The sequence below is a fragment of the Benincasa hispida genome, chromosome 5, assembly GCF_027475165.1.
Source record: "Benincasa hispida cultivar pf3 chromosome 5, pf3_genome.v1.1, whole genome shotgun sequence".
Lineage (NCBI taxonomy): Eukaryota > Viridiplantae > Streptophyta > Magnoliopsida > Cucurbitales > Cucurbitaceae > Benincasa > Benincasa hispida.
In genome coordinates, this window is record NC_143482.1 from 57855192 (window position 1) to 57927280 (window position 72089).

General features: G+C 33.1%; 4 protein-coding genes across 9 annotated transcripts; 2 read left to right on the top strand and 2 right to left on the bottom strand.

Moving 5' to 3' along the window:
* The first annotated feature begins 39157 nt into the window (after positions 1-39157).
* LOC120078065 (pentatricopeptide repeat-containing protein At1g62350-like) lies at positions 39158-43628 on the top strand. 6 transcript variants are annotated; one of them, XR_016529775.1, is made up of 6 exons: positions 39158-39616; positions 39816-40670; positions 41002-41125; positions 41393-41571; positions 42454-42597; positions 42682-43628. XR_016529775.1 is itself a non-coding variant. In XM_090314097.1 (2 exons), the coding sequence occupies exons 1-2, from the start codon at positions 39278-39280 to the stop codon at positions 40224-40226; spliced, it is 750 nt and encodes a 249-aa protein (XP_090170223.1). In that variant the 5' UTR covers positions 39158-39277; the 3' UTR covers positions 40227-40940. The 6 variants fall into 6 exon arrangements, 1 of the variants encoding a protein (XP_090170223.1); XR_016529774.1 differs by having other exon boundaries at positions 42788-43628; XR_016529773.1 differs by having other exon boundaries at positions 39164-39616; positions 39816-40783; positions 42788-43628.
* EXPA20 (expansin A20) lies at positions 40826-42553 on the bottom strand. The gene is made up of 3 exons (XM_039032260.2): positions 42412-42553; positions 41344-41662; positions 40826-41265 (listed from the first exon to the last, which is right to left on the bottom strand). Exons 1-3 carry the CDS (start codon positions 42551-42553, stop codon positions 40962-40964), a joined length of 765 nt encoding a protein of 254 aa, XP_038888188.1. The 3' UTR covers positions 40826-40961.
* A 3000-nt stretch (positions 43629-46628) lies between the features above and the next one.
* Positions 46629-51684, bottom strand: LOC120077705 (tubulin-tyrosine ligase). Its single transcript, XM_039031668.2, has 2 exons — positions 51215-51684; positions 46629-47224 (listed from the first exon to the last, which is right to left on the bottom strand). The coding sequence occupies exons 1-2, from the start codon at positions 51547-51549 to the stop codon at positions 46954-46956; spliced, it is 606 nt and encodes a 201-aa protein (XP_038887596.1). The 5' UTR covers positions 51550-51684; the 3' UTR covers positions 46629-46953.
* Positions 51685-56111: 4427 nt separating this feature from the next.
* Positions 56112-58644, top strand: LOC120077528 (beta-mannosyltransferase-like protein). The gene is made up of 2 exons (XM_039031437.2): positions 56112-56563; positions 58223-58644. The coding sequence occupies exons 1-2, from the start codon at positions 56384-56386 to the stop codon at positions 58394-58396; spliced, it is 354 nt and encodes a 117-aa protein (XP_038887365.1). The 5' UTR covers positions 56112-56383; the 3' UTR covers positions 58397-58644.
* Positions 58645-72089: the final 13445 nt, after the last annotated feature.

Consider the following 72089-nt stretch of genomic DNA (forward strand, 5'->3'; position numbering starts at 1 on the left):
CCATAAGCGAGTCGCGTCCGTAGAGTTACTGGGATAAGGTTTCCCTCCTATATTCATATACTACAAATCATTTTGGTTGTCACTTAAGACATGATCCACTTGTATGTCACTACATACATGCTTAAGTTACATAAAGACAACCAGGGATATTAAGTTTATTGGTTTATGGTAAAAGAAAAACATCTAAATGTGCAAAGTCAAGAAGTGAAATAAATATCATATATATTATAAATCACAAACGTTCGTACGAAATTGTTTACAAAATTATAGGACACGAGACTTCAGGACACAAATCCCAACAGATTAATACATGTGTTTCTGCTAAAGAGGCATGAAATATTTTATCTGTTTCCCATGAGGGAACTTCAAAAGTTAAAATGTCAAGGCTACAATTGTTACTTTGAAGTTCAAGAATCTCAAAATGCATGATTATGAATCCATTGTTGAATTCAATGTTTGATTGCTAGACATTGCAAATGAGTTGTTTGCTCTTGGAGAGAAAATTTCAGAAGAAAGACATGTCCGAAAGGTGTGTAGGTATCTACCTAAGAAATTTGATATGAAAGTTACTATCGTCAAGGAGGCTCGAGACATAAAATCCTTAAAAGTAAACGAACTATTTGACTTCTTACTCACTTTTGAGATATCCCTGGATGGAAAGCCGAAGAAAAAGAATAAAGTAATTGCTATATGGTCCTTAGTTGATGATGAGCATGATGATCTTGACAGATAGTTTGGGGATTCTATTGTTGAATCTATTTCATTGCTTTCAAAACAATTCAGTTGTGTTTGATTTGAAAAGAAACCTAGCAATTTTAATTCTAAAAAAAATTAGTCTGGTGACTCTCTTCCTCTCAAGGAAGTCATAATTCAAAGTACTAGGAAGGAAGCTATAAGTCAGGGGCCTTAAATTTCTAAAAAGAAAAGTCCTTCAAATGCAGAGAGTGTAAAGGCTATGTACAATTTCAAGCAAAATGTCTTAGTTTCTTAAAGAAGTAGGATAAAAGTTATGTTTTAACTCTATCTCAGAGAAGAGTGTCAAAGCACTTGTTAGTAACATCTCATCTGACAGCTCGGAGATTTTTAAGTATGATGTATATGCAGAAAAATCTTTATAACACTGCTAAACACTGATCCCTCATATCAAGCTCTTTTTATGAAATGGCAAGATGATCTGAAAGTCCTGGATGTGTAAAAAGAAAGAATTGAGACTTCGACGATTGACAATCAAAGACTTATGTCTACTATTGCAGATCTGAAGCGTGAACTTAATCAGATTAGAGCTGAGAAAGAATCTATATGTAAAAATGTCAGTATGTTGAATATTGGTACTAAGTCTCTAAAGAAAATATTGACAAAAGGAAAGACAATTGATGATAATTTTGGGCTATGTTTTTCTAAGGTTGAAAATTAGCGTAATAAACAGTCTCAGGTCAAAGAAAAACAAAAGATTGAGTTTGTTAGAGCGTAGAATCTAGAGTCTTATTTCTTTATAGGTACATCTTCCAACTATTCAACAAGGGAAGTCAACCAAATTTATAGACTTGGATTTGTCACTATTGTGGACGAGTGGGCCATTAGTGACCATTTTGTTATCAATTGTTGAGTACCCTTCACAAATTCACAAACTTTAGAAAGGCTCATCACTTTCCTCATAATAGCTTTCAAAGAGAATCGAAAGTAAAACAGGTTTGGAGCATGAAGAATGTTCAGAATAGGTGTATTGTTGTACTCACGTCCCTCAGATCTTTTGCCAAGGGAGATTGGTAATTCGATAGTGGAAGCTCTCGACATATGAATGGTGAAAAGAACTATTTGTCAAATCTTAAGCCCGTTAGCTCGAGAAAGATCACATTTAGAGATGGTGCCTCTAGAAAGATCATTTGGAAAGGAAAAATTAATTACCCAGGTCTTCCATCCTTAAAGGATCTAATGTTGGTTAAAGGGCTCAGTACCAATCTTATTAGCACTAGTCAGCTATGTGATCAAGGTCTGAACGTGAGTTTTACCAAAGACAAGTGTGTTGTCACAAAAGATGCTAAAACTCTTATTATGACAGGTACGTGTTCATTGATGACATGTAGAAATGCATGTCATCTTAGGCCTTTTACTTAGAATTATGAAGGTTATTAAGCAGAATATGCGAAAATTGTGCTAGGAATTCATGAGAAAATGAGTTTGCGTCGATCAACAATGAAGAATCTTGGCTAACCCATTATTATGCGTTCAATGTTCTATTTTTGTAGTTAATGTGGGAAATGGATGCAAATGCGAAAATCGGACCACCGCATAGATGACCGCATGTGAAGAAACTCTCCATCGCAAAGGCGAACGCGTCGATCAATGCATGGATGTTGCGGTAATCAGCCATATGCGTCCATCGCAACTCATCAAGCGATTGCGGTCATCGTGTAGAGTTGTGGTATTAAGCGAATGCGGTCATTGAATGATTGCGGCTACGCGATAACGCATACTAAGGGATCAACGCAAGGTTGGTGGAATGAATACATCAACGCATCTACCTTGAGAAAATCAAAAGCTGATGTTGACTTTTCACCTACCACGCCGTTAGCGGCTAAGGTTCGGAAAAGGACTAACGCGCCGAATGTCAGACTCAGAGCAGTCCATTAATATTGTCGTGATTCAAGCTCTATAAATAGAAGCCGATGAGTAGAAATTTAACTTGTCCGGGGATTACCCTTGCAACCCAGGGTTTTCCCTGCAATCCAGAAAAAATACGTGAGAAGACGTTTGGGAGTTCTTCACCTCCTTCATCCATTCCGAGTGACGACCGGAGCCTTCGACCGGAGCTAGATCTCGGGAGAGTCAGCTCCACTGCCCATCCATGGCACCACCGGCAGCCTTGACGCACATCTGCTGGAAGCAAGTCTTTGCTTCCAACCGGTCATTTCATTTTCATTTCTTTTCTTATATTGTATTGTATGACATTTTGTGACTAAGAAATTAATACAATTTTTTTTCAATGCATTTCTCTGTTTCCTTCGACTCCATCTCAATCTTCTTTGCCTAGCATCTTTACTTTCATTGCAACACTTGGTGAGATTGCTTGGGTATCACATACTTAGTCATGTGGATTAGGGATATGAAGCATGTAGCAACCCACTAAGAGGTGTGCGTTGCGTGAGTGTGTGAGTAACCTTATTTGCTTAGTGTAAAGTTGCGGCAACGCCTATCTATAGGCTAACGCATTGTTTGTCTATGAGTAAAGTCAGCAACAACCAACTGCCCGGAATGGTAAATGGTTGGTCGCATTAAGCAATATTTGCATTGTTCACTAGAGATAGAAATAATCTTGCGTCAACCAAGTTCATGCGATTGTCTTGTTTTATGTTGTGCCCAACACTCCTTTAGAGCTACTCGAGAGAGAGTCTAAAGAAAGAACTTAATGACTTGAGAGAGCTAGGTTAGAATCTAGACTCGAGAGAGCAAGATTAGACCTGCATAAGCAAGAGATAGAGACTTAGAGATAAGCTCTGTTTGTCAACATGCATCGCATGCACCCTAGAGATAGGTATGATGATATGTGGTCGCCTTGTTTGTGTATCATCGCATAGACAAGAATTAGAGGCTTATGTGTAGGCCCTATAGGCACCTTTGCACGTACATCACATGCGTTCTCGCATTAGAAGCTGTAGCATTCGCACCGAGAGGTGGTTTACTATTGTATGTGTGTTGCATGATCGCATGGTTTGCGTTGACTAAGGTTGCCCTTGCGGTCACTCTTAAGGGTTGCAATGAAAACATCTCCGCATTTTATCTATTTTTCCATTCATTTGTTTCATGTCAAGAGTTGTCGTGTCTCTACCTCTCATGCATATTCTCATTGCGTTATCTGATAGATAGAAGTAGGAGTAAGATTAACTTAGCAACCTCCCTTCCATTCTTTTATTTAAACCGCCGTATGCACATCACCACATTCATTTTGCTACAAGTTCCTGAGTTCGACCTCGAATCATCCAAGAAACTTGCGTTTGCGTTATGCTTGGCGTAAACGCAAGAAAACTTGTGACAGGACGCATGGTCATCGCATATATTTGTTAACGCATTATCATTCCAACACATGACCATCGATGCATGACTATCAATGCATATCTTAAGAACATGCATCGCATACAGCGTCTAAGGGATTTTAGTTGTTTTGAATAATTTGATTTCTAATTTCCCGTCATCAAGTTTTTATACCCCCAAACTTAAAATCATGCTTGTCCTCAAGCATGCGTTATACTCGAGAAATTCTAACTCACCTTCATGCTTTCCTTTGCAATGACCAGCTTCTTAGTATAATTTACACACACCTCTGACCATCACCGCAATGCTCTCCTCCACTTTGGCTGCTTCTTCAAAAAGACCTTTTCTAAGTTTAAATCTGGCAAGCCTTTGCTCAAAAACTTTTTATTCATTCACCGCAATTTTGCATTTAGCTTTCGAGAATGCTTTCGTTCAAAATAGTTCAAAAATTTGCGATGGCTTGTTCAAATGCGGCATTGAACCTAGTTATGCCCTTCGTTTTGGCTTACCCCCATGTGTGTCATGCGAGCATCCAACTTTGGTTGTGTGCCATATTCAACTCAACTCTTGTCTCGTTTAATTTGGCTTGCACCGGACAGAGGAGTTGTGCTTATGCGCTAATCCTGGCGAATTATCTTCATTTTAGCTTGCCCCCACATGTGTCATGCGGACATCCAACTACGAGCAAGTGCCTTTCACAGCTTAACTCTTATCAACATGGGTTTCCCCATTGCGTTGACAGGGAGTTATTATTCTCAAAAACTCGATTCATTTTTTTTTTAAATGATCGCAATGCAATGAACACAATTCTCCGAGACCGCTGCCACCCCCGAACTTAGAGGTTGGCAGCGTTCTTACCACAAAGCTAAAAACAAAATTACAAGAATACGGTAATAAATGTTTGAACAAAGATTTGCACAAAATAAAACTTGAGACTTTCAAAATTTAAAGAAGCTAATAAAAGTAAAGAACGCCTTGCGTTGATTAGTTAGAAGATGCGGTGAATTATACGTACCATCATAGAAACATCGCAAAACAACGCAATCGGGAAAGAAAGAATTTCAAAAGGATAAGGCATACAAGATAATAGGAAAAGACCTTAGGTGGAACAATGCATGCGCTCATGCGTTGGAATTCACGCGACTGAAGCCATGCCTTGAAGGGTGAAAGGAATTATTCCGTTGAACTACAGAACGAGGAGACTTATTGTTGCACCTACAAGAGCAAACGTACCACACCCAAGGAAGCAGCCATATATCCAAAATAACAATGAAAATAAAAATAACTTATACTAAGAAAGCAAGTTAAAGATAGAGTAGAAGACGTCCCTGGAAAAATTGGAATGTTGTCACCGCAAGGAGTCTTCCATGCAGAAGATGGTTCTTAACTGCTTGGGTCAAGTTACCTTGACCATTGGAACTTCCGGCAATTGTTGGGCGCATGCGGCCGTCATGTGCTTAGAATTACCTTAAGTTATTTTGTGACTGATTGCCCTTCTACCTTGGGGTCAATACCGACTTTCAGTGCATCGCTTACACTTCAATATTGTTTGTAACCTGGTCACACAAGCTACAATACTCCCAAGATAAAAAGTCTGCTCGCAGAGACACAAAACTTAACAAACATTTAGCTGCCAAGTCCCCGGCAACGGTGCCAAAAACATGATGACGAAAAATTAGAAGTCAAATTATTCAACAACTAAAATCCCTTGAACGCAGTATGCGATGCATGTTCTTAAGATATGCGTTGATAGTCATGCATCGATGGTCATGCGTTGGAATGATAATGCATTAACAAATGTATGTGATGACCATGCATCCTGTCACAAGTTTTCTTGCATTCACGCAAAGTATAACGCGAATGCAAGTTTCTCGGATGATCCGAGGTCGAACTCAGGGACTTTGTAGCAAAATGAATGCGTTGATGCACATGCAGCGGTTTAAATAAAAGATTGAAGGGAGGTTGCTAAGTTAATCCTACTCCTACTTCTATCTATCAGACAACGCAATGAGAATATGCATGAGAGGTAGAGACATGACAACTCTTGACATGAAACAAATGAATGGGAAAATAGATAAAATGCGGAGATGTTTTCATTGCAACCCTTAAGAGTGACCGCAAGGGCAACCTTAATCAACGCAAGCCATGCGATCATGCAACACACATACAATAGTTAACCACCTCTCGGTGCGAATGTTATGGCTTCTAATGCTAGAACGCATGCAATGTACGTGCAAAGGTGCCTATAGGGCCTACACATAAGCCTCTAATTCTTGTCTATGAGATGATACATAAACAAGGTGACCACATATCATCATACCTATCTCTAGGGTGCATGCGATGCATGTTGACAAACAGAGCTTATCTCTAAGTCTCTATCTCTTACTTATGCAGGTCTAATCTTGCTCTCTCAAATCTAGATTCTAACCTAGCTCTCTCGAGTCATTAGGTTCTTTATTTAGACTCTCCCTCGAGTAGCTCTAAAGGGGTGTTGGGCACAACATAAAACAAGACAATCACATGAACTTGGTTGACGCAAGATTATTCCTATCTCTAGTAAAATATGCAAACATTGCTTAATGCGACCAACCACTTACCCTCCCGGGCAGTTGGTTGTTGTTGACTTTACTCATAGACAAACAATGCATTAGCCTATAGACAGGCGTTGTTGCAGCTTCACACTAAGAAAATAAGGTTACTCACACACTCACACAACGCACACCTCTCAGTGGGTTGTTATATGCTTCATATCCCCAATCCACATGACTAAGTATGTGATACCCAAGCAATCTCACCAATTGTTGCAATTAATATGCGTTATCACGTAGCCACAATCATTCAGTGACCGCATTCTCTTAATACCGCAACTCTACACGATGACCACAATCGCTTGACGAGCGCAACTCCCATGCGATGGATGCATACGGCTGATTACCACAACATCCATGCGTTGATCGACGCGTTCGCCTTTACGATGGAGAGTTTCTCCACATGCAGTGGTCCGGTTTCCGTGTTTGCGTCCATTTCCTGCATTAGCTATAAATATTGAACATTGAATGCATAATAACGCATAATAATGGGTTAGCCAAGATTCTTCAATGCTGATCGACGCAAACTCATTTTCTCATGAAATCCTAGCACAATTGTCGCATATTCTACTTAACAACCTTCATAATTCTAAGTAAAAGGCCTTCATTCATCTGATAATTGCTACCTATGGAATATTGATAATGCTTTGCAGATTTACTATCTCTCTCGTCAAAATGAAGCTATCCTATGGCATGAACGCCTAGGCCATATGAGCTTGAAGACTATTGAAAAATACCATGAAATGCATGTTTTTAGGCTTTTATTTGCATATTTTTACTTTGAAAATGTATTATTGCATCTATTTTCCCTCTAAATTTAGTCTTGATCTTCTTAATGGGTTATGAGGGTCTTAATTTGCATTAAAAATGATATTTTGTTGATTTTGGGTTGATTTTGTGGGTTTTGATAGGTTTTTACCTGTTTTTAGAGGAATCTGTCTTGATGCGGCAGGTGATGCAGCCGCATCAGTGGCCCTAATTTTCCATATTTCAAACCAATCAAAAGCAGTTATGATTTTCATGTCTTAATTTGTTTTTCAAATTCGATTCTACCTGGTAAACCCTCAGAGCGAGGATCTTCGCCCTCCCTAACCATTTTGGGGCCTATTTAAGCAAGAGAAGCCCTTCATTTCGAAGGACAACTCTCCACCTTAGATTTCATCACCTTTATTCACATTTTCTGTCATTTTTATAGCAACCCCTGGGTATTTTCTTAATGTTCAAGTCAGTAACTTCAAGAATGGAAGTTCTTCTAAAGTGTACTGCCTCTAAGTCATCTCATCCCACGAAAGTGTGTGTTGAGAGAGTGACTTCACCTTGGAAAAGGGAGAATCAATCTAGGGAAAAACTTGGGTTTTGAGGATTTGTCCCAAGTGTTCTTGAGTTGTTATTTTCAGCATTTTATTAGTCATTTAAATTCTTGTAGTTTTCCATTTCCTTTTCATTATCGAATTGACAATGAAGCAATGTTTTATGATTTAATGAAGTTCATTGTTTTATCATCTATCGTGAGCTAATTTTCTCCTAGGGGTTCAACAATGTGATTGCCATAAAGTTCCTATGGTTTAAGTAATGTTTCTCTTCATGCCAACTTAATTTATATATATATATATATATATATATATATATTAATTTAAAGATAATATTGATAAATTGAATTGGCCAATTAATTTAATAATTGAGCTCTATTGCTGGGAAGGTTAGGATGTAAGTGAATGTCACAATGGGATACAGGACTAGGAGCCTAAGAATCGAAAGTTCAATCACCTTAGGAATAAGGGACACCGTAGGATAAAGAATTTGAACTTGAATTAATCTAAGATTCAACTAACTATAGAAACATTAGGAATTAGTTGTTTTGATCTCCTAAAGGAACTTGACATAAGACCAAATAGGAGTAGTATTCTGTTCATGCATATCTCACTGTTTTGGTATGATGCAGTCACATCACTTGTAGCATAGAAATGGAAAGGTTCAAGTATTGTTAGCACCTATTCTATCACCATTATTTACTGATTTTAATTTAAATTCTCAACTATTCACAACATAAGTTTCCATGGGTTAGCTTTGTTTTCATTAGTTTATGGTCATAAGAAAATTGAATTTAAAATTAGTTTTGTGGGTTTGATACTTGGAATGCTCCAAGTTTATTACTTCTTCAATAGTGTATGCTTGCACTTAGACCTAGCTTATCCATAACATTTAGCCATTCATGCATTTGGTCGATCAACTATTCAAAAGGCATTAGTAAAAAATGCTATATCTGGACTTCCATCTTTATCTTCTTCGACTAGAATTATTTGTGGTGATTATCAATCGGGAAAACAAACTCATCCTCTACATAAGCAGATACCTCACTTTGGCTCAACAAGTATCCTGGAACTTCTGCACCTAGACATTATGGACCCTATGCAATCAAAAAGTCTGGGAGGTAAAAGGTATGTTCTAGTTGTTGTTGACAATTTCTCCAGATACACCTGTGATTGGTTTCTTCATGAAAAGTCAGATGCATTTATTGTTTTTCAAGCTCTTTGTCTTCAATTACAACGTAAAAAAGATCTGAATGTGATACGAGTTATGAACAATCATGGTAGGGAGTTTGAAAACTCTCAATTTGCTACCTTTTGTAATATAACTAGGATTCATCATGAATTTTTAGCTCTAATCACTCCCCAACACAATGGGGTTATGGAAAGGAAAAATTGGACACTTCAAGAGATGGCTCGAGCAATGTTACATGCTAAACACCTGCCATTTTATTTTTGGGCAGAGGCTCTACACACAGCTTTTCATATTCACAACAGAGTTATTTGACATCTCGGTACCTCGAGCATAATTTATGAAATATGGAGAGGGAGAAAATAAAATGTTAAATACTTCCATATCTTTGGTAGTACTTGTTACTACCTGGTTGATAAAGAAGCTAGACGAAAATAGGATTCCAAATCAGATGAAGGCATATTTCTTGGATATTCCACAAATAATCGAGCATATCATGTCTACAATAAATGAACTTGTTGTATGATGGAGTTTATTACCGTTGTGATTGATGATGTGGCAGACTCATCAAGCTCCACTTCTGTGGAAGAAGAAGATTACAGTGCACTTCCACTTGTCAATACAAATGTCCCAAATATTTTATCTAGCATGTCATCGCATGATTTCTGAAATGCCTGTAGAGAATAACAAGTCAGCTTTTGAAGAGTCTAAAACAAATAACAAGCATCCATCCAACAGAATTCGTAAGAATCATCCCCCTAGCAACATCATTGGTAATATTTGAAGAATGGTTGACTACTAGAAAGAAAGAAGTTCAGTGTTTGGAGATGATCAATAATATTTGTTTCACCTCTCCTATTGAACAAAGAAATGTCAAAGAAGCTCTTGAGGATGAATGTTGGGTCAATGCTATGCAAGAAGAGCTTGGACAATTTATGATAAATAATGTCTGGATTCTTGTCCCTCGGCTAGAGTCTGTTAATGTCTCCTCCAATGATCTTGATGACGAACGATTTCTTGAATAATCTCGAACACTACTACGACAGTAACCTCGTTATTATCTAAGATTCCAATAGAAGGATAGGTGGTATCCAACTATTGGGAGAAGGAGAGGAGAAAAGGGTTTTGGAGAGTAGAAAGGATTTTCTTTGTGGCTTAGAAAATTTTTTCACAATAACACTTATGTGTTGAGTATTGTTAGTCTATGTCTCAATATCTCCTAAAGGGGCCATAGGGAGGTATTAGGTTTTATGTCCTAAAACTCGTAGATAGTAAATGTTATCAATTGACCATCATCAATAAAGAGTTATAGATGTTAATTCAATAAATGTTATTGTTTGTATTGTTGTCTATTTTGTCTTAGTAACCCTAAATCCAATAAACTGACACCCAAGGTTGTTTTATGAGTCTTAAACCATATATGGAGACATACAGGGATCAATGTTCAAGATACAGCCTAAAAGCTCTATAGTATAGGGATAAGGCTAGGTACCTATGGATACGACCCACTTTGTATTTGATACAAACATAATGATCCAACATGTTCTGTAGGTGACACACTAATGGGGGTATCCTATGCAATTAGTTTGCATAAGGTTGGACCACAAAATAGTAACCACTAGGTATGACACTATTGACTAGTTAGGTTCTTATTTCAAATGGATGACCTAGGCGACTCAGTCTTAATCCTGAGTATATTATGAACTCCTATTCACGAGGGATTGTCTTTTGATTTGCATGGGTGAGGGTGGTCAGTTCGCCAACCCAATATGCCTACCATTTTGGAGATAAGACCGAATGGGGAGCTGGGAACATAATAATACAAGATGGAATTCACTCCTTCCCTCCTTAAGGGTAAGTAGATGAGTGTTCCCTTAAGTGATGTCTTTAGGACTTGAACAAAGGGCCCTACCCTCTCATTAGCCCGAGAGGGATTCTGTTTATTGGTTGGACCATAACAGGTTGTTCATTAGAGGAGCACTGGTACTTAAGAAGCTAGAGGTAATCTAAGGGTAAAATAGTAATTTAACCAAATTAGAGTTACGAACACTCGTGAATGACTAACTTGCTGATATTGATCTATATCTATGAACATAGAAATATATCTGTAATAAGAAGAGTGCAGTTGTGGGTCTTAGTGGAGTGTACCCACAGTTAACGAATATTGATTAACTTGGTTAATGAGTTTAATCAATTAATCTCATATCGTTTGAGCTTCTGATTTATAGGTCCACCAGGTCCCCTCGTTAGCTCACTAGAGGATACTTAAGAAGGATAATTTAAATTGTTCAAATTAATTTGAGGAAACTATATATTAATGTGATTAATATATAATTAATTATGAATATGATCTATAGTTAAATTGGAGAGCAATATTTGAATAAGATTCAAATTAATTAATTCAAGTAAATTAGATTCACAAAAAATTATTAATAGAGAGGTTTTTCACATATAATGGGATGTATATGCTAATTAAATGTATACATTAAATTGAATTTAATGTATAAGTAGTTATTTAGTTATTGTGCAAATAAAAATTAAATGAGTGTTATTTAATTGTGCAAATTAAATAAGTGTTATTTAATTGGGCTAATTGATTAAATGATCGTTATTTAATTAAATTAGCTAATTAATTAAATAAATATTATTTAATTAATTATAGAAAAGGAAAATATATTGGGAAAGGGGTTTGGTTGTTATCTATATAAAAACATCCCCATGGCCCTTTTAGGAATGTACTAATACACAATTCCCATTGTAGAGAAACTCTAACGATACACCACTCTAAGTGTTATTGTACCAAATTTTCTTTGAGCCTCTCTACTCTCTAAAACCTTATTCTCCACTCCCTCTCCCAATAGTTGGATACCACTTATCTCTCTATTGGAATCCCAGAGAATAACGAGATAACTCTCGTGGTAGTGTTTGAGATCGCTCAAGAAGTTGTTGTGATCAAGACCGTTTGGAGATCCGTTCGTTGGAACCTTGGAGAGGCTTGTTCATGACATTAAGGAATCTACAAATGTGAGAATCGTTCTAATCTTTTTCCTAATGCATGTTAATTTACATGTTTATACATTTTGTTTAGTATAATGATTTTGTTTATTGTAAAAGTTGAATTGTGGGATGCAAGGCGTTCTAACACAATGTTTCCGCTGCAGGATCCGATCCGTTCAGGAGGTCTTTATATAGAGAAGGGTCAAACCCTTTTCCTAATCATTTTCCTATTTTCCTTTTTCATAATTAATTAAATAATACTTATTTAGTTAATTAGCTCAATTAATTAAATAACACTTATTTAATTTAATTAGCACATTAATTAAATAACTATGTATACATTAAATCTAATTTAATGTATATATATTTAATTATCATAAACATCGTATGTATAAATGTAATACCTCTCTATTAATTATTCTTTTGTGAATCTAATTCACTTGAATTATTTAATTGAATCTTATTCAAATATTACTTTCCAATTTAATTTGAATTATAGATCATATCCATAATCAATTATATATATTGATCACATTAATATATGGTTTCCTCAAATTAATTTGAGCAATTAAAATCATCCTTTTTAAATATTCTCTAGTGGGCTAATAAGGGGACCTGGTGGACCTGTAGATCAGAAGCTCTAACAATATGAAAGTAATTGGCTAAACTCATTGACCAAGTTAATTAATATTCGTTAACTATGAGTACACTCAATTAAAGACCCACAGCTACACTCTTCTTACTATATATATATTTCTGTGTCCACGGATATGGACTAATAACAACAAGTTAGTCATTCACAAGCGTTCGTAACTCCAACTAGGTCAAATTACAGTTTTACCCTTAGGTTACCTCTAATTTTTTAGTACCAGTGCTCCTCTAATGAACAACCTATTTATGGTCCAACCAATAAATAGAATCCCCTATCGGGCCAATGATAGGGTAGAACCCTTTGTTCAAGTCCCGAAGACATCACTTAAGGGAGCACTCATCTATTTACTCTTAAGATGGGAATGAGTGAATTCCATCTTGTTGAAATTAGGGTTTTTACTCTAAGGGCATTTCTGTCTTTTTACTTGTACCCTAGGGTTTCTCTTTTTCTATTAATAGTAGTCACTGTGTCTTCTTTGCATTAGTCTTCTAATAAGAATTCTTTATCCCATGGTTTTTTCTCCCTGATTAGGGTTTTCCACGTAAAACTTTGTGTGTGCTATTTTCTATCTCTACTCTATCTTTTTTTATCACATCTTTTATTATTATGTTCCTAACTCCTCACTCAGTCTTGTCCCCAAAATGGTAGGCATATTGGGTCGGCAAACTGGCCACCCTCACCCATACAATCCAAATGACAATCCTTCGTGAACAGGAGTTCATAATATACTTAGGATTAATACTAAGTTTCCTAGGTCATCATATTGAAATAGAAACCTAACTAGTTAATGGTATTACCTCTAGTGGTTACTATTTCGTGGTCCAGTCTTATGCAAACTCGTTGCATAGGATACTTTCACTCTCATGTCAACTACATGAACACGTTGGATCATTGCATTTGTATCAAATACAAAGTAGGTCGTATCCATAGTGTTATCAAGATAGGATAAGGTACCTAGCCTTATACTATAGACCCTTCAAGCTGTATCTTGAACATTGATCCTTGTATGTCTCCACATACAATTCAAGACTCATAAGGTAGCCTTCGATGTTAGTTTATTGGATTTAGGGTTATTAAGACAAAAATAGACAAACAACATAAATAATAACATTTATTAAATTAACATCTATTAGATTTTATTGATGACGGTCAATTAATAACATTTACTATCTACGAGTTTTAGGGCATAAAACTCAACACTGCTAATGTTTATGAACAACGTCCATCTATAAGAGATCTTGTTTTTTAGTTGACATGAGGATTAAGGACAACGTGGCCAAGAAATGGTTAGTCATCTACATCTGTTCTAAGTGTGAAATATGTCATTCTCCACAAGATTGGCATCTCCAACTAGTGTCCATCTTTCCACAAGTTTGAGGTCTCTATCCTCTTGCCATTCTGCTATACCAAATTGGAACCTTTAACTATGGTGTTTTTTCCTAAATCAAATAAAGTGTCGCATTGGCTCTCAAGCTCTCAGGCTGCCTATTTATTATCCAAGGTTTATTTGTGGTATCTTGTTTCTGCTACAGAACTTGTTCGGCACTCTCCTTCATTGATCTCTCTTAACCACAAGTTGTTTCAATCCCACCATTTTGCTAACATTGTTGCTTCCAATTCTATGGATCACATGGATGGTCTGAGCTTAGCTATGATAGAATTCTTCTTTGGCAATCGTATCTTACAATTATTGTCTTTTGAATCACAAAATATTGTCAAGCTTATTCATAAGCTTCAAGAACGCCAAGTAGAAATTGATGAGGTGTTTCTTGTAATGAGGGAGGTTTTCTCCAAATCTGGTGGTGCTTCTTCCTCTTGAGGACAAGCTAACTAATTTTTGTTGGTAGAAAGGGGGAGAGCAAACTTGGTTGGTTGGTGGTGTTGTTGATTTTTTTTTTTTTTTTGTTGGTTTGTACTTATAATTTCTTTGGACATCTATACTTTGGTTTGTTTTTTTACTATATATTCTTCTGGACTTCTTGTTATTTAAAATTTGGCTTTTGTTAATTGTGTTGCTAGGCTCTTATGCTTGCTTATATGTCTTCCATAAAAAATATATTAGCCAAAGGAGGAGTTTGTTAGAGTTTTGAGATTGACTATATATTTATTTAAGGTAGACGTTATGGTTCTGGCTATTTGCATTTGTCACAGAAGTTGTCGTAGCTAGTGATGTAACAAACGTCATTCTTGTTGTCCAGACTTTCCTTATTTAGAAAATTCGACAAATTTTATTTTATGGATTATTTCCTTCTTTATGGCTTTCAAAATTCTTTTTTAGGATGTTTTCCTTTTCTAAAAGAATTATTTATTGAAGATTTTATGCCCTTGCTAGGTTTGATCGTGATGATTGAATATTTTGAAGAATTTATTTTCTAATATGTAGGATATTTGATCATCGTGAGAAAGTGTCTTTGTTCTTAGTGGCCAATTTGTGCAACATAGTTTATGATCTTTACCCAATGTATTTCGTTGTGCATACTCATCGATTAATAACGGTAAAACATTGGAGATGGTTTCGATCCTAGGGGGAGCCTAACTTCATTATAGAGAAGGGATTCTTAGTCTTGAGGGGAGCTTAAGACTTTAATTCAGTGAAAGGATTCTTAGTTTTAGGGGGAGCCTAATACCATCGCTTGAGGAGGTGTTCTCCATATTAGGGGCAACCTAAGATAACAAGTGATTGGAAAGATAACTTTAAGAAGAGAGGGAGTCTTTTGTACTACAAAGTGCCGAAGTGTCAACCACTAATATTCTACAACTTAGGGATAGCCTTATTCAAAGAGGGAGTCTCGCATCTAGGCGTAAGTTAGGTGTTCATCAAATTAGGCTCTATGTGAGTTACTATAAAAGTTGTTATTTTACATATAAGTACTTTGTTGTAAACATTTGACTTATTAATATTAGTGGATTATCTTTTTTGGGTATATTGTCTCCTAAACATAGGTGGCTCATCGTCGAACTGGATTGACAGATTGTAGCCTCTCTCTTCTTTTACTCTTTCTTGAAAATTCTAGGGAACTTATAGTTGAGGTTGAACTCAAAGACTCGAGATCTGTTTTTTATTTGGAACTGTTAGTTAAGAGATATACTTGAAAATAAAAAAAAATATACTGACGCTTGTTTCATTGAAGAAGGGGAAGTAAGGACCTTGGGAATAATTTGAGGGTAATGAACCTAGTTGAGCGTGTAAAGGATATTTGAGGATGAAGTAGGCAAGCTTGGGATAAGTCAGAGTCAAAGTCAACTAAAAAATCAACATTTTTTAATGTGGTGAATTTTGGGAATTTTTTTTAGTTATAAAGGTAAAATTAGAATGTGTGAGGTCTATTAAGCTTAGTTTGGGTTGGAATTGAATAGAAATTGAGGGAGAAAGTTAAGAAAAGTGATAAGGACTCTTGAGGAACATAAACGAGAATTTGAGGAAATTTTGACAAAATTTAGGTGCTTTCTTACAAATTTTTCTCATTAAATGATTTAAAGATTAAGGATTAGTCAGCTAAAGTCATGGGAATCTAAAGCAGATGCTAGCAGACGAAAAGGAGAGCTGGAATTTGGTATTTCAAATTTGGCCGACTTAGGAAGAAGATGAAGGAAGGTCTTGGATTTGGGGTCTTTTGAGGGTGTTTTTATGAAGAAAAATTGGGCAAAAGTGAATGAAACTGAAGTAGAGTTGAAGAGGAAGCTTGTGAAAGGTTTTATTTGAAGAATCATTGTCGGAAAAGCAAGGAAAATGAAGCAAAATAGTGGTGGTCGGAGTAGATGGAAAATAAAGGAAGCTTGAGACTTTTTACTAATTCGTGGACTTAGAGGTTAATTTGAAGCTCCAAATTTGAAGGTAAGTTAATTCTAAGGTCTCTCTAAAGCTGCTACTTCTCGGGGGAAAAACAGGGTTGCCGTGGAGAGATTGGCCGATTCCAAGAGTTTTAGGGCAAATCAAGCGTCCAAATTTTGAGGTAAGTTAAATCTAGTGATGGGTAAAAGGTTTGTATGGTTAATTAAGATTTAAATGACTGGAAAACGATGAGTTTAAGTCTGAAACGCTCACCGGAAAAGCAGAGGCTGAATCTGGAAAATTCTGGGAGGTTGAAATGATTCTTGTCTGTCATCTATTGTCCGTCATTAAAAATTGGAAATTCAATTTAGGTCAATTAAGATGTTCTAAGTATGGTTTCGGGTCCCATTGGTAGTTACTTTAAACCTAAAATTATAAGTAATTGGAATCCTAAGTTCATTTTGAAGTTGATTAATGGGTTAATTTAAAGTAAACCCTAATTGGGGTTAATGAAAAATTAGGTAAAATTGGACAAAATTAAGATTAATTAAGGTGTTCCTAACCTTAACTTAAGTCCTAATGGAGATCAATAAGATGCTTTGACCTTAGATTAAGTTAATTTGGAATTTTAAGTTAATTTTAAAGTAATTTAAGGTATAAAGTGTAAGGTGAAACCCCTAAAATTGGATGACATTAGGGTTTAGGAAAAGTTAAGCTCAAGTTTGATTTAAGTTCTAATTGGTATCATTAAGATACATTGAGATTAAATTGAATTAATTTTGGGGAATTAAGATAATTTAAGTAATTAAAGGGACTTAATTGTAAGTAAACCCTAAATTGAGTAAAATTAGAGTTAAATTGAAAGGGAAATCCTAAAATGGTCAAGACTAAGGTTTAAGGAAAATTGAAGTGGAATTAATTCTTATTGGAGATTAATTTTGGGAGCTTGAGTTAATATTAAAATAATTAAATGACCAAATTACAAAGTAAACCCTACAGTTGATCAAATTAGGGTTTTGGAAAAACTTAAGTGAAATTGGTTATATTTAAAGGTTAATTTTTCAAATAATTGAATTATGCTCATGTGGAGGATAACCATGGGATTACCAATATAATTTCAGGATAAAGGAGAGTCGGAGGAACTAGAAATCCAAGGAGAAGTCGATTAACTGTGAATGGTTTTATTTTAAGTATTTTGATATGAAAAGTATATAAGTTTGGTAGTATGCTATGATTTGTGAAATGTGTTGGCATGATCCATTTTACTTTATTATTATTTCAGAAATGCATTGAATCTCCTAAATTTTCATTGATTTTATATGAACGGGTGTTATGAAAATGTAGTTTGGAACCTGATTTTACTTCACTATAATTTGTATGGTTTTGTAAGAAACCCTCTTGAGGTGGAATAAATGATGTTGAATAAGTGGTTTCAAACTATTAATTCTTGTATCCGAGAGATGGTTACTTTTCTCATGCTACTTGAATGTGTTTCGATAACATCGCTCAGGCAATTAGGAGGCGATCAGGATCAAATGTGGCCAAAGTATATCGAGAAGTCTTGGAGAACCTAATCCTGCAGAGCCACTTAAGCGATCAGGGGGCTACCAGGGTTGAGGGAGACCAAAGTATACTGGGAAGTCCAAAGGAACCTGGGCCTATGGTGTGTATCCATATTTAGCTTTGAGGCAACTCTATGTGCACATATGACCTTATTAGTTGGTTTACCACTGCGGAGACATTCGATGTGTGATATGTCTAGAACAACCATATATCCTTGTCCAGGGTAACCTGCCGTTATAAATGAGCATTTGGGTACAGTGTTGATGTGGTTTTTTTATAACTCATGAATGCTTTATAAAGCATTTTTTTTTAGATATGATCGTGTCAATATTTTATTAGTATGTGTTTTAAATGTTAATGAATCTTATATACTTTGTTAATGGTTTACTGAATGATTTTAGTAGATTTATTTGATGTTTTAGAAAAAGAAAACTTATGTTTATATTAAATTACCATTCACTGGGTTTTAGCTCATGTTTTCAATGTTTTCTGTTCCCCCAAGTAGAGATCAAGTTTTGGGTGTCTGTTAAGCTATCAAATGTCACTAATGTTGTTAGACATTTGCTCTATTGTTTGTGCATATATTTGAGAGTATTCTAGAATAGTTAAAACTTGTGAGTTACATGTCATGAGAGAGGTTTTGTAAAAATAATCCTTACTGTTGGTCTGTAAATCTTTTTAAATAGTATTGTAATTTAAACTGGGTTGAATTCTTAAACCCTGTTACTGAATGTAAACTGTTTTTAAAAATTGGTTTAGAAGTCGTATAGGATATATTAAGAGTTGGAACGTTAGATGTCACAGAGATAAGTGATGTTTAACATCTTCACGCTTCGTTCTAGGTTAGAGGAAAAATCTAGAATGGGGTGTGACAAACTTCATTTGCCTTTACTTATTTTTCTTGTTGTTAGTTTATTGTTGTTATAGTGCTTGTCAGTGCTTTCTGTTTAACATTCATATTTCGAGTGAGGAGTCATCTTATTGCTTTTTCACTAAAGAAAAGGCTTTTAAAAATTTGTTTTTGCTGTGGGAATCTGGCTAAAATTTCAACAATTGTACTTAACAAAAATGTAAATCATTGTAAAAAAGTGAGAGAAAATAGGCTTATTTTTAAAAATAAAAAATAAAAAACGAAATGGTTACCAAACAAGGCCTAAACTATCAATTTTAGGTCTAATAAATTTATAAACTTTCAATTTCGTGTCCAATGGGACTCTATCGTATTCAACATCTTTAAAGTTTATTTGGCCTAATTGAAATAAAATTATATTTTATGTCTAATGGGATACTCAACACCTCAATTTTGTTTACTACCGTTAATTTCTTTAAATAATGTCAAATTTGCCACCGACTAATGCATCAAAGTGAAAAATTTAGATATCTATTAGATATCAAACTTAAAGTTTAATAATGTATTAGATTGTTGGACATTTGGTAATTTAACTTGTTATTTAAGTATGGTAGTTGATGTTTTTGTGTGTGTGTGTGTGTTTTAAACAATGTGTTATCATAATAGTTTGATTTTGTTAATCCAAGGTGAAACATTGAAATTATTGATAAGGCAAGACTTGACAATTCCCCTTTAGTGGTTTTCATGGATTTAGATTGTGCTGTATTTGAGGTGTTTTTTTTCATCCAACTCAATTATTTGGTTAAAATTTTCTATAATATAAATAATTCATACTATCAAAGTGAGTTGGTTCATTGATATTATCATATCGATCTAAGAAATCGAAGATTCAATCTTACATCCTATAATCATTGTACTAAAGAAACCGTTCATACTAAATTATTAACCTGCCATAGGTCAATAATAGAATAGAATATTTATATTTGAGTTAGGTTTATTGGAATGTTCATGCCGTTATTTAAAAAATTGTTTCCATGAAAATGTAAACTGATAGTATCTCAATTATTTACTTTTGAAAGACTAGACTAAATTAAGATTAGCTACTCAGTTTTAATATATATTACGAAAAAGAAAATTTTTCTAGATAGAAAAAATGTCGAACTATTTATAGAAATAGTAATAAAAAAATATTGATAAATATCTATAAACTTCTATCAACGTCTATCACATAGAATTAGTGATAGACTTCTATTAGTTTCTATCATTAATAGACACCGATAGATTTCTATCACTAATAAACTAATAGATTTTTATTAGCCTACTTCTATTTAAGAAGATCAAATTTTGTTATTTTGTACAAATAACTTCTCTTATTTTTTCTATTTTTGAAAATGTTCCTTACCAAAATTTCATTTTAGAAAATATAAAATAAAATTAAAAGTTATCAGAGAATAAATAATTAAATATCTGCCCATATATTTTAAATTAATAAAAAAAAATTATTTTTTTTAGTTTGAGTCAATTGAGTGCAGTCCCACATTGCAGAGGTTAAAAAAGTCAGTTAGAAACACTTCAAGCTCTTGTTTCTAATTTTAACTAAATTCTCTTTTTGTAATCGCTTTAAGAGAGTAATTTAGTAATTGAAATGGAGAGAATTTAGTAATATCATGACTCATTATAGGTCCAATTTTTAAAATTAAATGTTTAATGATCAAATTTATATAAGTTTATAAGTTCAGGGGCCCAATTCTAACTATCCTAAGGCAAAGGGTCGAGAAACTCAACGCCACTATTCTTGAACAACTTGGAATTGAGTCTTCCTTCTTTTTGCACTATTACGGATATGAAAATAAAAATAATGGATAAAATTAGATTCAATTGTCAACAACTCCTATCGTAAATAGGATTGACTACCGATTCGAGCCAGGTTTCATAAAACCGGTTGATTTTCCAGATCTAAATAAAGTAGGTTTTACATGAAGAAGATTTTGCTCAGCATGTTCTATTCTATACGGGTAGGAAAAGAACTCGACTTGATATTATTAAAAAAGTAGAGAAATCATAACCCAGTCAAGATTGTTAAAGAATACAAAAAAAAAAAAAAAAGGAAAAAAGTATCAACACACATATATATGTGGTTCACTAACGGTTGGTTGTTCGAAGCGCCAACAAACAAATTCAAGGCATTCCAACGAAGATGATATGGATCAACCCCTTTTTCTTGTGCCAAAGATCTTACCATTTCCAAAGGAACTGGAGTTACACCTCTTTTCTATTTCCATTCCAGAGTTTTTATGTGTTTCCATACCCCTTCAAGACCCCGAAAAATGAATAAATTTTCTTCGAAATACATACAAGATTCGTAATTGCAAAAAGGATAATGGTAACCCCACCATTAACTACTTTTGTATAAGTTTGAAGACCCAATTTTTATAATCCAATGTTTGGGTCCAATTTATGGGACTATGTAAATTAAGCACCAAAGTTAAACATTTAAGGGATAATTTTTTAGTATTAAAAATTAGGAAAAATATTTGTTGGTCCTTAGGTTTTGGATCTAGTTTCTATTTAGTTCTTAAGTTTCAAAATGTTACACATTTAGTCATTTAATTTTGAATTTAGTTTCAATTTAGTCCCTAAGTTTCAAAACGCTATAATTTTACCCTTAACATTTGAGTTTTGCTTAATTTGTTCTCTATGTTTCAATATTTATATTTTTAACCTCAATTTTTCACTAAATACTCAATTTCTGTCTTTAGAGTTAATTTATGAAAAATCGTTAAAAGAATTATAATTAATTAAGTTTTCGCTATTTTTATCACTTTCAAAATTAATTTTAAAATTTCACTTCATAATTATTTTAATTAATTAATAGAAATTGACATCAATGATTGAAACGGGATATTTAATGAAAATTTGAGGATAAAAATATAAAATCATGAAACTTATGGACTAAATTGAAACAAAAATCAAATCTAAAAATAAAAATTCTAATATTTTAAAACTTAGAGACTAAATTGAAATAAAACTCCGAGCTTAAGGACTAAATGTGTAACATTTTAAAATTTAGGCACCAAATAGAAACTAGAACCAAAAAGATATTATTGTCTAGAAATTAAAAGTTGTTGCAAATTTGAGGAGCACAACGGTGCTCAAAGAGAACACGATATAGAGAATATATAATATAATAATAATATATAATAAAATAAATAGATATTAAACTAAATAAAACATAATATATAAACAAATTAAATTAAATTAACAAAATATGAAATAAGGAATTTCTCTAAAATCTCCACTTTTTCCAATTTTCATGAATTTTGCCCAATGTGTGTATCATGCAAAACCCACCAAATGCCACCATTTATAGACAATTTGACAAGTAGGAGGTAGATTACATGGACACTAATAATCTATAAAGTTAAAACACATGGACAACACTTTGAGAAATGAATGAGGGCATGATAAATGGTCAATGGACACTAAGCATGAGCATCTAACGAGCATCTATTATCATAATATTTATAATATTCCCTCTTAGATGCTCATTATATGAAATATGTCTCGTTAAAACCTTACTAGGAAAAAATTTAATGGGAAAAAAGTCCTAGTGAAGGGAAAAGAGTACATATTTCATATGATTTATACTCCTAAAAAAATATATTTACTCCCCCTTATGGAAACATCACTTGAGATCTTTGAGTTGCCGCATTCCAATGTTATCCACCAGTTTTTCAAAGATTGTGCTAGGTAATGCCTTTGTAAATAAGTCCGTCAAGTTATCTTTTGAACAAATTTGTTGTATAGTGATGTTGTCATTTTCTTCAAGATCATGAGTATAGAAAAGCTTTGGTGAAATATGTTTTGTTCTATCTCTTTTAATATATCCTCCTTTGATTTGAGATATGCATGATGTGTTATCTTCGTATAATATTGTTTGAAGATTTTTATTAGAAGATAAACCACATGTTTCACGAATGTGTTGAGTCGTTGATCTTAGCCATACACATTTTCAACTAGCCTCAGGAATTGCAAGAATTTCATGATGATTTGAGGAAATAGCCATTATGGTCTATTTCACTGATCGCCACAATATAGCAGTTCCTCTACATGTGATAGATAACGTATTTGAGATCTAGGTTTGTGTGGATCAGGTAAGTATCCAGAATCTGCATTACTAACTAGATCAAATTTTGATTTATCTGAATAAAACTAACTCATATCAATCGTTCCTCAGAGATAACGAAGTATATGCTTAATTTTGTTCCAATATCTTTTTGTTGGAGAAGAACTATATCGTACTAATAAATTTACTGAAAATGTAATATTTGGTCTTGTATTATTAACAAGATACATAAGTACACCAATTGCACTAAGATATGGTACTTCAAGACCAAGAAGTTTTTCATTATCGTCTTGAGGTCGAAATATATCTTTCTTCACATCTAGTGAATAAACTTCCATTGGAATGTTCAATAGATGCTCTTTGTACATATAGAACATTTTCAAAAAATTTCCTGTATAAGTTGACTGGTGAATAAATATCTCATATGCTAAATGTTCAATTTGCAAGCCAAAGCAAAAATTTGTTCTTCTGAGATCTTTCATCTCAAATTATTTCTTTTAAAAGCTCTTCAAGAGTTCCAATTATATTTAAATCATCAACATATACAGTTATAATAGAAAATTTTGATTGTGATTTCTTTATAAAAACACAAGGATATATTGGATTGTTTTTGTTGGGATTGGTGTCCTAATTCTCCCGGAGTCTTGTTGTTTATACATTATTTTATAAATAAAATAAATTTTATTTCATTCTGGCATTTACTCATTTCCAATAAACAAAGCTCCATGGTTATCTTATATAAACTTAAGCATGTATATGTGATATACAAGTGGATCATGCCTTAAGTGATAACTTAAATAGGTCTATAGTATAAGAATTAAGGTGGGATACTTGATCCTGGTGACACTAGGTTTGCAAGTGTTGTAAACGACTACATATGGTAGATCTTGACCATTCATGTGAAGATGTGCGAGCGGGGGTGTCCTATACAAAGAGATTGTATAAGACCAGACCACGAGATGACTAGACTCTGTATATAACGTCGTTGATACTAGAGACTTACATCTCACCTAAACGACCATAGGTGACACGACCTTAATCCTGAGTGTTTTGGGAACTTCTGCCTTTGAGGAAGTTCTTTGATTAGTATGGGTGAGAGTGACCAGATTGCCAACTTAACATGCCTACCTTTTTGGGGATTTTTCTGATTTAGGAGCTGGAAACTCAATAAATAAGATGCAATTCACTCCTTTCCCGAAGCAAGGATAAATAGAGAGATTGCTCCCTTAAGGGCTAATTCCTAGGCTTGAACATAGTGGCCACAGCTTCTCTTTGGAAGAGAGAACTCAGTCATAGTATGACTATGACTTATGTTATTAGAGGGATCAGTGGTACTTAAGGAGTTAGATGTAACTACAGGGGCATAACGGTTATTGGTCGAGTTGTACTTATGAGCAATCTGTGAAGGGTTGTCACACTGTTGATTAGTTAAGATGAACACATAATATCTCTGTGGTAAAGAGAGTTTATCTGTCGGTCTTTAGTGGAGTGTCTAGCAGTTAACGGATGGTGGATCCCGTGACTAAAGAGTTTAGTCAGTTATTCACGTACCGTTGGAGGTTCGAGCTACAGGTCCATAAAGTCCTCTTGGTAACTCAATGGATTCAGTTGAGGATCAGTTCTTGGTGTTGATTTGAAATGTTCAAATTGACAAGAGGTAATTCAATTATATATGATATGATCGGTATGATGTATGAGATACATCTAGTGGAGGATTAATGTAAATGAGATTTACATTAAGTACCATGGAATAGAAAAAGAGCTATGGTTTATATGTTTCGTGAGATGAAATATTAAAACTATAGGTTATAAATATAATATGGGAAGTTAGTTATCATTTATATTTATAATAATATTAATTATTGGATAATTAACTCTTTTTCTTTAATAACCAATTGAGTGGGAGGTTATTGGTAGTTTCATGGTAACCGTGAGATAAAAGGAAAAATGTTTTCCTAATTTTAGAAAGAAAATATTGAATTTTGTTAATTTGAAAAGTCCTCTCTCGGAAAAAATTCTCATGAGAAGTTGTTAAGTAAATTGGATTTACTAAGCGACAGCTTAAAGTAAGGTAAACAATCGTGGAGTGTTAGTAGACGACAGACACTCAGCTAAGCGATGAGTTAAACGATCGCATAGCTTTTGCTAGACGATCGCTTAGCTTTTCCTAAACGATTGGGCATCGACCTATACGATAGATTCTGCCATCTTCCACTTGCTCGATCGTTTACACGATTGTATTTCCCCCGATCTTCTGCCTCAAACCAGTCCACACAGAGCCCACCCTCTGGATTCTCACACCAAAAATACCAAGGTAGCCTTCTTGGAGGTGTCATACTCAACTCGATACTGTCGAGGTTCTGTGGAGGTCGTTCGTGTTGCTTGGGGTGTTCGTTACCAAGCCGATCGCTTAGTTCGAGTGCGTGGTGATCGTGCAGTGTAGCAATCGTGTTGGACGAGCGTTCGGGTGTTGCTGTGTTCGAGCGTTCGTGATCAAGGAGCTTGGTGATGAGTCTTCAAAAGTGTGTAGCATTTATCCTTGATCTTTTATATATCATGTTGTAATTTTTGTAATTAATGCATAACCATATGTTTCTGTTTGAGATTGTAATTGTAAAGTTCATATATGATTGTAATTTGAAATGATCTTTCCGCTGCTCATAGAAATCCTCGTGTTAGATTTCCTTCAGTTTTGATATCCTTCTTTCAACAAATATCCACTCAGGTGATTGTAGCACATTCGTCTCAATCCATATAGTGATCTATTTAACTATAGTGAATATAATTCCCGTGAATTTGATTTATATGTTTCAAGTACCTTAAATCCTTATGGGAATTCTCATATAGATATCATTGTCAAAAGATCCATATAAATATATTATGACTACATCTATAAGATGCATGTCTAGATATTCATACATAGTTAGACCAATTAAATATCTTAATGTAATTGCATCCACCATCGGAGAATACGTCTCCTCATAATCAATACCAAGTCTTTGTGAGAAACCTTGTACAACTAGTCTTGCATTATATCTTGTGACCATATTATTTTCATTTATTTTTCTCACAAATACCTATTTGTATCCCACAAGTTTGACACCTTCTAATGCTCGAACTATTGGTCCAAAAACATGACGTTTTAAAAGTGAGTTTAATTCTGCCTTGATTGCTTCTTTTCACTGAAGCCAATCATTTTGATGTCCACATTTTTCATACTCATTTTCATAAATAATATCGTGAGTAACATTGTATGCAAAATTGTTGTCAATTTATATGGTTTCATAATTTATTGAGATCTCATTATTATCCTCACTTAATTCAATATCCTTAAGAGTCCACATATCTAGGATTTATTCTAGAACATTCATATTCTTAACTGAGTCATTTATTGACTATTTCTTTCTCGAGAATTTTTATCTTTGGAACCGTATCACGCTTCTGGCATGTCCCAGACTCATTAATGACAACTTACTGCATTTAATAAAGCATTTGCAACTAGAATATGTGACTTTGTCACTTTCTTAGCATTTATAAATGCATCTGGTAACTGATTTTCTATATTTTCAAATGAATTATTTTTTTAACTTCAGGATCACATTGATCTATACGGGGATCTAAATGACACAATAACGATGTATTAATTTTTTTTTTCAACTTTTTAATTTCTCCCCCTAATGTTGGAAAATTTGTCTCATTAAAATGACAATCAACAAATTGTTCAATAAATACATCACTCATCAGCGGGTTCAAGATATTTGATAATTGATGGAGAATCATATCCAATATATGTTGGATTTTATGTCCTAAAACTCGTAGTTTGTAAATTAATAAACATATTCTGTTTTGTTTTTCGATAAAGTTGTTATTGAAATTGTAATCTTGAATCCAATAAACTAAGGTCCTGAGGCTATTTAATGTAGTTTGAACTTTATGTAGTGACATAAATGTGGATCAAGTTCAAATATATAGCCAAAATGGTCTATAGTATATGAATAAGGTTGGGCGCCTTATTCTAGGGACACTATGGATGCGGCCCACTTTGTAGTTAGTACAAACGATGTGATCCTGAATCGTTCATATAGAGATATGTGAGTGGGGGCATCCTATGTAAAGAGTCTACATAAGACTGAACTATGAAATAGTCACTTTTTACGTTCTAAATGTCGTTTTATGTATAAAACTGACTATTTAGTTAATTGATGACCTAGGTAACTTAATCTTAACCCTAAGCTAACTATGAACTCCTGTTCATTCGGAATTATCCTTAGATCTGCATAGGTGAGGGCAGCTCATCATCGCTGGCCCAATAAGCCTCCTATTTCAAGGGTAAGATCGGGTGGATAGCTGGGAACATAGAGTGCAAGACGGAATTCACTCCTACCCGTTATAGGGATAGTAGATAGGTTGTTTTCTTTAGTACTGAATCCAAGTCTTGAACAAGGAGCCCCATCCTCCCCTTCGCCCAAGAGGGGTTCAGTTTATAGGTTGAACCTTAAACCAATTGTTCATTAGAGGATCATTGGAACTTAAGGAATAAGATGTAGTCTTGAGGGTAAAACGATTTTTATGACCCAGCCGAGATTACGAACAACCTATGAAGGATTAGCTTACTAATCATGGTTATATCAAATGGACACAAATATATCTATAGTGAGGGGAGTGCAACTACGGGACTTTAGTGAAATGACCCGTTAGTTAACAGATGTTGATTAATTAGGTTAAAGAGTTTTACCGATTAATCTCAGATTATTGGAGTCCATGATCTGTAGGTCCATTAGGTTCCCTTACTAACTCATATGGAATAAACTTAGAACGGTATGATAGAATGATTCGAATTGTTCGAATTAGGTGAAGAGAGAAAAACTGACAAGTATATGTGATATAGTGGTCGGGTTTTTCAGTTTAGAGATACAGCTTTAATATTTAAAGGTGATTTAAATATCAAGAATATGAATATGTTCATATTCGGAAGCTCGGAAATAATGGAAATGGTCAAAGATGTAAAAAGTCAAAGAGTTGACTTTTGACTTTGAAAAGTCAAACTTTGACCAACCTTATATTCAAATGTGATTTGAATTTCAAGAAAATGAATGTGGATTCATGCTCGGGAGGTCAAAATTAGTCAAAACGGAAAAATCATAAAAAGTCAAAATGTTGACTTTTTGGTCAAGTTTGACTTTGACCAAATGACTATTTTGCCCTTTGATGATAGTTAGTGGGAAAATCCAAACTTTTGTTGGATAATTCCACTAACAAAATAGTGAGCTAAGTGTTGGCTTATAGTAGAGACATTAAGCCCACTAAGATAGTGGATTATAGGTATTGGGTTTTTATGGATTTGGTTCATGTAATTGTTACATGGTTTTTTCTATAAATTGGGCTTTCATTTTGGATGGAAAAGACTTTTTCCATTTTGCCAAAAGAGTTTTCTAAATTTGGGCTAGAAAATTCTCTTTTCTTTGAGTGAAATAAAAACCCAAACCCAAATTCATTCTTATTTTCCATCTCTTTTCTCTCTTTCGGTTTCCTTCATCCACCGGTCTCACAACTCGTTCTGAGCCCAGAGGATAGTAGGTCAACTCTAGTGATGGTTCGAAAGAGTTCGGGTCGAGATTTGGCGAGAAAAGGTGTTGTTCGGGAGCTACAAAGGTTGTATCTCATCCCTTTTAATTCACTGTTTTTTCCTTCAAATGCATGCTTATTTTCTTTTGTTTAAAAGCAATTAGAGTGTAATTAGATCCTAATTCCGCTGCGTATGTCTCGAGTTCCATCATTTGGTATCAGAGTATGCTAGAATTATGCTCAATTGCTTTTGGTGGGTGTTTTTTTCCTATCTATTCAAGTGTTGAATGAAATGTGGACTAAAATGGATTTATTATGATTTTGGCATTGTTTTTCTCTAAATTTCTTGTGAAAATTTGTAATTGCTCACATGTTTATGAGCATTAATGTGTGAAAAAAGGGTCTGTAAATTTGTTGGAGTCACTAGAGTTGAAATTAGGCTGTAATTTCTTGATTCCGGGAGAGAGAACTGCAGCAAATTGGAGAAAATTTGCATCACAGACCCGAATTCTGCTTCCAGACCCGAGAATGACTCCAAGACCCGACCCGAGCAGCCGTCCAACCTGGTTTGAAGCTGTCTCGCACACCTGCCCCACCCAGACCTGACCTACCAGCCTGAGTCCAACTCGGTTCGAAGAACCCCCGCGCGCGCCAACTGTTGACAAAATTTTTCGACCCGTTCTGCAATCCGACCCAGCTCGACACCCGCTCCGCCCACGACCCACACCTTCGTTGACTGCGCTAGCGGGCGTTGACCAGTCGGTCCAGACGGTCTGGACTGGTCCGTTTGACCTGGTTGAGCCGGTTTGACCGGTTCAACTTGGTTTCGGGAATTTTTTTGGCCGGTTCGAGATGGTTCAAAGTGTTTGAAGCCAATTCCGGGAAGCTGGTTGCTGAATTTTGTAATAAATTAGTTATTTGTTTGTTTTTAATGCCAAAATCGTTCCACTTTAGTGTTGTTTACCTATTATGCATGTGATGTATAATGTTGTTTGATTATGTGTGAATATAGTATGCCATATAGTTTTAAAACCCCACCATAGGAAAAGCATGTGACATGCATTTGTTATATCTTATAATTGTTATAAAATATATACTATGCATGCTTAGTTTTAATATAAGTGTTATATTAAAGCATGTTTGATTGAAGGAAACATGTTATAGATGAATGCTTTAGGGTTATAATTGTTCTAATTTATTTTATAATTTTTATAAAATAACCTAGACTTCTAAAATCTATAACAAAGATAAGATGCATGCTCATTTAGGGTTAACCATCAAGTAATCCTAATTTTCATTGAAAATAGGTCGATATCTTGTAAAACCGAAGTTACAAGAAAACTCACCTGGCAAGATCTTGGCAAAAAGTCAGATAAGATGACTAAGGTTGAAGGTTTTTAAGTTGACGGTTCATGAAACACCTACTGCCTGGAGATCGAGTCGGCATCTGAGTTAGGTTAAACCGGTTTTATAAGCATGCATGAGCGGTGTGAGGTAATAAAATTTGTTTATCACCTAGACATCGTAGGTTAAAAATCCAGTATAAAAGTTATACTCGGATGAATCACCTAGACTTAGGATATATTTAGTTAGTGGAAATGTATCGCTAAGTATTTTATACCCTAACCATTTAGAACACTTCAGCTGGAGAGAAGTAATGTACTTTTAGCTCCAGCGTCCCTAAGAGTTCACACCGTGAGATTCATGCTTAGCTTTGGGCTGCCCTGGGATCGGACTCCATTCGGAGAGTGTTTGCATGAGTCAATACCAAGGGGAATAGGGGAAGTTGTTCATAGTAAGTAGGAGAAGGAAGTGTGTCAACACATCCTACGGTCTCTTCCATTAGGTCGCACCGTGAGATTCCTATAATGTGCCTGCATGTCTGCCCTGGAGCGACCTTACCAATCGGAGGGCTATATTATAGGATTTGGAACTCCGCGAACTCTAGAAATTGATAGGGTCTCTCAGGTCTGTTTTCCTTGTCTTTCCAACTTCGGGAGCATAATGATTCCGATCTTTGAGGTCTGAAAATGGAGGGTCACACTTACGAGAATTACTAAATGTTAGTAAATTCTTAACCAAAGTAGCGATAACTGAGTTACTATAGGGATAAGAGTTATTCTGGTGATAGTATCTAGTCAAGATAGTCTTGGTTCAACGGAGGAATAGTCAATCACCCCTCAGTGAAGGTAATTTTTTTTTTTTTGCTAAACTTGATTAGATTTAAAAGATTAATGTTTTTTTTACTAAAAAGGATATGTTTTTCTCTTCAGCATGACTAGCTTTCTAGATCAACTCTTAGCTTCCGAGAAACTAAACGGTGATAATTACTCAACATGGAAAAACGATATGAATTCAACACTAGTAATAGATGACCTGAGATTTGTCTTAACTGAGAAATGTCCTCGGGTCCCTGCCTCGAAAGAAGCACAAGGTAAATATGATTTACTAGTTGCTGAGACATGTTTAGTGGAGGATGATACCTCAACCTGGATATTGGATTCGGGAGCCACTAATCATATTTGTTTCTCTTTTCAGGAAACTAATTCCTGGAAAAAGCTTGAAGAAGGCGAGATCACCCTCAAGGTTGGAACAGGAGAGGTTGTCTCGGCCGAAGCAGTGGGAGACTTGAAGTTGTTTTTCGACGATAGATATATCATACTTAAAGGTGTTTCGTATGCCCTCTTATGAAGAGGAATTTAATATCTATCGGTTGTAATATGGAACAAATGTATAAAATATCTTTTGAAGTTAATGAAGCGTTCATTTTCAGAAAAAAGTATTCAAATTTGTTCTGCTATACTTGAAACAACTTATATAAGTTAAGACCAACTAAAGCAAAATTGGTCTTAAATACTGAGATGTTTAGAATAGCCGAAACTCAGAATAAAAGACAAAAAGTTTCTTCTAATGCCTATCAAAGACTTGGCCACATAAATCTCAAAAGGGTTGAGAGATTGGTTAAGAACGGACTCCTAAATCAGTTAGAAGACAATTCTTTACCTCCATGTGAGTCTTGTCTTGAGGGAAAAATGATTAAGAGATCTTTTACTGAAAAAGGTCTAAGAGCCACAATACCCTTAGAGCTCGTACATTCGGACCTCTGTGGACCGATGAATGTCAAAGCTCGAGGTGGGTATGAATATTTCATTAGTTTTATTGATGATTATTCAAGGTATAGTCATATTTACCTAATACATCACAAGTCTAATTATTTTGAAAAATTCAAAGAATATAAGGCTGAGGTTGAGAACCAGTTAGGTAAAACAATTAAGACACTACGATCAAATTGAGGTGAGAAGTACATGGACTTAAGATTCCAGGACTATATGATAGAACATGGAATCAAGTCACAACTCTCTGCATCTAATATGCCTCAGCAGAACGGTGTATCTGAAAGAAGAAACAGAACCTTGTTAGACATGGTTCGCTCAATGATGAGCTTTGCTGAGTTGCCTGATTCCTTTTGGGGACATGCATTAGAGACTGTTGTCTATATTTTGAATAACGTTCCCTCTAAAAGTGTTTCAGAAACACCTTATGAGCTATGGAAAGGGCGTAAAGGCAGTTTATGTCACTTTAGGATTTGGGGATGCCCGACACATGTGTTGGTGCAAAATCCTAAAAAATTAGAACGTCTTCAAAATTATGCCTATTTGTAGGTTATCCAAAAGAAATAAAAGGTGGTCTATTTTACGATCCTCAAGAGAATAAGGTATTTGTATCAAGAAATGCCACATTCTTAGAGGAAGACCACATAAGAAGTCATCAACCTCGCAGTAGACTAGTATTGAATGAAATTTCAAAAAATGCTACAGATAGAGCTAGCTCATCTACTAAAGTAGTAGATAAAACTAGTACATCTGGTCAGTCACATCCTTCTCAATAGTTGAGAATGCCTCAACGTAGTGGGAGGGTTGTTCATCAGCCTGACCGTTACTTGGGTTTAACAGAAACACAAGTTGTCATACCTGATGACAGCATAGAGGATCCATCGACCTATAAACAGGCGATAAAAGATGTGGACTGTGATCAGTGGGTCAAAGCCATGGACCTTGAAATGGAGTCTATGTACTGCAATTCTGTCTGGGAACTTGTAGATCAACCAAATGATGTAAAACCAATTGGTTGTAAGTGGATCTACAAGAGAAAACGAGACCAGGACGGTAAAGTACAGATTTTTAAGGCTCGACTTGTGGCAAAGGGTTATACCCAGAGAAAGGGAGTGGACTATGAAGAAACTTTCTCTCTCGTTGCCATGTTTAAGTCGATTAGAATACTCTTATCCATTGCCATCTTTTATGACTATGAAATTTGGCAAATGGATGTCAAGACAACCTTTCTAAACAGCGATCTTGAGGAGAGTATCTATATGGCTCAACCATAGGGGTTTATTACACAGGGTCAAGAACAAACGGTTTATAAGCTTCAAAAATCCATTTATGTGTTGAAACAAGCTTTTAGATCTTGGAATATAAGATTTGATAATGCGATCAAATCTTATGGCTTTGAACAAAATGTTGACAAGCCTTGTGTTTACAAGAAGATTGTCAACTCTACTATAGCGTTCTTAGTTTTATATGTTGACGATATTCTACTCGTTGGGAATGAATTAAGTTACCTAACTGACATCAAGAAATGGCTAGCAACACAGTTCCAAATGAAATATTTGGGGAATGCGCAGTATGTTCTCGGGATTCAGATTATTCAGAACCGCAAGAACATAACACTAGCCATGTCTCAAGCAACTTATATAGACAAAATGTTATCTAGGTATAAGATGCAGAACTCCAAAAGAGATCTGTTACCTTACAGATATGGAATTCATTTGTCAAAGGATCAATGTCCTAAGACACCTCAAGAGGTTAAGGATATGAGACGAATTCCCTATGCTTCCGCAGTAGGGAGCCTAATGTATACAATGTTATGTACTAGACCTGACATATGCTACACGGTAGGGATAGTCAGTAGGTATTAGTCTAATCTTGGATATGATCATTGGACTGCCGTTAAGAATATCCTCAAGTATCTTAGGAGAACGAAAAACTACATGCTCTTGTATGGTACTAAGGATTTGATCCTTACTGGATACACTGATTCTGATTTTCAAACCGATAAAGATGCTAGAAAGTCTACATCTGGATCAGTGTTCACTCTTAACGGATGAGCAGTAGTGTGGAGAAGTGTGAAGCAAAATTGTATTACGGACTCCACAATAGAAGCTGAATACGTAGCCGTTTGTGAAGCAGCAAAGGAAGTAGTATGGTTGAGGAAATTCTTGACAGATTTGGAAGTTGTTCCAAATATGCATCTACCTATCACCCTATATTGTGATAATAGTGGTGTAGTTGCAAATTCAAGAGAACCAAGAAGCCACAAGCACGGCAAGCATATTGAGCGCTACCATCTGATCCGGGAGATTGTACATCGTGGAGACGTTGTAGTGACCCATATATCTTCTGAGCAAAATATTGCTGATCCTTTTACAAAAACCCTCACGGCTAAAGTGTTTGAAGGTCACCTACAGAGTCTAGGTCTACGAAGTTTGTAAACTAGGACAAGTGGGAGAAATTTTGGGTATATGCCCTAGTTTATTGTATTCATATGTTTATTGTACTCATATGTTTCTCACTTAAATTTAATATTGGGATACTCCACTAGGAGTTTTAGTCCAAGTGGGAGTTTGTTGTATTTTATGTCCTAAAACTCGTAGTTTATAAATTAATAAACATATTCTGTTTTGTTTTTCGATAAAGTTGTTATTGAAATTGTAATCTTGAATCCAATAAACTAAGGTCCTGAGGCTATTTAATGTAGTTTGAACTTTATGTAGTGACATAAATATGGATCAAGTTCAAATATATAGCCAAATTGGTCTATAGTATATGAATAAGGTTGGGCGCCTTATTCTAATGACACTATGGATGCGGCTCACTTTGTAGTTAGTACAAATGATGATCCTGAATCGTTCATATAGAGATATGTGAGTGAGGGCATCCTATGTAAAGAGTTTACATAAGACTGAACCATGAAATAGTCATTTTTTACGTTCTAAATGTCGTTTTATGTATAAAACTGACTATTTCGTTAATTGATGACCTAGGTAACTTAATCTTAATCCCGAGCTAACTATTAACTTCTGTTCACTCAGAATTATCCTTAGATCTACATAGGTGAGGGCAGCTCATCATCGCTGGCTCAATAAGCCTCCCATTTCAGGGGTAAGATTGGGTGGATAATTGGGAACATAGGGTGCAAGATGAAATTCACTCCTACCCGTTATAGGGATAATAGATAGGTTGTTCCCTTTAGTACTAAATCCAGGTCTTGAACAAGGGACCCCACCCTCTCCTTGGCCCGAGAGGGATTCGGTTTATAGGTTGGACCTTAAACCAATTGTTCCTTAAGTTCCTTAAGTTCATTAAAAGATCAGTAGAACTTAAGGAACAAGATGTAGTCTTGGGGGTAAAACGGTTTTTATGACCCAGCCGAGATTACGAACGACCTGTGAAGGATTAACTTACTAATCATGGTTATATCAAATGGACACAAATACATCTATAGTGAGGGAAGTGCAACTATGGGACTCTAGTGGAATGACCCGTTAGTTAACGAATGTTGATTAGCTCCGTCTAAAGAGTTTAGCCAACTAATCTCAGATCGTTGGAGCCCATGATCTATAGATCCATTAGGTTCCCCTACTAGCTCATATGGAATAAACTTAGAATAGTATGATAGAATGATTCGAATTGTTCGAATTAGGTGAAGAGAGAGAAACCGACAAGTATATGTGATATAGTGGTCGGATTTTTCAGTTTAGAGATACAACTTTAATATTTAAATGTGATTTAAATATCAAGAATATGAATATATTCATATTCGGAAGCTCAGAAATAATGGAAATGGTCAAAGATGTAAAAAGTCAAAGAGTTGACTTTTGACTTTGAAAAGTCAAACTTTGACCAACCTTATATTCAAAGGTGATTTGAATTTCGAGAAAATGAATGCGGATTCATGCTCAGGAGGTCAAAATTAGTCAACACGAAAAAATCATAAAAAGTCAAAATGTTGACTTTTTGGTCAAAATGTTGACTTTTTGGTCAAAGTTTGACTTTGACCAAATGACTATTTTACCCTTTGACTATAGTTAGTGGGAAAATCCAAACTTTTGTTAGATAATTCCACTAACAAAATAGTGGGCTAGGTGTTGGCTTATAGTGGAGACATTAAGCCCACTAAGATAGTGGATTATAGGTATTGGGTTTTTATGGATTTGGTTCATGCAATTGTTGCATGGTTTTTTCTATAAATTGGACTTTCATTTTGGATGAAAAAACTTTTGCCATTTTACCAAAAGAGTTTTTTAAATTTGGACTGGAAAATTTTCTTTTCTTTGAGTGAAATAAAAACTCAAACCCAAATTCATTCTTATTTTCCATCTCTTTTCTCTCTCTCGGTTTCCTTCATCCACCAGGTCCCACAACCCGGTTTTGAGTCTAGAGGATAGTAGGTCAACTCTAGTAGTGGTCCAGAAGAGTTCGGATCGAGATTCGATGAGGAAAAGTGTTGTTCGGGAGCTACAAATGTTGTATCCCATCCCTTTTTAATTCACTGTTTTTTCCTTCAAATGCAAGCTTATTTCCTTTTGTTTAAAAGCAATTAGAGTGTAATTAGATCCTCATTCCACTGCGTATGTCTCGAGTTCCATCAATATATATTTCTAACCTCCTTTAAGGACTCGTCTTAGTACGTTATGGTGGAGCAATTGGAACATATACTGCACATCCAAAAATTCAAATGAGAAATATTTGGCTCGTGGTCATAAGCTAATTGTAATGGCGAGTACTTATGATAAGCTACTAGCTTAATGCGTACAAGTGATGTCACATGCAAAATAGCATGTCTCCATACAGATGTAGGAAGCTTAGCTCTTATAAGTAATGATCTAGCAATTAACTGCAAACGTTTTATGAATGATTATGCTAAACCATTTTGTGTATGAACATGAGCTATCGGATGTTCAACACTTATATCAATTTACATACAATAATTATCAAAAGCTTGGGATGTAAATTCATCAGCATTATCAAGACGAATGGTCTTAATTGTATAATCAGGAAATTATGCTCTTTAATTATTTAAGCAAGTAATCTTGCAAATGCAAGATTTCTACTTAATAATAAGCACACATGTGACCATCTGTTGGATGCGTCTAGTAATACCATAAAATATTTAAATGGTTCACCTGGTGGGTTAATGGGTCCACATATATCACCATGAATTCGTTCTAAAATTTTAGGGGATTCAATTCCCACTTTAGTTGGTGATGGTCTCCAATTATTAATTTTCCTTGAGAGCAAGCATCACATGATAATGCATTAGATTGAAGAATCTTCTAGCTCTTCAACGGGTGTCCATTTAAATTCTCAATAATTCTTCTCATCATTATAGACCCTGGATGACCTAATCTATCATGTCATTGTAAATATGTATGGATTCATAAACTTCAAGCTCATTGTTGCATATGTTTCAGTTACTCGTATATGAGTATAATATAATCTAGAAGATAAAGCAGACAACTCTTTTAGTATACGTTTTTCATATGAGACAGTAAATATGATATAAAGATACTCCATATTATTCTTTCTACCAGTCTCAATATGATAATCATTGTAACGTATATCTTTAAAACTAAGTAGATTCTCTTTGATTGACTAGAGAATAATGCATTGTCAATTGTAAATTTTGTTTCTCTATGCAAAATAATATTTGATTTTCCAAAGTCTTCAATCAGGTTTACAGAACCTGATATTGTATTGAATTTTGCTTCCAACATTGTCAGCTTGGAAAAATATTTTCTACTTGTAAGTATTGTATGTGTAGTTACACTGTCTGTCAGACATAGATCTTATTTACTCATTTTTTAATCACCGAACATATGAAAATGATTCAGTTTTCTTCATTAAAAGAAACTAATTACAATAAGAAAAACAATATTTGGAATATACAAAGGTTAACATCTATTAAGAGAAGAAAAAAAACATGGAAATGAATAAAAAAAACAACATTAAATCAATATATTTTCAAAGTTAAAGGAAACACTTGATGTTCCATCAATTATACAATTTTCTCTTCAGGAGATTCAAAGAAGTCCGCCACATCCAAATTTGTCATATGGGATGGGTCGAATATGTCTTTATCCTATTATGCAAAATTTGCTTCCATATTTTTTTTTCCTTTTTCCTTCAGGGAGGTTTGATAAAGATCAACTAAGTGTTTTGACGTATGATAGGTACGTGACAAATTCCAGCCATTCCGCATTGGAGACATTTATTTTCAACATTTTTTGAACTCTTATATTGTGGAGCTTTTCCTTTGTGATCATCATTTTGTGTGATTCTTTTGAAATTTGAATGATTAGTACGACCACCACGAAATAATAATTATTAACATTTACAGCATTCACTCTAGGGAATGGTGTTGTTCCAATTGGTCGAGATTCACGATTTTTCATCTAAGATTATTAAAATTTACAACATTCACTTCAGGGAATGTTGTTACTCTAGTTGACTAAGATTCATATTTTTTTAATCAATAACTCGTTATTTCATTCAGCCAACTCAGCCACGAGAAGATATTATCTAGTTGGCTGAGATTCACTTCAGATGAGTGCAGAATACTTTTAAAATATTTTAAAATATTTCTCTTGATATTGCTACTACAAGAGCATATCCGAAATGTAGAAAAACGTATTCTCTAACATATTGATTTAAAATTTTGGAGCCTCAAGTGCATTCATTTATGACGAGCTCTACAAAGAAAAATTGTTTTCTGATGATCACATTTTTATGGCATCCAGGTGTATTTTGGCATTAAGCACTAATGACAAATAATTATTACCATTACTATCAAATGCTATAAACTCTAGTTTTATAATATTTTTCATAGTAACACTATTACAAAATATCATATTTATATTAGAAATTTAATATATATCAAATATGTAAAATAATATTTTAATTATAATGAAAAGAAAGAAAAATCAACATACCTTTAGGACCTACCTTCAACGGGAAAAATAATAGGAGCTCGTGCTGATAACGTGTTGTAAATTTGAGGAGTATAACGGTGCACAACGAGAACACAGATATAGAGAAAATATAATATCATAATAATATATAATAAAATAAATAGATATTAAAAATAAATACAAACATTATATATAAGTAAATAAAATAAAATAAATTAACTAAATATGAAATAAAGAATTTCTCTATTCATGGATTTTGCTCAATGTGTATCTTTCGAAATCTATCAAACATCACTATTTATAGACAATTTAATGAATAAGAGGTGAATTACATCAACACTAATAATGTGATATTGAGATACATGGACAGAAATGAGGATATAATCAATAGAAAGTATGAACATCTAATAGGCATCTTTTACCATAATATTTATAATAAAAGTTTAATAAATGTAATTATAAATTTATAATTATATTGAGTGGTTTGTCCAATTTGCCAAAGAAAAATAAAAAAGACCATTTTAAGATGGAGAGAGAAAAATCGTGGATGAAGAAAGAAATAGAATAGACGCTGGAGGGACTTCGCCGGAGAGATAGAGATCTACGATGAGTTTCTTAATAAGGCCTCCGTCGCCGACGATTCTCAGTCCGTCGTACAAGTTACTGAGCTCTGGGGGGGAAGCATCCTGCCTGCTACTAGGCAGGGCGGAGGGATATCGGAAAGTGACAATGAGAGGCGGAAGTGAAAACCGGAAGCCACTGCAGAAGGGAAGGAACCTCAGCATCGAAGCAATTCAAGCGGTGCAGTCGTTGAAGCGAACGAAGAAAGATTTACAACAACTGGACCGAGTGTATGATTCCAAAATTAGGCGCTTATTAAAGTTCGATATGATGGCTGTCCTTCGCGAGCTCCTTCGCCAGAACGAGTGTTCTTTGGCTCTTAAGGTGATGCCTCTGCACTCGACTTTTATGTTTATCTGTATGTTTGATTGATTAGTAATCGGACTTCTTCTATGTTGCATGATCTTATCGATTTTAGAGGTATCCACAGCAATGGCGAGATATAGATTTTTGCTTATTGTAATTCCTTCAATATTCCTTGCTGATATTCTGTATTACTTCACTTTCGATTTACGAGTATTAGGTTTTCGAAGATGTTAGAAATGAACACTGGTACAAGCCTCAGGTCTCGCTGTATGCTGATATTATTAGAGTATTGGCTAGCAATGGATTGTTCGAACGAGTACAAATCATTCATTCGTACTTGAAAGCAGAAACTGACTTAGCACCTGAAATTGACGGGTTTAACGCTCTTTTGAAGGCCTTGGTTAGTCATAATTTAGGTGAACTTGCAATGGAGTCGTATTACTTGATGAAAGAAATAGGTTGTGAGCCAGATAAGGCTTCTTTCAGGATTGTCATAAAAGGATTGGAATCAAAGGGAGAAGCAGTTGATTTAAGAACTGTGAAGCAGGACGCACAAAAGCTTTACGGTGAATCACTTGAGTTTTTAGAGGAGGAAGAAGAGGCAGCTATTGCCATATCTACGCACTGAGCTGCAGAATCAGGATTCAAATCATGGAATAGAAGGCATATACATTATACAGATGGACTTGTGGCAAGAAAGATGGAGTTCATCTTTGTTTCTACTTGAAGAAACCTGAAAAGGCTCAGAAACTTTCCCTGGATATGAATTTTAACTGTATACTGGCTCAAGTCAACCCGTCCTTAGCAGAGAATATGTGTGATAACTTTCGAGTTATGTTTCAACTTGGATATATTGACACTAGTTGGATGAATTGTATCAATTTACTCTCGTCCTCGATCTTTTGCTTCGGTTTCTCAAGCTGCTGGGATCCAGAAACTTCCCTGCCCTGCTTGGCAGTGTCACTAGTCTATGCAGGGAAGACCTGATCATCTTGCTACATACTTCAGCTCCTCCGTCGAGTCGTGAGCATGAGACAGAAATATAAGGGGAAAAGGTGGACTATAATGCAAGGTGAATGGTACATGATTTCCTTTTTCTCCCAAGAGTATCAAAATCTACGTAGAGTAGATAACGAACAAACCGGATTCGGGGATTGCTGCATAATTTCTGTAAAAACATATATGGTAAAGACGAAAATTATGTGGGCTCTACGCCTAGACTGCTAATTTTGTGCAACCTGATTCCGATGTGTGTTTTTCCCATCATGAGATTCAACATGCCAGTATAATTATGTTCAAGTTTCTAGTTATATTCTATATAGGCCTAAAATTTTGATTCCAATTCCTTAGTTACATAAAGATTTCAAAATTGTTTCCCTTCAAATGTCTGCCCAAACTGCCAGTTTCCAGGTGCAACGCTATAGGAAGTAAGTGCTCTTCCACTGCTAGAGGTAACTTCAAAAGAGAGAGGTTGCCCATGAAGATTGACATTGCTTTGCCAGTTTTGTCCCCAGTTCCTTGCCAATGGTATCCATCCTGTTCTTGATCCTTTTACTTTCACTGCCACTAATTCACCATCCATTCCAACATTTGTGATCAGAACTTGAAAGAATCGAGAATTCCCACTGACTGTGAATCTCATTCCACCATTTCTGTCACACCTCACCCTACACAAATATTAAACAAGCATTTTCCCCTTAGGATGGCAAATTGTTTGAATCTATAAGCATTTAGATTGATTTTACCTCCTATATTGAACTGGCACAATATCTGCTTTTTTCTCCGCTATTTCAGCAAATGCTGCTTCTGACATCTCGAAGTGTTCCTTGGGAAAATTACACCAACCACCATATTCCGAAGACAAGCCGTAATTGGGAGGACAGAAGTCAGTGGCCGTTAGAATGACAGTCGGGCTTCCTTGCAAACACCACAAGATGTGGTCAACACATCTAAGCTCATAGCAAGCTCCACAGGTACTCCCTCTATTAAACATCATGCTACTCAGTCCAGCGCTATATTTTCCATAGCTTACCTTATGCAGATCTCCATAACCACAAGCACCTTCTGCAACATTAGTAAAACCAAAAAAAAAAAAAAAAAAAAAAAAAAAAAAAAACACTTGAAATGCCAATTTCCATTCGTTTTGGTTGCATTATTATAAACATGATAGTTGATAGGTGCATGTTTGGAAATGATGTTAATACCACTTCTTCCATGTGAAAAATCACTGCAAACCATATATTTAGTCCATGTTTGGAAATGATTTCGAAAGGGTTAAAATCACTCCAAATTCTTTAAACACTTAAAATCAATTCAATGTTTAATTTATACTTTTTAAAGTAATTTTCATATATTAATATTGATTTTAAATGATTAAAAAGGACTTGCAAGTAATTTTGAAAATGACAGAGTTATTTTATTCATTTTCAAAATCACTCCCAGTCCCAAACATACTCTTAATAATTCAAAATCCATTTAATGTTCGATTTTACACTTTTATTCACAATTTTTACCTTTACCATTGATTTTGAATTGTTAAAAGCATGTTTTGGAGTGATTTTGAGTATGACAAAAATGATTATAACATTTGTAAACCACTCTCAAACATGTCCTAACAGGATCGTTAAGGTCACGATTGTCAGTTTCCACCTTCTGAAGGTGGGAGATTCCTTAAACAAAATCCCCCACAGCCTGTGAGCAGTACGAAAACTCTTGAATGCTCAAATAGCAACTAGAAAAATGACCTTTTTCAAACCCAGAAAAGCACCATGTTTAAACATTAATGTAATTTCATGAACAAAGGAAAACGGTACCTGTAACAATTGACCCATCTGTTTCTTTGGAGTATGTTGCAGTAGCAGATTTCCACTCTTCTTCATCCTTAGCCGCAAATATGTTGGTGGGTGTTTGCAGAAGAACTAAATAGTAGACTATTATAGCTAAAAAGGCCGCCATTTCAGAAGAATACAAGGCCTTGAAGAAGCCTATGCTCAAATGAGGTATATTTCCTTTAGAATTTTGATTTTTTTTTTTTTTCCCTTTTCCACCCTTTAAGAAAAGCTCCTCTCTGCCTTCTTTTTCAGCATTCCCCTAATTTATCGTTGAAATGAAAGCAAGCTCCTTTGATTGCCGGAACACTATTCTGGAAAAAAAAATAGAATAAACTTTGACAAATCTCCAATTTTGTAGCCCTTCGTTCACATTGGTGGCGCGTTTAACGAGGCAAAGGACTGTTCTTTATCTTCCGATAATGGGGCCTGAGGGCTTCAGAGAAGCAAATTTGGAGCCTTCATTTTTTGCCATTATTGATGTGGGAGGGCTTGAAGCTTTATGTCAATGGCGGCAGAGACAGAGCGGAAAGCCATCCATAGAAGCAGGTATGTGTTTCTTTTATTTGAACTTTTAAGATCCCTTGAAAATGAAATAAAAGAATAAAAAGAAGCTGAAGCACTTAATAAATGATTTTAAGAAGAACCCAGAACTCAGAAGTGGCCTATTTTGGATTTGATTGTTGGACCCGAACGAGTTTTAAAAGAGGATTTCTTTTAGTCTTATGGCTCATCTTTTCATGACAAAAAAGATAGTGGATGTTCCTTAAAAATAAATATAAAGAAAAAGAAAATTAGTGGATGGGTCCCAGAGTTGGAAGGGGTTGCCGGGTAATGAAGAAGCCGTTCTCTTGGCGGGAAACGGTGCTGGGGGGTTTTATGATTATTATTATTAGTTTAAACATCATTTTGGTCGAGAATTTTGCATAGAAACCCTTTCTCGATCCTCTAAATGATTAATGACTCATCCCTCACAAACATAAAAAATCTTATTTTATGCTTATGCCATAGTATATTAACGCATTTTATAACATTCGCATTAGGGATAATTATGTCTATTGTAACCCTAATGCGGTAACCATGTTTATGACAATCTTTATTTTTCTTCATTCCACCCTAATATTTATAGAGAAACATGATAAAATATGGAAAAAAAAAATGAAGATCACAATAGATATGCTCATCATTTTAAAGTTATGATACACATGATCATCCCTAACGCTATTTTCAAACACTGCTAGTGCATTCTAACATAAGTATAAGTTAGATTTTATATGCATGTTGGTGTGGGCTATTAATCATAAAGGCGCCTATAAAGAGTCATATGTAAAAAAAAAAAAAAAAAAAAAAATCATTTTGATCTTTATACTTTGTTCAATTTTAGTTTATGCATTTTCAATTGTCCAATTTTAATTCTTGTATTTTAAATAAATCTTAAACTTAGTCCCTCAAAGTTCATTTTTATTAAAATTGGTTAAATAATAACAATAATTTTCATGCAAAAAAAAATACAATATGTTAATATCAATTTCAACAAAAATTAATTTTGAGTGACTAATTTTAAAATTAATGAAAGTACATGAATTGACATTAGACAATTGAAAGTACATAACCAATAATTGATAAGATTTTAAAGTATATGGGCCAAAATGGTATTTTAACCTTATTATTATTAAGAAAAAATATATATTTATACCTCTAGCTTAGAGGTTGTATCAATTAAAATATGAATCATCAATTTAAAATTTAAACAGTAAACTTTTATAAACATATCAATTTACACCCTCAAAACTCAAGGACGCAATTGTACAATTTATAAGATAGATCTTGTTCAAATAAGGTCAAATATCAATTTACACATTGAATTACATTTTGTTTGGAAAAACGTCAAAGTGAGACTTATACCAATTAAACTCGTATTCTTTCATTGGTGAATCGATTTAGACTCTTAAGATTTTCTTTAAGAATTGTCAATGCATCGATTCTAATTATCTATTTTGTAAAATCGATATTTAAAGAAATTTACATATGCATGTGAGAATTGATGCATAAATGATTTTCAAATGTAATCGTAATTAATGAATGGTATAAATTATTCAACTTATGAAAAATAACAAGATTACACAAATTATAAATTTTACACTATGTTTTTCAAACAAAATCTAAAGGAGGGTGTAAAACGATACATTTACGAAAGTTCTGCTTAAATTGATACAATTATTAATTTAATATTTTAATTGATACAACTATTTATTTACTTGTATAATTTTTTTTATTTTTATTTTTTTTTTTGTTCTTATCATTTTGAAACTATATCGTCTTGATTTGGTTCCTATGAATTTAAAAGTTTCCGTTTGGTTCCATGGTTTGGTTAAGTTTTACAAATAACTCATGAATCATATTTTACTTATTTGAACATTAAGATCTCATTTGATAACCATTTCGTTTTTTTTGTCTGAAAATATATTTTCTTCAACTTTTTACAATTTACATTTTTCTTAAGTAGAATTGTTGAATTCTTAGTCAAATTCTAGAATTAAAAGCAAGTTTTGAAAAACCAATTTTTTTAGTTTTCAAATTTTAACTTAGTTTTTTAAACCATTAGTAAATGGTAGATAACAAATGAAGAAATTTATTGATAGAGATAGTGTCTATAGACTTAATTTTTAAAAAGTAAAATTAAAAAATCAAATAGTTATAAAATTGGGACTAACTTATTTTCTTATTTTTTATGTTGTCTACATTGACCTAGACTTAAAACATTCAGGTAATTTAGTTGGCTAAAATGGAAATATAAGTTCATTTTCATGTAAATGTATCGATCAATTTGAGGATAATTCAATAAATAAAATAAGATATTTATTATTTCAGAAGTCGTTCAATTTTTTTTTATCCTAACAATGGTTGTATGACTTAAAACATTCAGGTAATTTAGTTGGCTAAAATGGAAATATAAGTTTATTTTCATGTAAATGTATCGATCAATTTGAGGATAATTCAATAAATAAAATAAGATATTTATTATTTAAGAAAGTCGTTCAATTTTTTTTATCCCAACAATGGTTGTACGAAAAAGAAGAAATGTGCCACATTTGATATAATAGCGATAAGGATAAATAGTAAAGTAAAAAAAATAATAAATTAAGTCGAACCAAACTAAAAATAAAATCATAGGACCAAATTAAAAGAGCTCAAATCATTAGAATCTAATCTAATAGAGGCAATTCATTTTTTTTAATCTTTTTTTTCCCCAGGAAAAAAACAAGTGGGAAAAAACTGTCACGCGCAGCTTTTTATTTTTCAAGATTGCATACATTATAAAGTTAAATAAAACAAATAACGGTTAAAAGTTTTAATCCACCGTCGACCATGGTTGTCCAAGATGAAAACGTCTACATTCAAATAAAGACAAAAATAGTTCTATGTTATTAAATTGTATCAAAAGATTACAATATCAATGTCGATATATTGATAGATATTTTTGTAGGTCAAAAAAATTATAAAAATGATTTAAATTAATAGTTAAGTTGTTTTTATTCTTAACCTAAGTTATTGATATTGTTATTCATATTTCTATTCATATTTGACTATAAAAAATAATTATAATAAAGATGACATTTTTTTATATTTTATAAACATTCATAAAAGATATCGAAGATATCATAATTGGTGTTTTAATATTGATTTTAATATTGATGTTAACCCTTCGATTTATAGATATATCAACAGATACTTAGCCTTCTAGCCTTGATTATATTGAATGTGCTCATCTTGACTCTTTTAAAAAAATAAAAAATAAATAAATAAAAACTATTATTGTTTTAATAATACCCCTTTTCAATTTTACCTACTAACCTTCTTCCATCGCTATATTTAGTGAATGACACTTTCTTAAGTGACAATGAGCTAAGGTATCTTTGTGGTTAATCATGTGATTGTTTCTTCTTCTTCTTTTATTTTTTTAATTTTGTTTTTTTAAGTATAACATATGGTGTAGGACTAATTTAAACCTCTTGATCGCAATGTTGGTTATATTAATTGATTCAAAACTTCTACACTATTAATTAGAGTGTTGGCTATGTTATTGTAAAATATTGTAAACATAAGAAGAAAAAAGGGTAGGTTTCAAATTTCAATTAGTTAAATAATATCAAACTGAAACAACTAAATGATGTGGCAATTCAACCAAAATAAGCAAATTATAAACATAACTTTTCGTTTTTGCTATGTATATTTTTTCCACTACATAAAAATCTTAAGTCTGAATGCCTGAAAATAGAAATAGTATGGGCTTACGAAAGATCCATACTATTCTAATCAATGCTTGGACAAACTATCCACATTAAAATTCATTCACTATTCTAATCAGTACTATTTTCTCTTCCACATGCAAAATCTGTTCTGTTCTTGTGTGACCTGAAACTCTAATCTCCCATATGACATCAAATAATTAAAGAATACATCTTTGTGATTTGCTAAAGGAAAATATACCAAAATTGTTCTAGATGTGTTGTTTTGATTGCCCCGTTATGTAATTACATCTTTCAAACTAACAATACATATGGAGTCTTCATCTGTACTGTCTTCAATGATTTTTCCACGGTCGTCGTTCTCTTCGTCACTGATAGTACTATCATTCTTTCTGTGTCTCTTTTTATTCTGGCAATTCTTATGGAAATTATATAAATTGAGTGTTGTTTGATCTAGAGTCCCTTCTCTGTAAACAAAATTACCACCTTCTTCGTCTATTCGACGCCACTTCCTATTTCGATCATGGTTTCGATATAATGGCAATCCTCTGTGAATAAGCAACATGAATTTGTTTTCAGAAAAATATAAATTTTCATATTGTTGACTGATTTAGATTCATGACTCATGGGGGAAGAAACACTTTACATGTATTGATCATTTATACTTGGTTTTTTTTCAAGACAATTGAATTACTTGAATAAAAGACTAGCATTTTAAACTTAATCCATATTTTCAAAAATAGAAAAAAGATGCATTTCAATTTCATCACATAAAAAAATGAATTAAAATATTTTAAAAAGTAAGTAAGAATAATTTATCATTCGCACCTTTTAAGTTTTTTTCCACCAAATAATACCAAGTAAAAACACAAACAAGAATCCACATGCGGTCATCCAACTGAAAAGCTTCAAATCTTGAATAGATTTATTAAGCTTTATTCAGAATTTGAAATAATAAAAAAAAAATGGTTGTTTATAGGAAAAGGGTGATTCAAGTCTTCGACAGTAGCAGCAAGATTTTTCTTTTAATATTCACCGAAAAATGAAGTACTAATACCAATGCATCATTATTATCTAAGTTGTTTGGCCCCTTTCTATTCATTTCCCCTATATTTATAAGCTAGCTTACTTTTGGTTTATGTGTTTTCTTTTCTTTTTTTTTTTTTTTTTGGTTTATTTTAGTTTCTACATTTTTTTTCCATTTTTGGTTATTATAATTTCAGTTTTGGTTTAATTTTAGTCATTATACTTTTAAACTATTCAATTTAGTCCTTGACTTTAACTTTCAAACTTTAAAAAAGTTGTCATTTTGATCCCTTAAAAATAAAATAGATATGAAAATAAATTAACCAACCAGATCACTTTTTAAAGTCTCAAATGAACCAAAACTGAAAGTAGTAGAATTAAATCAAACATTTTAAAAATATAGGGATCAAAATGAACAAAAATTGTAAATATATTTACCAAAATGAAACAAAACCAAGAATTATTTGCTAAGTAGGATTTAAATAAAATTATAAACATGCTCAGTTACACAAATTAGCATAATATTGTTTTTTTAGCTTTAAATGTCAATTTCACCCCTGGATGTTAGTTGGTATACTTTTTTTTTAACTAAAAAAACTATTTTATTTTTTAATCTTCTTTTGTGTTTATATGCCTTGCTATCTACTTAAAATAAATGAATAGATTTGTTCAAAATAAATAAATAAATGGATAAATCTGAGAAATTTTGAAATTTAAATATATATATATATATTAAAATATTTAATTAAGAATTCAAATATTTGGAAGAAAGGTGAAAATCTTACCACGAAAACATAAGGATTCAGACAGAAGTATAGTTTTTTTTTTTTTAAACTAAAAACTAAATCATTGTGAAACATTCTTTAACTTTAATTCTTACTTCTAAAATCTCCATTTATAAAATTCTACTGCAGTCCATATCAAGAAAAGAAAGGAAAAAAAAAAAAAAAGCATTATCTAACTTATGAAAAATGTTTTTTTTTTTATGAAAATTAATTTATTCAAAATATGATGTAATCTCATTTATTATCTATACACTAATATACACTATTACACACAATCATCTTTATGATAGAGACATAAATATGAAATTTAAGGAAAATTGACAATTAGAATTTTATATTAAAGTTAATGTCAAGAGATTTAATGAAATTTGAAAAATTAAAGTTGACAATTTAAATTATAAAAGACTTGATGAAAATAATGGGGGGGAGGGGGAGAGATTTAATGAAAATTGATAACTTAAATGTCAAAAGATAAAAACAGAAAGCATAAAATAACATGAATAAAATATAAATAAACAAATTTCATTTAATAACATGAAATGTGGAAATAAGAAATTAAAAGGTGTTTATTTTTTGTGGTCATGTGTTAGGTGATAAATGCAAGTAGCATGTGGAAATTACAGTGTATTGATATACATGCAGGCGTTGAGTTTCGTGCTGTCCAATACTTTAAAATATAATCTTCTCAATATTAATTAATTCTTTTAAGTTTAAATACTATTTGAATCCTATATTTTCGATTTTGATTCATTTTGATCTCTATATTTCCAAAATATTTATTTTGATCTCCATACTTTTAATTTTGATGAAATAAACCAAAGTATCTCAATAATCAAAAGTTAAAGACCAAAATGAACTAAAGTTGAACGTACAAGAATCAAAATAAATATTTAAAAAGTTTATACACCAAAATGAACCAAAATTAAAAGTATAGGAATCAAAATAAAAATATAAAGACCAAATTAGTATTTAACTCATTTAAAAAAGTTAGCATCAAACACAGAATAATAAATTAATCAATATTTGGTTAAAATATAAATTCAACCTGACTAAACATGAACAAGTTTCAAATATAAAGACTAAAACGATATTTATAAAATTATTTTATTGTAATGAAAATTTATGATTATTTTGTAATCCAAATTAAATATAATTTGAAACTACTTGCATAATTTTATTTTATTATTATTATTTTTTGTTACCTTACTTAACCATAACCCAAAGTTCCAAATAATAAAATTTGTTATTTAACCAATTTCACTACCAAACCAATATTTATTTACCTTTCGAGAATAGGAAATATTTATGTTAAAAACTTAAAATACCATTTTATACATATATTTTTATTTGATTTTAGTAAATATTTAATTTTAGTCTATGTATCTTCATTAAAATTGCTAAACAATATAAAATTTTTGGGAAATAATATGTAAATATGTTGATTTCTTAAAATTACACCAACTAAAATTGAACATTTAAAATTAAAAATACAAAAATTAAACAAAATGATATTTTACCATAAATATTTCCTATTCTCAAAAGGTGAATAAAATACTGTTTCCTTTTCAGTAGCAAAATCGGTTATAATAACAAATTCTCTGGTTTGAAACTTTGGGTTACCGTTAATATACAAAAAAAAAAACTTAAATTATGCCAGTGGTTTTAAATTACATTTAATTTAAATAATAAAATAATCATAATTTGTTCATTAAAAAATAATTTTATAAATATTATTTTAGTACAAGAATTTCGAATTTTTGAAAATATGTTCCATTTTATAAATTATTATTAATTTTTACTTGATCAATTTTAACCATGTTACTAAATTTAAGATTTATTAGTAATAGACTAAAATTAAACAAACAATTGTAAACCAGTTCTTAATTGTTTTCTCAAAATTTATATGTTTTAGAAATCAAAAACATTTTTAGAAAGGTGTAAGAAACACGTTTGAATTTTTTTTTGAAAAAATAGAAATAGGAAACATAAAATCAAATGTCTTAATAAAACTGCACATAAGTGGAAATAACAATCAATGATTTATTTCTAATAAAATAAATATAATAAACTAAAGTACAAATCAATTCGAAATAATATTAAAAAAATTAACATACTTAGTCAATTTGAAACTTATATATATGTGTGTGTGTGCAGGTAAAGAGTCGGATATAAGAAGAAAAATATTGTCCAAAATTGACTTTTCATACTTGAGAAAAAAAGGGTGGCCCTTAATACTTATACCATTTATGAAACGAAAATAATAATATTAATAACTAATTTTAATATATTATATGGTTCTGTTTTAAACAGTAACCAAAAATTATTAAACACGAATGAAAGATTTCCCTCCCCTCTTATCGACAAGATGAAAATTCTATTGAAAAAAAAAAGCTGTAAATCATCAGAGCAGAATCAAGTTGAAACTTACATGCATTTCATCAGTGAACAACAAATTCAAAAAAGGAAAAAAAAAAAACCAGAATATTTTGTTTTTTCAGTTTATATTTAACAAACCAGTAGTCAACTATGAATCTTCTAAAATCAGAGTTGAAAATTTGAAAAAAAGAGCAATGAATTTCGTCAAAAATTTGAAAAGAAACGAAAAGAAGGTGAACGAAATCCGAAGAATCGTTCAACATCAAGAAAATCGAAATAGCACAGAGAAATTTCCAGAAAAAAAAAAGTAAAGAAAAAGCACAAAATCAAGAGGATTAACAACATTGTTACCTGATATGGAAGAGATCGGAGATATCAAATTTCTCGAGATAAAAATTGACGGCATCGAGAAATGCTCTGTATGTATAAATGTGAAGACCGTCGATTCTCGGATACGGCAGTCGCGGTGTAGGCGGCGACGGAGAAACCGATTTGGTGCGGCAATCAGCGGCGGAGTATTTATAAGATTTCCAGGAGATTCCGGCGCCGTTGACGGCCGGTTCTAGGGCGATGAAGCCTAAAGTAGCCATTATAGGTTCGAGCTCGTCGTGCGTCATGATTGGCTTGAAGGTTTTGGTGAACCAGACGGCTAACTTGCGCATGGACTCCCTGAGGCAGTCCTCCATTATTGACGTCGGCGGAGCTCCGGCGACTCAATCGGAAAAGGAATCGGAAAATCGAAGGGGTTTAGGGAAGAGGGAAAAGAGAGAGGTTTTGAAGAGGTTTCTTTGGGAGGAAGGGATGTTGAATGTAAGGATTTTAGGGAGAATTTTTAGAGTGCAAATTTGAAGGGGTCTACTGCTTTACTTTGCCCTCTAACTTCTCATAAAATTACTCATTTGCCACTGCGTTTTTTCCTTTTTTGATTTAAAAAATAAGAATAATAATAATAATTATTATTATTATTATTTTGGCAAAACGGTCTGAACCGTGGATTTGGAAGATGTAGTCAAGGCCAGGGCCAATTATCGTGATCGCGATTTTTGCATGTTTTTATCGATATTCAATGAAAATTTCATTTCATGTAAATTAATTCATAAAGCTTAAAAAAAGAATTAAAAATAAAATATCAAGGTAACTATAACATAATTAATAAACATGTAACTTGTTTAAAAATATATTTATTTATTAATTTAAATATCTTTTGTCTTTTTTGTTATTATATTTTTTTCATAAATATTCATTTCATCTATATTTTCATAAATTTTAAATTTTGATACTTCATAATGTAACAATTTCTTTAGTTTGTGTTACTAAAGTAACATTGAGTTTTAAATTATTTTTAGATTAATTTTTAAATTATATTTTTAGTTCTTCTTGCCTTCTAAATATTAGATGGCATTTTTATTTAATAATACAATTGAAATGAATCTCATAAAGAAACAATAAGAAGATATGCTATAATAATAAAATGTATGAATTAATAATGTTTAATCTAAAACAATATACTTGCCATTAGTAGTGTTGGATGATATAATAAGAATAAACCAGATTGATTGGTATTATAAAGAAGGAAACTAAACTGATGTCTAATATAGAATGATAGTTCGGTTTATCGTCAGTTTATCCTCGATTTTTTGTCCTTTTCTTTTTTTTAGTTCCAAACTTTTATTTTATTTTTTATTTTTTTTATGTCTTGAGTTTTTGCTTTTGATAGTTTTTATAATAAAAAATTGATCATAATCAATAATTGTTTGTTTTCTCTTAATACAAACTAAGATGCCCAATTTTATATTTTAAAAAATTACCAAACAAAAGCAATGCATGAATTTAGTTCGATATCAATTTGAATTTTCGATTTTTCAATTTTTCGTTGAACTCTAGTTATAGTAGATATCTAATTTGGGAAAAAAGCCATATCTATATTGAGGGAAAAAAGCTACATAAATAGTAATATGAATATTGTGCTATGCCAATATTGTTTGAACGACCTAAAAATTGTAATCATTTACTATTTTTACTTATTGTCATCGTCAAGATTTAAAGTAAAGAACTAGATCATTTGTCAACATGAGCGTAACTCAACTGACATAGTGTTCGTATTCTCGATTTCATGGTTAGAAATTCAATTCTCTCATCACACACTTTAATTACAATACCTTTGTAAAATGTATATATATATATAATATAATATAAATTAAGAAATTAGGTGTCTAAAATTTTAGATTTGGTTCAATAGAAAAGAATCTATAGGGTGAGGAGACGCAATTTTGACCTAAAAATTGATAGTATAAATTGTATGCAGATTAAAATATACTTGGTAAGAATATAAATGGAATTTTTCCTAATTCTTTTTTTGGTGTATTTTCATTTGAAGTTTAGGTATGGTTTTAGAATTTTGGCTAACTTTTGGGTGATTGCCTTATTACCTCTTCCTGCAAAAAAAGGTAAATCAATTGATAGAATACCCAACTGGTATAATACAACTTAAGGTAATCACCAAAAAGTTAGCCAAATAAACCAAAAATTCATAATTCAAGAGTAAATTAAAATTATACTTACCTAACTTCGATTAGAAGTTTGGAGACAATTGTTGTGCGTGAAAAAGTGAATACTTATTTTAGTTAAGTATGGAGACTGGCCCATAAGATTGATCATCAAGCCATAGAATTATTTAGTTAAGTATGGAGATCACTCATAGTGTCGATTATCAAGTTATAAATTTATTTCGCTAAGTATGAAAACGACCCATAGGACTAGCCATCAAACCATAAGTTTACTTGTCTAGGTATGGAGACCGACCCATAAGATCGCTCGTCAAGCCATAAAGCCTAAGTATGGAGGTTGATTGATAGGGATGACCATATAGCTTGAGGAGGCTTGAACCTATGTAAGCAAATATTATGTCTAAGGGTCCGTTTGAATTACACACATTGTTTCATGGATATAGATATTAAATATATGAGATTTAAATGTATGAGTTTTAAATGTTTTGAATAATTAATGCTCAACTGGCATAGTGCTTGTACTATCAATCTCGAGGTCTGAGGTTCAATTCCCCCACCCCACACTTTAATTACAATACATTTAAAAAAACAATAGGGTGCTTGTTTTGCGTGGGCGGTCGTTGTGGACTGTTTGGAGCGAGGTTGGGAGGTCTTGGTGCTTAAGGGCTATCTTGCGAAGTAGAGATAGATTCAAGCATTCGGGTTCGTTTGATGATTGGCGATGGACGATCTTGTTTTGTTTGGTGGGATCCTTGGCTGCCGGGGGGCGCGATTTTGGATTCATACGGGTCTACGGTGGTTCATGATGCAAGGAGAAGTTTAAAAGCGCTGTTGTCGGAGTTCATGGATGGTGAGGGAGGTTGGAGGTGGCCTATAGTGTCTTGGGAGTTGCTTGAGATCTGGGGTTTTATCCGGGGCCTAGAGTGAAGGAAGAGGATTATTGGGTTTAGGTGTCAGATGTTAGTGGTCGGTTTTCTATCGCTAGTGCTTGGGAGAGTATACGTCATTGGGTGTCTTGGGCTGGTATTTTGTGGGCGGGGGTAGTATTCTGCGTCACTCCTTCTGTGCGTGGTTAGCAGTGAGAGACAGGTTGGGTACGCGAGATTGGTTGAGGAGTTGGGGTATGTTGTTAGAGAGAGGTGTCTTCTGTATGGGGGAGGTGTGGAGTCAGGGGATCATTTATTTTTTGAGTGTAAGTTTGGGAGAGAGATGTGGTATAGTGTGTTACGTTAGTTGGGTTCGACGCATCGAGTGGCTGGTTAGGATGTAAAGCTGAGTTGGTTGTGCCGAGTGGGGTTGGGTAAAGAGGTGCGTAGTAAGTTGTTCCGTATTTTCTGGTGTGCTTCCATATACTACATATGGCAGAAGCGTAATCGACGGCTGCATGGAGGTCGATCGAGGTCGGTGTCTGCTCTGATTCACCTTATGGTCTCTACGGTTCGTGCTCGTGTTACTTCCTGGCGGATTGACCTTCTTGGTCTTATCTAGTATATGTACGGATGCGTTTTCTTTTTGAGCTTTACGTTGTTCTTTTTTTGTTGCAGCCCCTAGTTTGTGGGGTTTTGAGTTCTTTTCTCTGTCTTTCTCCTTGGTGGTTTGCAAGTTTGTTATGTGTTGATTTTGTTCTGGTCTTATCTTGTTGGCTTTGTTTTGGTTTTGTTGCCCTGTCTTTGTTTGTGCTTTGTTGCTTTGATGTCTTGATCCCGGGCTGTGAGATCCCCTTGTTGTTGTATAATAATATCACTTATTCTAAAAAAAATTTAATATTTATAAGTTAAGTATATGTGTATAGAAAGCAAAACTAAATAATTACTTGTTTAAATACAAGGGACCAATTATTGTAGTCATCAAATAAATTTAGCATTACTTAATCAATAAAAATAAATTAATACTTTTATACTAAATCTTTATTAAACATAATTAATTGATTTAAATTAATTACTAAAAATAATTAAATTATTAAAAATTAATTAGAATATCGATAATCATAATAATAATAATAATTTATATTAAATAGTTAAAATGACATAAAATATTAATTGTAAAGATATTAGTTGAAATTTATTAAGTCTAATTAATATATCTATATTTATTTATTAATTAAAATTAATAATAATGAGTAATTGATATTAATTTATTAAGCCATCTTTTTATTTTTTTATTTCCAGACATAAAAATATCACACTTTTGTAAGTTATTAAAAAACCACATCAAATGGATTTTGAAATTCTAATATTAAATACGTGTGTGAACTTCTATGGGAAAACTTGTAAAATAAACAGACCCTTATTACTTTTTTACTAGTAAAATGAATATGATAATTCACAACATTTAGTACTGGCCTGATTAATTACCCGAGAAGTTAATTAGCAAAAAGCCATTATAAAACTTATTTCAATATAATCAAGAGGACTCGTGACATTTGAGATACGTTGAAATACATCTCCCCTAAATAATTATTGATTTAATTGTGGGAGTGTCGATAATCAAACACCATATCGATGTGAGTTCCTTTATTCTGTAGGACGTTTATTTGATTCTTTTTCGAAAATTACAAATTTATGGTGGATATCAAAATTCCATAAATTATATGGGATAATTTTCCAAAATTTTGATTTCAATGGCAGAAGTGCATTGACCATAATCACTGCACAGTAAAGAAAACGCCCCGTTTCGTTTCCTGGTGGGCCAGGCCACAGAAAAACAATAGCGGTCTTAAAAAAACCCGGGCCCAATGAGGACTAAGCTCCACTGATTTGTTCCCTTTGGAGCACTTTCCATTCTTCTCTCTCCTCTCTCTCTCTTTCTCTCTCATCCATTTTTTTTCCCTATCTCTCAGAAACCAATTCCTTCACCTTCCGTCATGGCTTCTTCACTCGCCAAAACCTAACCAGAAGCTCCATTGAAGACGATTGTGGAAGCTGACTGAGATTCTGCGAAAGGTGTTGAGTTGTTGTTGTTGTTGGATTGAGAATTTTAGGGTTTCGAGGTGTGTGATTGGGCGGAATTGACGATGTCTTTGAGAATCAAGGCAGTGGTGGATAAATTCGTGGAGGAGCTCAAGGAAGCCTTGGATGCAGACATTCAAGATCGAATCATGAAGGAGAGAGAGATGCAGAGTTATATTGAAGAGCGCGAACGTGAGGTTGCTGAACGTGAAGCTGCTTGGAAAGCTGAGCTCTCCCGTCGCGAGGTGCTCGATTGAATTCTCTTTATTTCTCTGTGTTTTTGTTAGTCACGGCTGCTTACTTGGAGATTACTGGCGAGTTTTAATGGATGTGTGCACTCTATGGCTCACGCTATGTTTAATTAAGAAAATTATTCAGTCTTCGTCACTGAGTTTATGGATGTTAATGTTATCTGGAAATTAAGACTTTTACTACTAAATCTTACCAATTCTTAATTGATATTTATTAGGCTCGTTCTTAGCTTAATCAGTAGGTCTGAATTCTTGGTGGTGCTTTCGTAGTTAAGTTATAAATTGGTCTTGTTGTTGGGTTAAAAAATAAGATGACGAGAGCAGCTCATGTGTAGTTGATTGCCTTTCTGTTATCTACTCAATTAAGCATTTCAGCTTCTTTATTTCTTCCCCTGTTTTGTGGCTTACCTTTTGGGTAGTCAAATGCTTGCTTTCTGGAGTTCACCAGTCATTACTGTATGAGTTATAGATGCCCATTTCCTTTGTTGTTTGTTTTCATATTTTCATCCAAATCTAGGAAGAACAGAAAAGGGAATGCAGGATCATAAGTTCCCATGGGATGTTTTACATATGGTCTTTAAGAGTTGAGTAATTTGGGTTGATGGAATCTGGAGTTTGATGGTTCGAGTTCATGTTAAGGAACAAGCTATGGATTCATGGGTTTGGTTTGTAGGTTTGTAGGTTTATGATCGACATAAACGAGAAACCAGTAAGATTAGTAAACCTGTAGTTTAGGACAAACAAATGTACGTTCTAAAGATAGACTTGGTTTCTTAACTTCAGGTTGTATTAAAGCTGACAGGTAAACCAAATCAAACAAACTCGGAGTTTGTATTCCTTGAGTATTAGTTTATTTTCATTTCTTCAATCAAAAGTTTTGTTTCTTGTTAGAGAGAATGAGTTCAATCCATGGTTGACGTACCTAGGATTTAATGTACTACGAGTTTTCTTAATACCCAAATATTATAGGGGTAGACAAGTTGTCTTATAAGATCAGTCAAGGTGAATGCAAACTACCTGAACACTCACAAATATGGAAAAAAACCAATTCTATTAGTTTTAATGGTGCAGCATAACAGAGTACATTCAGCTCTAGCCAGATAAGTAAGTTGCAACATTGACATAGATTATCCTTCAAGTCAAACATTTTTTTTTAATTTTTAATTTTTTTTAATATCTATGAGTGTTCGGCCAATTTATGCACACCTCGACTAATCTCATGGGCCAACCTGCCTAACCCTACAACATTTGGGTGTCGAGGAAACTTGTAGGAAATTAATTTCTAGGTAGGTTGCCACCATAGATTGAACCCTTAACCTCTTAGCTATTGAGGCTATGTCTCCTTCAAGTCAGATGAGATAGATGTGGAAGAACTTGAAGTTACCGAATAGGCAGATACACTAATTGTATCAAGTAGACAATAATTAGTGAAAGAATCATTGATGTAAGATAGACTTTATTTTTTCTTTTACCATCATTCTTAATTCAGGATGTTTTTTCACCCCCTTTTTCTGCTTACATCAATTGACCATTCATCCTTCCAGAAAGAAGAGTTCTTTTACTGCTGAAAACAATAATGATAATGCTAATAATAAATGTAAAATCAAAGATGGCTTCTCATCATGTTTTGATTTTCCCCCCTTCCTCTTTTAGGCAGAGATTGCAAGACAGGAAGCAAGGTTAAAGATGGAGAAGGAAAATCTGGAAAAGGAGAAAAGTGTGTTAATGGGAACTGCATCAAATCAAGACAATCAAGATGGAGCTCTTGAAATTACTGTAAGTGGTGAAAAGTATAGATGCCTCAGGTTTGCAAAGGCTAAAAAATGAGGTTGACATAATGATATGATAGTGAAAAAGAAAGGAAAAAAAAAGGTAGTGTCTTGTTTGTTGCCTCTTCTTCCTCCCTCTTAAGCATGTTATAATTTATTTTTTCCAAAGCAAAATCATCATTAGTGTTGAAAGCTTCTAAGATGTACATGTAGGTAATTATTTGCTACATTATCATGATGCTAGCAGTATTTATTAATCATTCCATTTCATTTATTTAGTGAATGAATGAATCTCCATCTCCCCAAGAGACAGTCTTTTCTTTTCTCCCTCTTTTTGCAAGAAAATGTATAAAACACAAAATACCCAAAGATTGAACAGTCTGACCACAGATTTTACTAACAACTAACATCTTCCATCCAAAATAGGAAAGTTATTCAATAAGCGATTTGTAGTGGTTTCCTCGAAGATTAAAATATTGATGTTGATATCCATATTGACACCTCAATTTTATGGATATATCAACGAATATATAGATAAAATATCAATATCAACGGATATTTCTGTAAATTAATAATTTAATTATTTTTATTTCTAAATTAAGTTATAGATTTATTAGGATTCATGTTCATATTAGACTAAATAGATAGATGTTTTTTTTTTTTTAATGTTTTACAAGCATTAATAAAAGTTCTGCCATTATTGAAAAAAAAAAAAATGAAAAAACCTCTATGGCAAGTTGAAACCTATTTTGCTAGGGTAGAGATGGAGTTTTGGATTTCTTTTTTAAAATTATTTTTAGCTCAATAATATGTATGGATGGTGACTTGAGCTTTAATGGTTGATTGATAATATATACTTTAACCATATAGGCTAATCACAAGTTAGTGACTATGTTATTGAGTCAGACACAAGACTGATATTTGAGGTTTTTTTAGATTGATTGGAGAAAAAATGTTTTTTAGAAAAGTTATTTTTATTTAAATTCTTTTAATAAAAACTGATTATTATTTAAATATTTTTTACTTATATTTTTCAAACATAGGACTAAATTTTGAAAACTAAAAAAGTAGTTTTTAAAAACTTGTTTTTATTTTTGAAATTTTACTAAAAATTCAATTATTTTAAGAAAACATAAATTATTGTGAGAAAATGTGAGTAAATAAGCTTAATTTTTAATAATAAAAAATTAAAACGAAATATATCAAATGAAATTCAAATAATTTATTTTATTTTATTTTATTCTAAAAAGATTTATTTTTAAAATTAAATATTTGATTACCATTATCGCTATGCCTCGAGAGTTTTTTTTTTTTCCTAATCTTATTGTTCGGACATTAGGAGGGGATGCAGAATTATTCTAATTAATTTGAAAAGTTTTGGAAAAATGATTTGGAGGCAAATAAATGCTCCAAACTACTTTTTGTCTTATAGCACCACCGTTTGGAAATTAAAATGCTAGTGTTTTGATCAAAGACTAATGCTTGTTCCCACTGGGAAACAATGCCTAATTATTATTATTATTTTTAATTCACTTCCACTTCTATCATTCTCTTCACCTTTATTTAAAAAAAGAGTAATGGTTATCCCAGGCTTACCTTTTCTTTACACATTGATGTCAAATTTTAGATAGGGGTGAATGCATCCAATCTTTACGTAATGAATTTATTTCAAAGAAAGAAGCGAAGAGATTGAATCCCAATATAGAAACGACTTTTTGTTCTATATTGGTATTGGGATTGGAAAAATAAAAAATGAATTTTACATAAATATAAATTAGGCTAAGCATAGCAATGTGCAACATATAAATTATAACGACCTAAATTTCTAGTATGTTTCTAGGACGCTACTTTATGCATGCATAGGTTTGACAATACATTTTCTCAAAGAATAATTAAATAATTTAAAAGAGATAAAGATTTTTATTTAATTAAATAATACTCAAATATGCAAAGAAAAGAAAAAAAAATACTGTTCGGGGTACCCTTAACCCAACTTTAAAATAAACAACAATTAAATAAATCAATAAATAAAATCAAGGAATATTTCATAAGATTTTTAAAATGCCTGACTCCTAAACCAATATATGAAACCTAAGCGTAGAAGCAGTAATTCGTCCAAATGGCTAGGTCATGGATCTCTCTTGTCAGAAAATGATGAGTATAAAAGTATACTCCGTAAGCGACCCACTACTGAGCCCACTCATTGATCTATTAATCTTTTCGAAGTGCACAAGGGCATCATAGGCGTAGGCATAAGCATAGGTATAAGGGACGAATCTGAGGGCACGCGAGTGACCCCAGAGGTCACAAACATAAACATAAGTGGTGGTCCCAAAAGGACACTGTACATAAGCATAGTGTGTGGGCCCGAAGGCTCACAACATGCGAAGTGCATAACCCAATGGCAACCGTCACTAAAATCTCATACAGACATAAGCATACAAACAAGGTCATAAATCATGCTAAGATCACCCAACAGTTCACAATTTATCAATCCATCAAACTTTGCGACAACATACAACATCGACATACAGTGACATAAACGCAAGCTTCCAAAATTTTCATCTGATCAGCAGGCATATCAAATATTTTATTCCAACTTAGGAACCAATACGTAACACATGCTTGGGGTCGAGGGGAAGCCGGTAGTAAACCATTTACCTCAACTTGGTCACAAAAGTCCAAGCAAATAATTCCTTAAAACCTTTGGAAAACTTGAATCAACCCAAAGTTGTGGCTTGATCCAAAACAAATTCCAAAACTTGATTCAATTAGCCAATCTGATCAAGAATTAAATCCAAAATCAATAACTTAATTTTTCCACTATTACTCTCAATAAAAAAGAAAAACCAACCAACAACCTATCCAAAACTTATAGATCTTTACCAATTTTCTGCAAAACGAAAAATGGTCTCTAGCTTAATGGTCAATGCCTCAAAACTTCCAAATCTTAATCTAAATTTCACACCAAAGAGAGGTTACTAATTTAACCCAAAATCAAATGGGTGAATTTCACCTCCCAAATTATAAGGAAAATAAGTATTACCCAAGGTTTTTCTCAAGATTCCGACAAAGATCGAGCAGTGGTGGCTGATGGCACGTCGGCTTGTGGCTACCATAGATAGGCAGCGGGTGTTGCTGTCAGACGGCCAAAATTGTTTAGGCTAGCGGCTGGTAGTGAGGATCTTGCATGAGGAGGGTTTGCGAGAGTGAGAGATAAGGGGAATTTCTAGTTTTATAGATCTTATTCATCAGCGATTATGAACAAACTAGAGCTTCAAACAACGATCAACCGTTCAAAATGAAACTATATTTTTCGAACAAACTGACCAAATTTTAGCACGATTCAACGGTTCAAAATCTGACAATCGACAATTTTGTGTAAGCTGTCGCTGAAAAATCGAATTGCTTTCTCTCCAATTTTTTGCCTCTTTCCACTCTCATTTAATTTCGAAAAAATCTCAATTCTTTTATTATTTTTTTCAAATTTTGAAAAGATAAATAAAGTATTTTATCACAATATCTCCAAAATCTCCAAAGATTCTATTAAATTAATAATCAATTAACTTTTCAAATTATCTTAATTTAGGCTTCAAAAACTAAAATTAAATGGCATAAAATTCATCAATTTGATACAAATTAAATCCTTTTAAATTTTAAATCAATTCAAAACCACATGAAATTAATTATCTCTTTATTATTATTATTTTTTAAGTTGGCCCTAAAATCCAAAATCAAAAGGAAGCAAAATTCAATATTTTCAAGATAATCCGTTCGAATATCTAATCAATTAAATTCAATTTAACCAATAAAAGTTTTTCAATTATTTCAATTTAATCCCAATTTTCCAAATGAAAGGGAAATTTAAACTCAATAATTTTAGATAATTAACTTAAATTTTCTGAAATTTGGGATGTTACATTCTTCCCTCCTTAAGCGACTTTCGTCCTCCAAAGTTCAAGTCCTTAAATGCTCATGATACTTAGTTCTTGTCTATCCTCGTGTTTCCAAATCGCTTCTTTAAACTGATAATACTGCCAAAGAACTTTTAATTAGCACTAACTCCACGTTTCAGAAAGTCTTCACCTCCTACCATGAATTGTATAACTTATCTGAGACAATATCATGTTACTCTTTAATCTTAAAACAAACACACATCACCATTTAGACCCTCCTATGCACGAGTCCAAAAATCTCACTTAAATGAGGCTCTTGAAGTCCCCATATACTGTAGAGCAGTTGCTATTCCAAAATACATCACCATAACCTCATAATAGTTGTAACCATTACTTGATGTCAGTTTCTAAGATAAAGACTTTCATGATTGCACACATCTATATTGAGAATGTTCACACTCCATAGAGTGGGTCATCTCACTGTTCATGCAAGAGAAAACATATCTCTCATGGCATTTCAAGTCCAGGATTTAGAATTTGGGTTTGACACCTAATTGCCCTGACAATCCCCTGCAACCGAGATATACTATCATATTCAATCTATAATAATTGATACAAAGTCATGTGAGTCATCTTTCTTTCCTAATAAACAAAGTTGGTGTACTCCAAGGCAAAATATTAAGGCACATATGAAACACTTTGCTAAATGGTTCTTGTATCAGTGACTTAGACTATTCCAACTTTACTAGAGTCCTTCTATGAGGAGCTTTAAGGATGGGAGTTGCTCTCAACTCAAGTTCATCTCTAGTGCTAGGTGTCATTCTGGGAGATCAAATTTACTCAACCTTAATACTCATATAACTTGTTTGTTACTTGGAGCTAAGTGACTTTCACCTTCAAATAAAATCAATGGCTTCATTAATTCTTTGTTCTAGATATTCGTGTCCACAATCAAAACCTCTAAACCCTTTCAAAGCATTCCCCCTCTTTAACGAGGCCTTACCCCTTCCATTTCCATAGTTTCTAGCAACTATTGCTACTAAACATTATTTCACAAAACGTTATTTCCTCCGACTCTACCATAATTTGAAGAAGATTGCTAAGCACTCTTCTAACGCATGATACTCTAGCTTAATCAAATTCTCATGCTAAAACCAAGTTCCATGACCAATAGCTCAGGCAGGATATCCATTCAACCAACAAATACTAAGATCCATAGTTCCAAATAGTAATGAGATTGTTCATACCAACTCTAAAGGTTCGTAAACACATATTTCCTATCTTGGACACCAAACCAAACTTTGTTCTTAATCTCAAACATCAATTCCCCTTACCTTCTCAAAACAACAAAATATTTCTCAAATCCTTTCATCTTCCCTTATCTTTTCCAAGACAATAAATCCAAGATGCTCTATTTCACTTTCCTAGTGAAATATATCTGTACCAAAACATGTGACTATTCGAATCCCTTTTCACAGTCTACAATCCAACAACCTAAGCAAGCTATATTTTTTTTTTTCCGAATAATGCATACTGCAGTCCAAAGTTCCAAATCGTAAGGAGAGATTCCTATTTTACACCAAACCATGCCTTGTGTCCACCCATATCATGTCTTAAAAATCCAAACAGTTCTTAACTATTTGAGAATTTTGAACACATTAATTTCCATTTATCTCCCCAAATGAATAAAACCTTTCCTTAAATACTATTATTTTCTTCACATTTATCCTTGTTTAACCCAACAACTTGAAGGTGCACTTTTCACTTTCCTAGTGAAACATAATCCCTAAACCAAGATATGTGAACCTTTATAACATTTTCCAGAAATCTAAAATTTTATTCCAAACTTGGAACTTTAGTAGGGTATCCCCACAAGATAACATTGCTTTTAAACTTCAAAACGTTTATCCTTCCTCTTGGTATGGTTAACTAAATTTGAACCTTTTCATTGTGACAAACACATAGTTTAAACGCAAGCACCTTAAGAATTTTTCAATCCAACAACTCGTTTTCTCCCATCTAAAGGCAACTATAATTTCAACAATTTTGGCATTCCTTGACGAATTCATCTTACCTAGGTCTTGCAAAGAGTTCCTTATACTATCGCTTTATGCTCCATCTAGTAATTCTTCTTCCTTTTAGGCACGTTACATAAAGAACCAAAACACCATATATTACTCGGTCTACCAACTTCGATACCACGAAAGTGACATGACCTATTAATCCTTTCAAAATTTTTCTTGGAACATTTTGACTTTAATATCTAGTAATCCTTAATAGAATTTATAGTCTCTTCTTCACCTCTTTCTTAACAAACAAAACTAGTGTGCTCCAAGGTGAGACATCAGTGCATAAAAGAACTTTGCTAAACAGTTCATGTTTTTGTGACCTGAGCTACTTCATCCCAACTATAACTACTCCTTGCTATCAACTCAAGCCTCATTCTCGAGTTCACATCTTGAGCTATTGATCATTTAGAGAGACCCAAACACTTTATTAAATGGTAGCAACCCTCCTTGTATACTTCTCCTTAGATAACTCCAATTTTCCCCTTAAAATGATTGCACACTAGTTTTTAGTCAAAGCTCGCACCCAAAGTCACAATCACTTAATCCTTGATAACGCCTTCAATAATTTACCTTTCTGCTACTAAAGCCTCAATCTTCCATTTCAATAGTTCCTAGCAACCATTGCTACTAACAACTTCCTTTTAGGTTATCCCTCCTTAACTTTTTGTTTTTAGAAAAGCCTTTCATGTTGACATTGAGCTTCTAACCAACGGTTTACATAATTTCTTCCACCAACATATATATGGTCCAAAGTCCCCAGTAGTAACTAGATTGCTTATACCAATTCTAAAGGCTCGCATACACCAAATTTCTATCTTAAAAGGTCAAACCAAACTTATGTACATGTAGTCTCAAACCATTAATTTCCCTTGTCTTTCCAAAATAATATATTTTCCTCGCACTAATCCTTGTAAAGACTAATTTATCCAAGGTACTTTTCCTCTTTCCAAGTGTAACATAAAATCCATACTAAGTGTAACTCTATTAAACTCCTCTATATATCATACCTCTCCAACTCAAAGTTTCCATCTTGTGTAGAATTTACCTTCACAACTTGTTGTTGCTTAAAACTCCAAAAGTCTCTCTCTCAGTCTAATCGATCAATTTCAAGCTTTCTCACCCTAACAATGACATAAGTAAGAACCACAATTATATATCGTAACTTCTCAATTAAAAAGCCACAATATTTTCTTTTTCCACTTCAAGTCTTGGGTACCTTGTTTAGTCCATCCACCTTAACTTCATAAGAGTGATTATAACATATCAAATACTTTACTCAAAAGCTACACTCAAAAGTCAATGACTTCAATAGCTAACAACCTAAAACTTGGGTCTCTTAATATACTTTTTTTTCCCTTTCCATGATTAAGGCAACTACCTTAATATACTTCACTACAACAAAATTTCTTTTCGCAACACCACTTTCACTTTCTACTAAAACATACCATAAATTCTTTAATCGATGCTCATGTAGACATGCAACTTTGTTTTCTTGCTTAAACAAGTACATCCTTTTCTGTCTTCATTACCATGATGTCGCGTAGTTTTATCGTACCTTAAGATATTTGAACTAAAATATATGTCTCTTTCTAAAAGTCCTTCGATAAGATAAACTAATGACAAATGACCTCATAGTGTATATATATATATATATTTTTCCATAGTGCCATAGTTGAACAATAATCCCATACTATCTTCTTTCAAGTCGTTAAACGATCATTAGAACATAATTAGTGCATAAACCAAACACATATTTTTATGCACAACTTTCAAAAAAACTTTACCTACAAGACATACCTGGCGATGACAAAGAATCCATTGACCAACCATAGGGACATTTTGGACTTACATTGTAAGTCAGTCTACAGAACCTAAAAACTTAGGCTCTAATACCAACTGTAATGACCCAAATTTCTAGTATGTTTCTAGGATGCTACTTTATGCATGCATAGGCTTGGCAATACATTTTTTCAAAGAATAATTAAATAATTTAAAAGAGATAAGATTTTTATTTAATTAAATAATGCTCAAATACACAAGGAAGAGGAAAAAAATACTGTTCGGGGTACACTTAACCCAACTTTAAAATAAACAAAAATTAAATAAATCAATAAATAAAATCAAGGAATATTTCATAAGATTTTTAAAATGCCCGACTCCTAAACCAGACTCTAGTACATGAAACCCAAGTGCAGAAGCAGTAATTCGTCCAAATGGCCAGGTCATGGATCTCTCTTGTCATGCGTCGGTCTATCTTTACCCTTACTTGAAAAACATGAAAAGAAAAGGATGAGTATAAAAGTATACTCAATAAGCAACCCACTACTGGGCCCACTCAGTGATTTGTTAGTCTTTCCATTGGGACAGAAGTGCACAAGGGCATCATAGGCGTAGGCATAAGCATAAGCATAAGGGGCGAACCCGAAGGCATGCTTTCATAAGGAGTAACCCCAGAGGTCACAAACATAAACATAAGTGGTGGTTTCAAAAGGACACCGTACATAAGCATAGGGTGTGCACCCGAAAGCTCACAACATGCAATGTGCATAGCCCAATGGCAACACTAACAGTCACTAAAATCTCATACAGACATAAGCATACAAACAAGGTCATAAATCATGCTAAGATCACCCAACAGCTCACAATTTATCAATCCATCAAACTTTGCGACAACATACAACATCGACATATGCAAGCTTCCAGAATTTTCATCTGATCAGCAGGCATATCAAATATTTTATTCCAACTTAGGAACCAATATGTAACACATACTTGGGTTCGAGGGCAAACCGATAGTAAACTACTTATCTCAACTTGGTCACAAAAGTCCACGCAAATAATTCTTTAAAACCTTTAAAAAACTTGAATCAATCCAAAGTTGTGGCTTGATCCAAGAAAAATTCAAAAACTTGATTCAATTAGCCGATCTGATCAAGAATTAAATCCAAAATCAATAACTTAATTTTCCCACTATTACTCTCAATTCAAAAAAATAACTAACCAACAACTTACCTAAAACTTACCGATCTTTACCAATTTTTTGCAAAACGAAAAATGGTCTCTAGCTTGATGGTCAATGCCTCAAAACTTCCAAATCTTGAATAAGTTTCACACCAAAGAAATGTTACTAATTTAACCTAAAATCAAATGGGTGAATTTCACCTCCCAAATTATAAGGAAAATAAGTCTTACCCAAGGTTTTTCTCAAGAGTCTGGCAAAGATCGAGCAGTGGTGGCTGATGGCACGTCAGCTCGTGGGTACCATAGATAGGTAGCGGGTGTTGCTGTCAGACGGCCAAAATTGTTTAGGCTAGCGGCTGGTAGTGAGGGTCTTGCATGAGGAGGGTTTGCGAGAGTGAGAGATAAGAGGAATTTCTAGTTTACAAATTTTATTCATCAACGATTACGAACAAACTAGAGCTTCAAACAACGATCCAACCGTTCAAAATGAACCTCTATATTTCTCGAACAGACTGACCAAATTTTAGCACGATCAAACGGTTCAAAATCCAGCAATCTTTCTCTCCAATTTTTGGCCTCTTTTCGCTCTCATTTAATTTTGAAAAAAATCTCATTTCTTTTATTTTTCTTTCAAACTTTGAAAAGATAAATAAAATATTTTATCACAATATCTCCAAAGATTCTATTAAATTAATAATCAATTAACTTTTAAAATTATCCTAATTTAGGCTTCAAAAACCAAAATTAAATGACATAAGATTCATCAATTTGATACAAATTAAATCCTTCCAAATATTTAAATCAATTCAAAACCACATGAAATTAATTATCTCTTTAATTTTTTTTAAAGTTGGCTCTAAAATCAAAAATCAAAAGGAAGAAAAATTCAATATTTTCAAGATAATCCGTTCGAATATCTAATCAATTAAATTCAATTTAATCAATAAAAATTTTCAATTATTTCAATTTAATTCCAATTTTCCAAATGAAAGGGAAATTTAAACTCAATAATTTGAGATAATTAACTTAAATTTTCATGAAATTCGGGATGTTACATAAATCATACAATTTAAACATATATCACATGCACATTAAATTACATAAAAGACATTAATAGACTGATATTAAGCATCCTAATAAAACAATCAAATTATATTAATTTAATTATAAACAAATAAAACATAACAAAAACAAGAGGAAAGACAGCAGCTCAGACTCGAATCGGTGACCTCCAACTCACGTGCACGTCAGCCTCGAACGGATATAGCGTCGCGATGCTAGGATATAGCATCATGATACTACGAAAAATGGTGTCTTCCGCCTCGCATCACAATATCGCAATGCTATGGGAAAAACATGTCCACCTCGCATCGTAGTGTCGCGACTCTAGGATTGCAGGGTCGCACGCTACAGTCTATAATGCTTGATTATGCAGTTTTTCCCTCTTTTTTCCGACAATCTTCACAGTATCAGCAACCACAAATGACACAAACTTCAAATATAGACTCAATTGCTTAAAATTAAATGTCCAGAAACATACGGGTCCTTACAATTAATCGATTCAACAAGCAAACGTATCTAAATGGAAAATATCGCAAACATCCATTAAGCCAAAACCCATACGAATTACAACATTCATCACATGAATTTAATGCACAAAATACCCACACAAAAAATTAGAATTGATAACTCTGAACCAAAACAAAGACAAACCTGACTCTGATACCAATTGAAGGGATTGAATCCCAATACGGAAGCGATTGACCATTCTATCTTTGAATTGGGATTGGGAAAATCAAAATTGATTTTTATATAAACATAAATTAGGCTAAGCACAGGGATTTTTCAATCTAGAAAAAGCAGAGATTAAAAAAAAACCTTTGTAGAACCCAAAAAACTCAAGCAAAACCCTCCAAGGTGACGCTCAAGCCTTCTTGAAAACCTAGGAAAACTTCCAGTAATGAAAAACATAACCAATGGGAGTCCATGTTATTCTCAGGACATAAGGAATGGAAGTGTGGGCTTCTAGTGAGTTTTTGACAAAGGAAAAATTTTGTAGTATTTTGTAGAGTTTGAGTGGTTTTTTTTAGAGGAAATCAGAGTGTTTTCTTTTTCTTTTTTTTTTCTTCTTATTTTTTTTTAACGTAGAGATAAAGAGAGAGGATTAACACCCCCCCCACCCGTCCTCAAATTACTCCCTTAATGGAGAATTATTTGTTTAATATTATATTAAATATATTAATATATAATATTTATAATATGGTCAATCTAACCATTAATAACCATATTATATGTATTTGTAATCATATTATAATGCAACCTCCTCTTTTAACCTATAGTTTTAATATGAATCAAACTCATATTAAATTTTAATCTATAATATAAAACTTATTTAAAATATTTGAATCTTATTCTTTATTTTTCTCTCACATAATAGATAGTCTTAATTATACATCATATTTATAATTAACTATATATTATAATGTATCAACATACATTATACATTATACTAATCATATTGATATTTAATTACTTAAATTCTCATAAATAATTTGAACAATTCAAAATATTCCAAAAACGATTATTCTTTGTTTTTATTCTCAGTGAGCTATTGAGGAGACCTATTGGACCTACAAATTAGAAGCCCAATAATATGAGATTAACCAACTAAACTCTTTAATTAGATCAATCAACATTCAATAACTGTTAGTCACTCCACTAAAGACCGATAGTTGCACTCTGTTGGGTTTTTATATCATAAAACTCCTTGATAGTAAATGTAAATAATTGACCGTCATCGATAAAAAGTTATCGATGTTAATTCAATAAGTATTATTAATTGTGTTGTATTCGTTTTGTCTTAATAACCTTAAATCAATTAAACTAATATCCTAGGTTGTCTTATGAGTCTTGAATTATATGTGGAGACATACATGGATCAATGTTCAAGATACAACCTAAAGGGTCTATATGAAGGAACCCAAATTGAAGAGAATCTTGAGCGGAAGTGGATCGTCCCAAACACCATTCCTTAAAGAAATTAATTTTTACAACAAAGACAAGAACAAAATATGCATTTATATAGATTACAACATGCTTAAGTTAAAACAAATCTCAGGGTTTTAGAAACCCTTACCTTTGAAGATTTTCTTCAAGTATCCCTCGATCAAGATCTGAACACTACCACGATGGCTTCCTCAGTATTCTCAAGCAGAGAACCCAGAAGTGGTGGACTCTGACTATTTTGGAATGAGGGAATATTGATTTGAGTAGAGAGGAGGAAGAGTTGAGATTGTTCGCTAACAACCCAAAACTCACAGAACAACTTATGTTTTTCACACAGTGTATCTCTAAAAGAAGGAAATGTTTCCTCCCTTTTCAAAAGCCAAAATATAGCGACTACTTACGTGGATGGAGAGAAAAGAGGGGGAGGGAGTTACATTAACTATCATATCATATCATATCATACCATATATATATATATATATATATATTAAATTATATATTATATCAAATATAACATATAGTTTTAATATTGTATCATATACAATATATCCTATAGATTCATTTCTCTCTAATATGATATTTAATATAATCACATTTATATTAAATTTAACAATTATGAATTCAATTCATATAATTAATATTTGAATCATATTCAAATATTTATTTCCTCTCACTAAAGCTATAATGTATGAAATACATTATAATAATTATATCACATATAACTAATTAAATCCCTCAATTAATTTGAACAATTTAAATTAATCTAAAAACTGATTCTCATTTAATCCTATTGAGCTACCAAGGGGACCTTATGGACCTGTAGCTTGAAGCTTTAACGGTACATGAATAATTAATCAAACTCTTTAATTAAATTATTCATCATCCGTTAACTATCGGGTACTTCACTAAAGACCGATAACTGCACTCTTCGCACTATAGATATATTTCTATGTCCACTGGATATAACCAATCAACAGTATGATGACCCTTTACAAATTGCTCGTAAGTACAGCTGGGCCAAAAAATACCGTTTTGCCTCTGTAGTTACATCTAACTCCTTAAGTACCAGTGACCCCTCTAATGAACAATAGATCATTGTCCAACTATGAATAAACCCCTCTTGGGCAAGGAGAGGGTGTGGCGTCACATTGTTCAAGCCCCGGAACCAGCTCTTAAGGCAACGATTTATCTACTTACCCCGACCTTGGGGAAAGAGTGAATTTGTTCTTGTGTAGCTGTGTACTCAGCTCTCCAATCAGACGAATCCCCAAAATGGTAGGCTTGTTGAGTCGGCGATCTGGCCACTCTCATCCATACAAATCAAAGGACCGCCCTCATAGGCAGGAGTTCACAACTCAGTCAGGATTCAAGTCATATTACCTATGGTCATCCTGGTGAAATGTAAGTCTCTATTATGAACGGCGTTATATAATGAGAATAAACATTTTGTGGTCCTGTCTTATACAAACTTCTTTGTATAGAATATCCCCGCTCGCATGTCTATACATGAATGACCAGGATCAGATCATTTGTAGTACTTTACAACAATTGTAACACTTATAAAGTTGGCCATACTCGTAGTGTCATCAGGATAAGGTACCCAGCCTTATCCATCTACTACAGACCATTTAGGTTATCACTTAAACATGATCCACCTGTATGTTTCTACATACATGTTTAAGCTACAAGATAACCTTGGATGTTAGTTTATTGGTTTGTGGTTAATGCAAAAAAATGTAGAATAAAATAACATATATTTTGTTAAAAAAACAAGGAGTTTGTTCAATAACATTTACAAACTATAGAAGCCTACGAGATT

Coding starts and splice junctions, on each gene's coding strand:
- LOC120078065 (XM_090314097.1), top strand. CDS start 39,278: ATGAGTTTCTTAATAAGGCCTCCGTCGCCGACGATTCTCAGTCCGTCG. Junction 39,617..39,815: donor AGTGTTCTTTGGCTCTTAAG/GTGATGCCTCTG, acceptor TACGAGTATTAG/GTTTTCGAAGATGTTAGAAA.
- EXPA20 (XM_039032260.2), bottom strand. CDS start 42,553: ATGGCGGCCTTTTTAGCTATAATAGTCTACTATTTAGTTCTTCTGCAA. Junction 41,663..42,411: donor AGATGGGTCAATTGTTACAG/GTACCGTTTTCC, acceptor CTAATGTTGCAG/AAGGTGCTTGTGGTTATGGA. Junction 41,266..41,343: donor GTGCCAGTTCAATATAGGAG/GTAAAATCAATC, acceptor ATATTTGTGTAG/GGTGAGGTGTGACAGAAATG.
- LOC120077705 (XM_039031668.2), bottom strand. CDS start 51,549: ATGGAGGACTGCCTCAGGGAGTCCATGCGCAAGTTAGCCGTCTGGTTC. Junction 47,225..51,214: donor TCCGATCTCTTCCATATCAG/GTAACAATGTTG, acceptor GCTTATTCACAG/AGGATTGCCATTATATCGAA.
- LOC120077528 (XM_039031437.2), top strand. CDS start 56,384: ATGTCTTTGAGAATCAAGGCAGTGGTGGATAAATTCGTGGAGGAGCTC. Junction 56,564..58,222: donor CTGAGCTCTCCCGTCGCGAG/GTGCTCGATTGA, acceptor TTCCTCTTTTAG/GCAGAGATTGCAAGACAGGA.